This window comes from Protopterus annectens, chromosome 5.part1, assembly GCF_019279795.1.
Source record: "Protopterus annectens isolate FY-2018-M chromosome 5.part1, PAN1.0, whole genome shotgun sequence".
Lineage (NCBI taxonomy): Eukaryota > Metazoa > Chordata > Ceratodontiformes > Protopteridae > Protopterus > Protopterus annectens.
The window spans coordinates 408,246,432-408,318,520 of NC_056736.1; positions in this window are offsets into that span (position 1 = coordinate 408,246,432).

Here is a 72,089-nt window from a genome sequence, read left to right on the forward strand (position 1 = left end):
ACAGAAGGTCTTTGGCTAATGAAGTTCGCAGATGACTGCAAACTAGGAGCCATAATCGAAACTCCTAACGAAGTGGACATCCTACAAAAGGGCCTCACTGAGACAGATGCCTGGTGTCAAAGCCATGGCCTCAAGCTCAATGTGAAAAAGTGCAGTGTTATCCCATTTGGTAAAAACTCTGTACCCATGAACTACCACATAGGCAATAGTATACTTAACACCGAAAGTGTGATAAGAGACCTTGGGACACAGGTTGGACAGTAGTCTTTTCTTTGATAATCACATCGCCACAGTAGTCAGGAAATCCTTCTACATGGTACACCTCATCACAAAAGGTTTCTCATCCAGAAAAAAAGAGGTCATTGCTCCCCTCTACTCATCACTCATTAGACCCATTATAGAGTACAATGACCCTTTTGGTATGTACCTCACAAGACATCTACAACAACTGGAAGGGCCGCAGAAATACCTCACAAAAAGGATTACTGGCCTCAAACAGATGCCCTACGCAGACCATCTCAAAAAACTCCAGCTTTACTCTGTCGCATATCGCCTACTCAGAGGTGATCTCTGCCTAACATACAAAGCTATGTCAAACCCAGAGCTGTTGGACATGCACCACTTAAGGAAATCCCAATCCCTCCGAGCTACACGCTCTAGGGACCTAAACCTTGTCACCACAATAAACAGAACATGCCGAAGGGATAGATTCCTGTCCCAGAGCCTTCCCATACTCTGGAATAAACTACCTATCTATATCAAACAAAGCTCCTCATTAGCACTCTTCAAGAAAAATCTTGATGATTGGATGGGAAATAGGAAATTCACTCTGGGGATCACCTCTGTGGCTCTGCTCGACAGTGGCACAGGAAAATAATTTTCTTGGGTGGCAAAAGCCAGGGTACCTTTTTGGCTGGGCTTGTATAGGCCCCAGGGCTGATAGCCTAGTACCTACCTATGAACCTATGAACCTATGAACAGATTTCCTTGTTTGATTAAGTGGAATTCAAATCTGGTCCTGCTGTTTTGGACACCTTCTGACTTCATCATCAGCAAATATTGGATGTCTATGAATTTTGGAGAGCTGGATTCTTGCCTGTATGTCAGAACATTTTAGTATTGTTACTGCTAATTATGTGGTCTGCTGTTCATAGAATCACATGGCTAACTGTTGGATACATATTTTCATATATGTCTTGCAATTATCTTGTCATAATTTTATGCTCTGTTTCATACTTTTTTGATCTTTTAACCACCATTTCAGGGGGAATCAGTCCTTTAAATTTATTCCATTGGAAGTCTGAGCACTATGACTTTGTGAGAAGTCTTGAACTGCTAGATTGTGTAATGTGTCACTAGCCTAAAATCCAAGTGATTTAAACCGGACAGTACTGTGTGAACTCTGGTTCATGTAATGAAGTATGTTTTCACTTATACCTATAATGTCACATCATTTGAATTTATTTTTAATTTCTTTGTGTGCATTTGTGTTATTTGTCATTTCTTCTCACCCTGAATAGCACATTTAATAGCTCATAGGACCTGTCCATAGCCTGAATGAACAACAGAAGACAAAGTGACCAGCTCTGTAACTGTGAAGGTAATCCTTTGTGATGGGATCAGATAAGACTTCACTCATTTTATAGTTAGCCCTCAGATAAAATTGAAGAGGTAACACCCACTACCAGGATATTATCAGAGATTCTCTTCCTGGGGTCACCCAGGAGTCAGTCATTCATGTGGGAGAACACATAAAGAGCTTCCTTATGCAAGGATTTGGCCACCATGGCCAGCATGTTGGCAAACATTCTGGACACACATGAAAGTCCAAATGGCAGTACTTTGTAATGAAAGTAGTGCTCACCTGGAGAAAATGAAGGAAGCTATGTACCAGGAGACATCCATTATGTTTAGTGTCACCATTAAGGGACTCTGGGGCAGCAAAGATATATCTCCCTGGACACTATATTAAACATGATATATTGGATCAGCTAGTTGGGGTCACTGAGGTCCTGGATGGGACAGAAATCAACATTCCCTTAAGAACCAGAAAAGATGGGAGTAGAATCCCTGGTCACATTCTGAAAAAGGAATAAACTCTGTGTCTCCTCTGAGAGGAAGGGTCTGGGCCCTTTGCAAACCATCTATGGAAGCAGGTTAGCTACTAAGCCAAAGTCTTTTCTGGGGAAAACAGAAGAGCTTTAATATTTGTCCAAATACAATACACTGGTCCTCTGTAATGGTTCTTCATGATGAGGTAAGCTTGGAGAACCACCCCATCAATTGATGAAGCAGTATCCCATTTTAACTCCAAATTCCTACAAATTCTTGAATTCCATGCCCCCTCACGCTCTATAAGAACTAGAAGCAAAGCAGCCTCATAGCTTACTAAAGAAACCAGACAAGAAATCCTACAAAGAAATAAAATCTGGTCCAAATGGAGAAACACTAAAGTCCCAATTAATCAGCAATACTTTACACAGCTAAGAAATGCCACCAAAAAATCAATACTTCAGGATAAAAAAAACTATTTCTTTAAACTCCAAAAAAATCACCATAATCAACCCCAAAGCTTCTGGTCAGGCATAAATAAACTTTTACATCCAGGCCACTCCAAAACACCTACCCCATTTGGTCTCTCCCTAAACTCTCCAAACCAGATTGCTGATGCTTTCATTACCTTTTTTACTGAAACTGTCCAATCTCTAGCTAACACATTACCACCTGTTAACTCTACCCTCTCATCCTCCCCAACAACCTTACCACCTACCTTTCACTTAAAACCTATTCCTACAGCCCTCATCTATATTCTACTTCATAAACTTAAACCTTGTACTCCCTCAGCTGATCTCCTACCACCTGAATACCTTCAAACTGCTGCAAAAGTTCTTGCCTATCCCATTTCTATCCTAATCAATAGAACCATTACTGAAGGCTCCATTCCTTCACAATGGAAAATCTCTCACATAATCCCACTTCACAAGGGTGGGAACTCAACTGAACTCTAACTTTTGGCCTATAGCCCTACTATCACCACTAGCCAAAATCATGGAAAAATGCATCCATCAACAATTTATTGACCACATTCTCCAATATAACCTTCTAGCTGACTGTCAACATGGTTTTAGACCATTTCACAGTACCACCACTGCTCTCCTATCCTTTCCAAACTGCATTAATAAACATCGAAACAATAACATGCTCTCCTCTGCTCTGTTCATTGACCTATCAAAAGCTTTTGATATGGTTAACCATCAAATACTTCTCAACATACTCAACTCATTCTCACTTGACACACAGGCATTACAATGGTTCAAGTCCTACTTGCACAATAGACAGCATGCTGTCCTTTGGGATAATAACCTATCCAAACATCTTCCTATTACCCTTGGTGTCCCTCAAGGCTCTATCCTGGGACCTCTACTCTTCTCCATATTCATTAACGACCTTTCTACTAATTTACCTCTACCTACCAGCATACAATATGCAGATGACTTCACTTTGATTTGTAAAGCATCCACTTCATCTGAACTCCAGTCCATCACCCAAACAGTATTTAACCTAGTAGAAAAATGGTTCCAACAATGTTGCCTCCTCCTTAATGCCAAAAAAACTATTACTATTTACTCCAACTATTAATTCCACCCCAATAGATTTCTCTATTACATCCATCGATGGTACAATCATAGCTCCTGACCCAACTACAAAACTCTTAGGTGTACTGATTGACCACAACCTCAACTTTGACTCACATATTAATGCCACTATTAAAACAATAAATAGAAAACTTGGATCCTTGTATAGGATAAAACCTTTTCTCACCCCAGAAGCCAGATCTACTATTGCCCAGACCCATCTGATCTCCACCCTCTTCTATGCCGCACCAATTTGTACTAATCTTTCCAAAAGCAACCTAAACAAATTGACCACGTCTTATAAGAATATTGCCTGGTTTGCTACTGGGTCCCCATTTAGAACTCATCACTGTCTAAATCTCAAACGTCTAGGATGGCTAGAACTAAATAACCAGCTAGAATTTCAATAACTCTCCATTACCCATAAGATTCTGTACCAGCCTAGTAATACTCCTATTCTCAGTAGCCTCATCTCCCCCTACACAAACCTTACTAACCTTCGCTCAGCAAATCAACTACTGGTTACCATCCAGAAATCCCACAACAAGGCAGGTGATTCTCTTTTCTCTAATTCAGTGGGGAAGATTTGGAACAAGCTTCCCATTAAACTTACATCTCCTCTCATCATTACCACTCTTTAAAAAGCAACTAAAAACTCAACTAAAAACACAATGGCTATGTCCTTGTACTAACCCTGACTAACACCCCCCCAGTATAACATTATTCTATAACTCTCCTCCAATAACCCAGAAGAGCAGTAAGAGTGCTTTCATTCTACATTTATGGAATCTTGATGACAGACTCTGCTGTGGAAATGACCCACGGCTCATCCTTCTTCTTTTCCAGATACTTATTAAGGAGCTGATGGGGTAAGGATTGGCAGTCATAGGCCAAACCACATAAGGATTCACAAGAATTGAAGTTTCTTCAAATAGAGTCATCTAGGGAGCTGTAGGATGGATAGTGTAATATTATCAAATGTAATTCTACGTTTTATGGCCAGCCTTTTAAATGCGCACAAAAGATTTGACATTATAATTCTTTGTGATCTGACAGACTAATCTTACAACCAGACTTTCCTATATTTCAAAGTACAAATACACGTCTGTGGTTGTGGTCCCTTGGAAGACTTTAGGTTTTGTAGTAATATTCCCAAAAGCAATATTAGATGTTTCTGATTAGTGGAAAGTGCAAGTATGAGATAGCTGTTGGTTAAACTGTATATCACAAAGTAAAGACAAGGAAGTGCAGATTCTGAACTATGCATAAATATAAATACAGAGCTTGCCTTACACCCATTAGGTTGAGGTTTGTTTTGCAATTATCAGATGATTTTCAAAAGAAAGCATTTTGAGATTTTACAGTTTTTTGTGTGTGTTGCAACAGCAAGCTGTATAAAATAGATTTCAGTTGTTTGAACTTTGCCTTGGCCCATGTGTTTACATTTAATGATGATAAAAGCCTGCTTTTGTTGTGTGGCATTCTGATGCATATGTATTTATTTTCTATATATATCTAGTGTGGTGATTTTGCTAGACCACCTCAAGGTAGTGAACAGTTGTTTTCTGCTGTACTTACAAGACCCCATACATGACAATATGAACAGGGGAAGAAGGAGAACTGTATAATTCATTAAATAAGTATATTAAGCCAGGTTGAACTTGCTTTTCTATCTAATGGTCACCATTTTGTATTTTTCTGAAGTAAAAATAAACTTGCAAAAAGAACACCAAACAATGGAAAAGAACACGGGGCCACCATTAACAAGTTAGAAAAATCTGTCAAAAAGAATTGGTGTACTTAAGAGAATAAAACATGAGAACTTGAAATTGAAAGCAGAAAAAAAAACAAATATAATTGAGACTCATATACAAAGGGAATGATATAAGCAGAGATAAAAAAGCTTGCCCAGACTTGACACAGACTGTGATGCCACAGTATCTGTCACTCAGAATGGAAGATACAGAAAGCCAGGTGCAATAATTACACTACCACTGCCCTAAAGATTTGTACAGATGGCAAATAAAATGCATTTATTTTATGGCAGAAGAAAAAGTGTACAACTTTAGTGAAGCAAAGGTAGCAGCAGGTGACAGGCTCCAAGAAATATTATGTCTTTCGGCTTTTCCCGGGTAGGGGTCGCCACAGCAGAACTCCGGTCCGCTAATGATTGGTAGTTAATTTTTACATGTCAAGTTACCAGCCCTGACACGCAACCTTCAATGAAGGTATGCCCATTCACGCATATCTCCACGCAGAAGACGCTCTAGCTGAGAATCGAACCGGACAGCGTCTTACTGTGAGGCGATAACGCTACCGTAGCACCACCACCACATAAGCTAAACTGAAATGCTGAGCCAAACGCTAAGGCTGGATATGAGCTATATATTCCACATCAATGTATTTCACTAGGTTAACAGCACTAGATGGAAATTATGAAATTATAGATACCATTACAGAGATTAAAACCCAACTAAAAGCAGTTCTGTAATAGTGGAAGGGTAAAGATGAAAGTACTAGCTAAGACATGAACAATATTTCCTTATAACTATGGATGTGGAGAAACTGTTTACTTCCATTCCTAATGATATTGGGATACAATACATCAGAGAATTATTGCACAAAGTAACAACTTTCTCTAATGACAGGGTTATACTTGTCTGTCAATTACTTGACATCATTTTGAACAACAATGTTTTTGTGTTTGGTGATAGGTATTTTTTACAAACATGGGGGTAGCCACCCCTGTGCTCTACCCACGCCAACTTGGTTGTTTTTTGGTGGGAACAACTATTTTTATTCCAGCATGAGTCATCCAAATCCATTAAATTCTATAAACGATTTGTGGATGACATACTTATTGTATGGGAAGGCGCAATTGAAGACTACGACAAGTTCTTGAGTTATTTGGAATCTACTACTGATTTCCTTAGGTTTACTAAAGAGTATTCCCCTAACCAGGTCCATTTCCTGGATGTTACATTAAGATTGACCAATGAAGGGAGGATTATACCAACCCTGTATAGGAAATCGGTATGGAAGAATGCAATTCTAGCCTATGATAGTATGCACCCCAGGCATACATTCCAAGGCATTGTTAGAAGTCAGTTCACCAGAATATCTAGACTTTGCCATGATGAACAAGATCTACTGAGAGAGGCTGATTTGATGGAGCTTCTTTGTTAGCGATAGGTTATATGATCTAGCAATGGTCAGGAAGATAAGGTATGAGGTTTTGGGAGGTTTGCCATGATGAACAAGATCAGAGAGAGAGGCTGATTTTGGAGCTCTTGTTTAGCGGGGTTATGATCTAGCAAATGGTCAGGAAGATACAAATGAGGGTTTTGGGAGGTGTAGAACCTGTAGATTTACATGGCCCCGTAGTGTTAGACGGGTATAAGTACAAGAAATCCCATGAACCTAGTAATTATAGGTCCACGGTGAACTACACTGTTAAATACACGAGTGGTATAGAAAGAATCAGACAAATAGTAAGGAAGAATTGGAACGTTTTAGTTATACATAAACAGGTCAGGGATATTGTAGGTGATAGACCCAGGTTTTTTTGTTATAAGACAGACTTAAATTTAAATTCCTCCCTGTGCATGATCAACATGTGACCAAGCGGGGGAGTCCTAATAAATTGGTTCTTGGGGAAGTTATGACTAGAGGCACGTATCCATGCTATCAATGCAATAGGTGCAATAGTATCACTAAAACACAAACTTACCAACACCCCAATATGAACATTACCTTCATACCCCAGTTTTATGCCAGCTGTAACACCAGAAATGTGATATATTTGGCCACATGCTCTGTATGTACAGCGTTCTATGTAGGACAGACCAAGAGGAGACTGAGAGATTGTATTTATGATCACTTATACAGTATACGCAGGCTAGATGAGACTAATGCCCTGGCCAGGCATGCCAAAGAATTTAATACACATTCTTTTACATTTAGGGTGCTGCAAGTGGTAGCATTGAATATGAGAAGGGAACGTTGTTTAATTTTTTAGCTGAGAGCTTTCTTTGGATCCTAGCTGGACTGGCCCTACCCTACCCCCTGGAAAAAATCTCCATCTCTTAAAGCCAATACTGCTAGACAGAGATTGATATCAGAGATATGGTGGCGAGTCTACCATCCCCCTTTTATTCATTCTTTCAGCAGTATTTTTTAATATTCCATCCTAGTTTCTCAGCTATTTATGTTTATGGATTTTGATGTGCTTATTTGATTTATTTTCAATGGCATGATATCAATCAGTCATGTTTAATGTACAGTCCTGCTTTAAGGTTAGTTATTCTGTCTAGGAATTATGACATTAACACTTAAGCATACGTTCTATCTATATACATCATTTGGATGTTGACAGTATTTTTGTACATGTGCAATATATATGTGAAGATTTGCGTCGTTCACAGGAATATACCATTTAAGTATTTCCTTTTGCACTTAGTGCTATATAGAATTTTACTGGTTAGTATATTTCTATGTGTCTTCTTAGTGGGTACTTCTGTTAGTTATAGCTCACATTTAGTTGTTGTGCACTTTGGTATTTGCAGCAGGTTTTGGTTACACTATTTGAGTCTTTGACTGAGTGTTTCTGAGCTTGGATATAGTCTTGCTTCCTTCTTTGTCTCCTACACAGTGGTCATGTGATACATAGGCAACAACATGTCTGCCCAGCAATGTGTTTACTTGCGACATCGCTCCTGGTTTGTATAATGTCTAGATGCAGGCTCGGATTACTTCATTGTGAGATTGTTCACTCTACTTGGTCGCTTTGTTGGATGTATACAGTAGTGGATTGTTGGCAAAAAGTGATTCTACTGTGGTCTTCAGGATCAGATACGAGGTATGGTCTCTTATTAATCTGTTTGTTTATAGAGCAAATACTTTAGTTTGTTCTTTATGCATTTGACTACCATTTGGTGCTACCACTCCACATGTATGGAATGCTTTATATATTTTTACTACGGAGATATTTGCATTTGCCGATCGATGAGTCTGGCTATTACAGATTTGCTATATAGCTCCTTGTTTGAGGGGTTTGATATAGATTTACTTTGGCTCCCTTGATGCACCATGGATCTACCTATTCTACGGCTCTATAGTTATTATTTATTAAGTGTCCGTTTAATATCCTGGTATTTACATTGAGCCGCACGTCTTGATTATGATAACTTTGTTTTCTTGGTTTTGTGTTTGTATACTAAATTTATATCCAAATAGTCCCAATAGGGGTTTGTTTCGGGATGTGACTTTTGCATGAGTTGATTAAGTACGTTTCTGGGTCTTTTCCTTAGATATTTGTTAGAAGTATTTATATAATGCTTTCTAACTGGTTTTTCCTTCTATGTCATTGAAGCCTGTAGCCTTGTTTGCATTATAATTACTGCTATGTGAATGTCGCATTTAGCTCTTAGCAGTTTTTGAGAATTGGGTATGAGACTATGTGTTGTATTCGCAAGTTTTATATCGTCGTTTTCAGACACATTTTTTAATTCATTTTGTTTTTAATTAATCTTTCAAGCCGTAGGCTGATGTTTTAGTAACACATTATTAGATGACAGATGAAAAGATTGTGATATATTTATTAATTTAATTATTGTATTATTGGCTAACGATCCCGCCAAAAAGGGCTGTATTTAAGTATGCATAATTCTTTGTAAATACATCTGATGAAGCGTAGCTCTGCACACTAAAGCTTTATCTATATTTTTTATTAAAGTGGTTTTTTGGACCTACATGGTGTTTCGTACTTGGACTTTGACAACATTTAAGAATTGGAATCGTGTTGGTGCCTCCTACTATTGTTTGTGTGTAAGACATGAACAACCTTAGAGAAGTTACTCAACATTATCAGGTTCCTGAAATCCAAGTAAAAAAAGCTGAGAAATTTAAAATGTAAATAAAACAAGTAAAAAAATGATTATTTTGTGTTTTAAACAAAAAACTACTTTATTGAATTTCAAAAGTGGGGCACTGAAGACACCAATACCTTTACTAATGACCGCATTAACGAAATCCCTTCACACAAAGACTTCATCAGATAATCCAACAAACAAGTCCACTGTCTTTTATACCCAGAAAGCCTCATGAGTAAATTAGTTAATTACCCAATAAAACATTTAAGCTACCCTAACTATTCTTAAAAAATGCAGGATCACAATTCTGTCTAAAATGAGCATTCTAAAACCTTAAAAAAATAGGTATGTATGATTTTAACTTACTTAAATATAAAAATGTGTATGTTACTTGCTAAAACATGCCTATCAATAATAAATAAACTATTGTATATACATCAAAAATAAAACAAATATAAATAGTACTATTCATTTGTCCATATACAAACTTGCCATCTAGTGGTACTTGATCATCATTACACGATTTAAAATTTAATTTAAACTTTATTAATTTAAACATTTTCAAATGTTGAGCAAGGTCCTCTTGAAAACTCAATGACTGACTTCTATAATACCAATGTAAATATGCTATTTGATTTTATGTTGAAGTACAAAACTTTGATGTTGGACAATAGCTATGTGAAAGAATGTATAAATGGGGGGGGGGGTTGTCCCGAAGGGGCTAAGGGTGTACCCTAATAATGTCAATGAGGGCTTTGAATTTCATACAGACCTGTTAAATATTTTTGACAATTGTGGTTTTGAAATAATGAAGGTTATAATTAGACAGACTGAAAAAAATGGCAGCTTTATATAAACAGATAGATATTATTAATAAAGTAATTACACTTCTGACCTTATATTTTCGATCAAAGAAAAATTGAAATATTTGAACATTAGACAGAAAGTCAGTGGTATTGCTGGTGTGCTGGTATTCTTAAAAGGAAAAATAGGAAATTAGAGAGAGATAGGTTGAATATTTAGAGAAACATAGCTACCCTAAACCCAGAGGTGTGAAGTTATAACTTCCACCAAGAGGTATTAATTAACAGTATGGGGGAGGCAAGAGAGGGGAGAATTATAATTACAGCACACCCAGGAGACAGGAATATGGACAGAATGAAGTAGAATACTCTATTCATTATGATTTAAAGGACCACTACTGGCAAATGATGAAAAAATATGTATTTTTTCATCTTGTCATGATTTACTGCACCTCTCAAAGTTGCTTGCAGCATAATAAGTCCTCATTCCTAATTGTATTTATTTATTTTTTTTACTCTTGTCTACCCTCATGGGGGTAGACATCGGGATTCCTTTGGAAAGCTAAATCTGCCCCATAATGCATAGATTGTGAGAATAAATAGCCCTACCATTTGTTGTCAGACTAGACTTCCATTCACTAAGAATGGAACACCTGAAAAAAAGCTGCCAAGTTTGAGAGTCTGCAGCTCATGTGTCATTGACTGGTATGCATCAAGTTTTACAAATGTAGTTCCTACTGATGTGCTACTATACATTCTCTGAAAGATGCCAAGGATTTGCCCAAGGAGGTTAATAATAATGGAGATGACAGTGATGACAAATATAAGGGTGCCTATGTTGTGTATTAGAATTGTGATGCAAACAACATTAAGGAAGTGATTAGTAATAATTGGAAGAAATTTGCTAGCTTTTCAGATTTCGACAAAATAGTTAAGGAACCACTTAGATTTGTTCTCAAGAAAGGAAAAAATAACAAATATATACAAAAAATATAATAAAAATATCAAAGAATTATTATTAAGGGATTATTGGAACAAAAACCAGTTATGAGAAAAGGGAAAAAGAACGTTGGTACTTACAAATGTGGAGCATGTGCACAATTCCCCAGTGTGCTGAACAGGGAATCAGTTTACATCAAAGCGAGGGGGAGGAGAATTGAGGCTACCACCTATTCAAATTGCAACAGTATGGGGGTGGTCTACTTAGTGGAGTGTAAGGTCTGTGACACATTCTATGTGGGTAAAACTGTATGTAAACTCAAAATGAGACTATATGATCACTTACATGATGTACAGACTAAAGATGAGAACAATGCATTATACAAACATACTCTGAAATGTAAAAAGGCTAGTTATACTTTCTTTGTGTTAAAAGAAATAGCTCAGGATCCAAGAGGGGGGTCATGGAAAACTAGAATTGAGTATAGAGAAGTCTATTAGTAATTAATCCTTGAAGCCAATAGAGCCCTGGGATTAAATGAACATATTTCCCTGGCTTCAGCCCTAAAATTAAGGGCTGCTAGACATAATAAGTACCATTTAATTATAAGCTGTATGAAGCCTTTTCAGTTTTGAAGGACATGGCACTTCCTTGGGTTACATATTCACACACACACATATATTTCTCTGCATTCTCTAAAGCAAGTTTTACATTATAATATATTCAGATATTTGTAAGTGATTGCATATGGAATTTTGCTGTTTTATGGAAATCTATTTTAGATATTTTTTACTCTTTTTACTGGGAATAATTGGTGTAATGATGATGAAATGCCACTACATGGCATGCTTGTATATGGACAAATGAATAGTATTATTTATAGTCATTGTTTTATTTTTAGGATGTAGGATAATAGTTTATTATTGATAGGCATGTTTTTAACAAATAACATACATGTTTACATTTTTATATTTAATTAAGTTAAAAGCATACATAACCTATTTTTTGAGGTTTTAGAATCCTCATTTTAGGCAGAATTGTGATCCTGTATTTTTAAGTATAATTAAGGTAGCTTAAATGTTTTAATGGGTAATTAACTAATTTACTCATGAGGCTTTCTGCGTATAACTGACAGTGGATTTGTTTGTTGGATTATCTGATGAAGTCCTTGTGTGAAGGGACGAAAATGTGGTGATTTTGTTGAATTACTGGTCGCTACATTTTGTAGTTTTTCTTTGGGGTGCTTTCCTCCTGTTGTGTTTTGTTCTTTACTGAATTATCACTTTTGATATTGGCAATCATATATTTATATAAATGAAAACATATTTTCAGTTGCAAACATTAAAGTTAGGTGATTATTTAGTAGAAAGTGAATTGAAAGAAGCAGGGATCGAATAAAAATGTAGATGTGCAACATATAGCAGAAAGATTTACAAAACACAAAGTAAGTACTATGGAAGAGAATGCCCTCATAAGAAACTTTGCCCAAATGTGGCTAAGGTGGATGCAAATTTCAGAAAGATGAACTGAAGTAAAAGCACAACTGACAACCCACAATGAAAAATGTACAGGCCAGAGAAACAAAGAGAGCCACTGAGTCAGAATTTGAGAAAATTTTATGGAATATAACATATGGCCACTGTAACAAAGTAGATAGTGAGTACAGTACCAACAGTCTACCCACAAACAAAGAAGATGATGTGACTAGTCAGAAGCCAAACTAATGATAAAAAAGCAATAGATAAAATTGTTGGTGAACATAGGTGACTCAGTGAACATAAAGTAAGAGGAAAGCTATAATAAGTTAAAACTACAGGCAGACATGAGGAATCCAATGGCACAATTGATATATACAGGGCAACCAAACTAATCCATCTAAAAGGTAATTTTACAGTTTAACTGAAAGCAAATTCATTTATGGTAGAGGCCCATTTCAATGATTTACAAGGGGGAGAACATTTTGCTGAGCACTCCTCAGCTAAGATATTACTGTACAGCTGTTGAACAGTGTGGATGAAATAAAGGAAGGCAACAGACATACAGACCCCATCATCTGCTAATTGCATAAAAATGTATGTTTAATAAAAATGGAAATATTGTAACTATCAGGAGAAACTGGTTGTAAATACAAGACTTACATTAATAGTAAAGCCTAATAAGATCATCCCTTTTCAGTGGAGAAAACAAAAGGGTGAAAACTGTCAGAAGGGTTCCAAATAATGTATAATAAAAGTATGAGGTGTGAGGTTCCACACTATGCTTTTTACCTTAGTGTTATCTATAATAAAACTCAAGGTGTGGTCATGATTTCTGTAGATATGAGAGATGCAATTAAAGTAATACAGTGGACAGATACCCGATAGCTGTATGATGTTACATAAGTTAGAAAAGCTGAGGTGTTAATAAAGTTAGACCCCAGCTAAGACTACTATCAATATGTGCTTATCTAATGCTTCACAGCCTTCTTCACTCATATTGGTTTGATAAGATATGCAGAATGATATTCAATATCATTTCTGCTATTGAAGGCTTTCATCATGTAATACAAATAGCACAATAAATCAGACATGCATAGGCTTCAGTGCTGAAATTATAATGCATGGCAGAAATAAAAGAGAACTTGACAGAGCTGATATTATAATACATGACAAAAATGAAAAACAACATAAGTAGATTCTAAGAACAGTGTTGAACATTTTGAAAAACAATGGCCTTGTTTCTGTGCTTCAATGTTTAAAATTGACCCAGAACCTCAAATGGGGTAATTACTGACAATTCTCCAAAAAGACAAAGTCCAGAAAACCTTGTTTTCAGTTGATTAATACATGTTTTTAAAACTCTCTATATTGTCCACTTGTCTAAATTCTAATGGTAAAAAAATCTGTTCAGAGACAGATCATGGTCAAATGGGGCCCTAGGCAGGATAATGGATTGAGTACCTCCAGACACAGCAACTCCCGTGCAACCATTCCAGTGTCCCATTACTTGGCTATTTCTGTCCAGTTACAATAAATACTGTTCAAACCTCTCAGCTGCATATTATCTTCTTTACTTCTACAATTATTACAGATATCTGAATTTCATTTAAAACTTTTATTTCAAATTTTATAGCACAAACACTGATAAACATTTGCTAAACTAGACAATACAGTCTCACAATGAAAACAGACAGCATTAACTGTAAACTTCTCTGCCCTTGAAACTCATATTCATTAAAATGACACTGGAACCTGCATTCAAAGAAAATGCAATGAAACAAAACGTATGAACCAATAATGACAAAACTGCCAGCTTCAGAAGATTTCAACCATGAAAGGTCACTTCAACTTCGGTCATTACAACTGACCAATGTCAGTCAATACCCGCAATCTCTGCAGAAGTAAAAGTCACACATTAAAGAGATCTGTAACTAATGAATAGGTTGCTGGTAGCAAGCAACTTTACATCTCTGTTTCATTTACAAATTAAGTGCCTGCTGCCAATGAAGAATAAATTGCCTATGTTACATTAAAATAAAAAAAAAAAATTGGCAAGTTGAAAATATCACAATAGGGAATGGATGGCAGGTTGACATCAGGTTCATAGTTACTAACCATCTCATCCAAAGGAGGACACACTCAGGATTTCAGCAACCCCCCCCTTAAAGGACAACACAGTATCATTAATCCACTTATATGATGTGGGAGTACAGCCCACAGCTGTCTGAATCAAAAGCAAGTATGTACCTGTTGTGCTACTAACACTGCTTTTGAATTCTATAGCACAGTAGTGATGACCATTTGATAAACAAACAGTTACATATTGAAAACAGACTTAGCATATGAAGCAGTAAATTTATTTTTCTTTGATTCTCACAATTCCTTGAAAATACACAGAAGCTTACAATTCCTTAAAAATTCACTGAAACTCACAATTCCTTGTAAGTGCACTGAAACTCAATTCTTAAAATGCACTGAAACTCAAATTTTTTTTTAGTTTGGTAGTTGGTGTAGAGGATGCAGGCTGTTGTGTCCTGTAACTAAGAAACTGGGTTTGAGCTTAAGCTAATTAACTAACCTGCCATCCCTAACCAGGGTATTTCACACACACACCTCACTGGTAGATGGAACATCATTTGTCGTCCATGCCTAATATGTTTCTATATCCAGGCAGCAGTAGGAATGCCTTGTCTTATATTTAAATTCTGTGCACAGAACTTGGAAAACAAGAAGCAAGTGTGTACAATGACACATGCAGGGACTCACAAACAGATTCTCTGAATCTCTGATTCCATTTAAGTCCAGTTGTAATCATACAGATTTTAGATTTCATCACTTTCAAGTCAACAGCAAACTGATTCTTTCTAGCACTCCTTTCATGACTCAAAAAGGAAATTCCTAATGGACAGACAATGCCTTAATTTTTAAGGTCTATATCACGTTGTCGAACTTCTAACTGTTCGAACGTCATATGGTAGACACCATATGATCGAACATTTAAAAGTTTGAACGTTTCAATGGAGATCTCTGCACTGTGTGGAATGGGAAGATTTCCCTTTTCTGGACTGTAGTGCGATCTCAGAATTGGTATATTTAAAGAGCAGGGTGGGTGGGGGGCATAGCACCCCACATGGGTGGTACAGGGGAACTTGCCCCCTTGCTTATACTATTCAGGTAGATTTTTATTTTTTTTTATTACATTTTCGAACTTTTAAATGTTTGATCATATGATGTCAACAATATGACGTTCAAACTTTTAAAAATTCAATTATGTAATATAGAAGCCATTTTTATACTTTTAATACCCAAATTTAGTCACACTTTAACTGTCTATAATACACTGAAACTAATTTAAGTCCCCCAAGTCTTTCCTTATAACTTAAATTTGATATTACCTTAATATTTCTAATGAAATTATTTTACAGTCTACACATGTCTGTTCTAGAGTACTTACAAAAACAAATGCTATATTTCATGACTGGTCTTATATTATATTTGCAAATGGGAAGCATCACCACAGCATCTAAAGGATATAGTTCTTAATAGCATTCTAATAACAGAATAAATGATTCTCAAGATTTTTATTTGCCTACCTCTTGAAACTCAGATTGCTTTCTATTGTGATTCCAAGACTCACAAATTCCTGCATTCATCAATTACTGTGTCATTCATATTACATGGATACCTTATATTTCTTCTACCAGATGTAATACTTTACACTTTGGGTCCTTAAAAAGGACCCCCTTGATTGTGCCAATACATAGAGGCTATCTAAATATGTTTGTACCTTAAGCTGGTCTCTCAGAGATGTCATAGATCTAACAATCTTGGCATCATCTGCAGATTTCCAAACCAATATCTACTTAATCCAGGCAATGAAAATATCAGTACATGAAATAAAAGGTGCCTAAATCAGATCCCTGTAGTTATTAACCAGATCCATGTTGTTATTAACTCCTTAGATTTAGAAAAGTGAGGGTCTATATACAGTGGGCTATCTTTTAATTAATTCACTACTCTCTGAATAACAAACTTATTAAAATTCCATTTCTCCAAAGCCATTGTAATTACTTGGTCCGGAACTTAATCAAATACTTTTGTCATTTCAAAATAAATCACATCCACAGTCATATCATCATCAAATTACCAACAACATCAGTATAGAAACTTATCAGGTTTGTTATTGTGGACCTTCCTGAGATGCACCCATGTTGATATAAATCAAAAATATGTATTTCAACTGAACCTTATATATCACTTATCAGAATTCATTTAAGAACTTCCCGGTATGACTAGTAAAACTAATAGGCCTACAGTTTTCAGTCATATATGATACCCCTCCTTTGTGGATTTGAATTACATGTAGTGCTTTTACAATGGGGAGGGATTACACTGGATACCAGTGTTGGTTGAAATAGTAATGTTAAAACTCCCAACAGACTCTCCTTGACACAAGTATAACCCATGCATTTCAGCATGGAGCACTTTCTATAACTATCTTAGCAAAGGCCTTCTCTACCACCTCCACCATTATATGTGGGCACTGGAAGTCATTATGAGAGAAACCATAGTTATACATTTTGTGGTCAGCAGTCCTCTTTCCAATAGTGATCAGCAAAGCATCCACCAGTCAGTTTGGATCAGTTATTATCCATCCTTCCTCAGTTATTTATTTGTTTACACTGGATAACCGGGTAGTGCCCAACTGGGCCAGAAGCCTGTTTTCAGTGAAGACTTGGGGAGAAAAGCTCCAAGGAAGATTACGTAATTATACATTTGTACATATGACAATTACAATAGGAGTTCAAATGCAAGTTCCTTGACATTGTATCTAAAAGCATGTAACAATGGTAGTACATAAGCTTATATTATTCATACAGACAAAGCAATATATATATATATATTTTCATTTAAAATGTGTAGTTTTTGTTGTATTTTCATGTTTTAAATGGAAATAGGTGGGGGGCTTTGCTCCCCACACTCCCCACACCCCCCAACTATATATATCAACTCCAGGGTTGCACAACATTGGGGGGGGGCATTTCCCTGGTTTTTGCCTTGAATACTTGTTGTCGAGCAAATGAGCTGTCGACCAAATGAATTTCGATCAAATGGTCTGTCGATCTTATGAAGTAGACCCATATATATATATATATACACACACACACACACACACACACACACACACACACATACATATATATATATATATATATGTGTGTGTGTGTTTTTTCATGATAAAAATATCACAAACTGAAGTTAAGAAGGCTCAGTTGCCAAGAAATATTGACAATGGGTGGTGGAGAGAAGGAAGTTAGAAAGTAAGGGAAGGGATTAAATTAGTTAGCCTGGTGGAGAACATGAACAAAGCCTATGTTTGGTGAAATATTCTTTTAGAGTTTGTTTAAATGAATGTGTATCATTGATGGAGAGAATATGCTGAGGTAGATAATTCCAATGTTTAGTAATGATATGTTTGTATAAGGAGATGCCGAGAGTTCTGGGTTTTGTTAACCTTCAACAATACTTTATCAGCAGACCTAAGATATTTTAGGTTAGTGTAGGATTGGACAAGGTCAGACAGAGCTGGGCAGTGTTCAGGTTTGTATAGGACTGTATGGGCAGTTAGTAGCTGAGTCAGAGTAAGCAGGTGAGGAAGCTCTAACCAGTTCAGCTGGAGAAGGGCAGTGTAATGGTGAGATCTTTGAGACTGATTAGTGGCAAATTTCGCTATTTTATTATAGCAATATTCAAGGCTACTCAGTTCAGATTTGCGAAGATTGGTAAATATTTGTGAACAGGAAAGCAGAGAAGATAAGAGATGAATTCTGGCTGTTGTGAGTCTGGCATGGTCAGTAAGATAGAGATTTAGCCCTATGGAGAGAACCCAGTTTGACATGAACCTTTTGAAAATTGTTAGTGCAAGGTGTTTGTCAAACTTAAGTCCACTGTCAGTTGTGACACCAAGAGGTTTTGTATGTTCAACAGGTTCTATTTTCTTGCCATTGGAGGAGGAACTAGAGACAGGTGGTTGGCTGGTTGTAGTTGAGGTATTATAGAACACCGTAAGCTTGGTTTTATTGGGGTAAGTATAAGTTGATGGGCTGTTAAGTAGTTTTCAATATTGTGGAGGGCTGCCCAACTTTTTTCTTGGAGTTCCTTGATAGAGGGGGAAGAGCAGATTAGGGAAGCATCGTTAGCATATTGTATGACTGAGGATGGATTTGCTGAGGAGTTTAGGTCATTGGTAAAACATTGTGAATAAAAGTGGCCCAAGGATAGATCCTTGTGAGACTCCTGCACATATAGGGAGCTGGGGGGAGATTTTATTGTCCCATAAAGTGGCTTGTTTCTTATCTGACAGGTAGTTATGAAACCAGCTTAGGGCTGCAGAGATGAAGTGGTAGAAAGCCAGTTTATTGAGATGTATTTGATGAGATACAGTATCAAATGCTTTTGATATATCTAGGAAGGTAGCAGAGACTCGTTGTTGTTTGTTTTTTAGTTGATTTACAGTATTAGTAAAGCTGATTAGAGCTGTGGTGGTGTTATGCCTAGGTTGAAAGCCATGTTGTGTATTAGATAACAGATTATTTGACAGAAAGTGTTAGTTTTCCCAAAGGGGATAATAATGCATTTTTTTTGCATTTAGCTGTTATCCATTGTTATGGCACCAATCATTTGTCTGTATTAACCCTTTCTGCAATACATTGGTATCATTGGGGGACTCAATGATTGCACCTAAATTGCAATCTTTGTCAACTGCAGGCCATCCATATGTGCATGGATTTCTGAGAAATAGATTCTGAACAGTAAAGGGCCCAGCACAGAACCCTGTGGAATGCCACTGGTGACTGGTCTTTTGCTAGAGGTGAATTCACCCACGTTGACAGTATGTACCCTATTGGTGAGCCAATTGGCTACCCATCTGGTGACATAAGGGTTAATTTCTAATTGGAACAGGTTGTCTATAATATTTGAGTGGATGATTGTGTCAAATGCTTTGGCTAGGTCGAGGTTATTGGTATGTACTATGTCCCTTGCCCAGGTCCTTGGTGACTTTCTAGAAGAAGTCAACCAGGTTTAACAGACATGATCTAACATTAACAAATCCATACTGGGTTGTATCTAGAGTTTGGAGATTACCTATGTCCTTGTTGATAAGGTTCATAATGATTCTTTCCAAGACCTTACAGGTGAGGCTAGTCAATGTTATAGGCCTATAATTCCCAGGGTCAGTTGATGGTCCCCCTTTGTGTAGAGAGACTACTGTTGCTGTCTTCCATTCTGTCGTAACATGGCTATTTCATAGGCTGTGGTTAAACAGGGATCCAAGGTAATCTGCTAAGTAATGTTTTAAATTGTTTAAAAGGAAATTTGGGATTTTGTCTAGTCCCATTCATGCCATGTTTTTAGCCTTGGAGAGTGCAGAGATGACCTATTCTCTTGAGATAACAGGCTGAGGAATGGTGGCTGGTATACTCTGGTGGACAGTCTGTGGAAGGAAGTTTTCTCCAAATCTGTTATAGATTCATAGATTCATAGATCGTTACTAGGCTAATTACCTGGGGGACCTTTTTAAGCCTATCCAAGCCAAGTTTTCCCAAAAGAATAATGAGGTCCTATATCCAAATAGGACATTGAGGCACAATAAGCCTTCACCAGCAATTCCCAGCTCAGAAGGGTGGAGGCTATCCTCTCCTCCCACAAGAGTGTAGACCACAAACCTTCTTAATGTAAAATAACTGGCATGAAGCCCAAGCACTTAAACCATAATTACTACACTTTCAGAATAACAGACACAATAAGTCTTCAACCAGCAATTCCTAACTTAGAAGGGTGTAAACTACCTCTCCTGGTAGAAGAATGTAGACCAGAAACCTTCCTTGTGATAGATAACCAGTTTGAAGCCCAAGTGTATAAATCAAAACTAAGAGGCTTAGAATAACAGGCTTAGAATAACAGTTACAATTAATCAGGTTACTAACAAGCAGCAATAAATGCAGCAGATTAAATGAAACTGAACACTTTAAGATTGTGCAACAAAAAGCTAAATAAAGTAATACAGTAATAACGTAGGAAGAAACACAGATTTAGTAAAATCAGCTGAATAAAGTACTTTTTTAAGTAAGTAGGAAAAGAGGAAACAGAAGAGAATTCAAGTTTTAGACACTAAGGGATTGAGCCTTCCCAGCTGACCTCTCAGTACTCAGTAGAAACAGCTGATGACATTTGACTGGGAAGAGTGTCCAAAATCAGATTTATAGTAGGGGTGGGCAACTCAGAAGCCACAAAAATCAAATGTAGGCAAGGCTCAGCAATAGTCAGGCAGAGAACAACAAGTCAAACAAATACCATCTGCCCTGAAGGGCCATTTTATTCTTTGCCAATTACCCAGGGTAAGAATCAAACTCTCTACCTTATGTTTATAACCTATTATAAGCTGAAAAGTTTAACCATTATGCCAAACTGATTTGTCAGCTAGCAGGTTGGTTTTTACCTCTGGTTGAATATGAGTGATGCCATCCACAACCAGTTTAGTGCATAGTTAGGTATTCCCCTTTAGATTTTGGTCATAGTTAAAGAATGTCTTGTAATTATCCCTTAGCTAGGGAGGCTATTTTTGTTACATAATTAACTTTGGAGGATTTTACAAGATCTCTTATTTATTTAATCTAGAGAAGGATTTCTTCCTCTGTTGAGCCAGTTCCTTCTTGTTTTTAGACATTAGTTTCTTTCTTTTTCTGTATAGCCCGTTTATACTAAAGGTCCACCAGGGTGACTTCTTTTTCCAGCAAGACCTGGTTTTATTCTGGTCAGGTACAGCTGATTCTATACTTCTGCTTAAGTGGTTATACAGAGCATTGATGTATACATCTGCATAGGAGTCTCTGTTATCTGTGTTTGAGGGGGCTTTAAAACTTCTTATACTATTGCTAAGGATGCGGCAATTTGACTTGGAAAAATTCTTAAATGTTTTTGAGCTCGATGGGGTATCTAGCCTTATAATTACATCAAAAGAGACTGATTTATGGTCTGATCTTACCAGGGAAGACATCACATGGGGGGAGGTGCAATGCTCTCCCATGTTAGTGAGTATGTCCAGGACATTTGAGCTGCTCGTGGGTGTGGTGACTAACTTTTCCAGAGTATTTGCATTGACAAAGTCCAAGAACATCTGAGCCAGCATGTTTGTGGTCATGTATGTTTCCCAGTCAATGGTAGGATAATTAAAATCTCCCATGAGTAAGGTGTTGGGCTGTATGGTATGTGAATCCAGTAAATCCAGGAATGTGGTATGCTTTTCCTGGTTCATGGTAGGGGACATATAGCTAACTATGATGTAGTAGAGGGCTTTGCCTATAATTAATTGGACATGGAGTAGCTCGAGAGAGTCACATTGTTTGACCAGTCTCAAGGTGTACATATCTTTAATGAATATGGATCCACTTCCTCCTTTGGTTCTTTCATAATCAGTTTATGGTCTGAACATACAGAAGGCATTCTAGCCCTGCATGGCCGGGGTGCTTTCTGTGGCTTTGAACCATGTCTCGATGACTGCACAGACATCAGCATCTTCCAAGGGGAGGAGTGCATCTAGGGAGTGCAGTTTCTTGTTTATACTTTTAGCATTAAGCAACAGTACCTTGAGTTTATCTAGAGAGGTTGGGAGGTTGGTTATTTTGACACTGCCTAAAAAGGCACAATAGATGTGGCTAATGTCTTTGCCAGTATCCAAAAGCCTAGAGAAGACAGATGCAGACCATCTCTGACAAAGTAGCCTTCTCAGGCTGACAGATATTGAATCCCTTTGGAGTGACACCAGAAGCTAAGACAATTGTTAAAGTTAATAATTTTTTGTTTGTATTGTGCCATCATCCTTGGAGAGGCTATAATGCTGCTTAAGGCTATTCTTATACTTGCCTGTGACATGTAATTTAGAGCTCAGTCATGTCTCTTTTCATGTAGTCCAGAGAGGTATGTCTCAAATCTTTCATCCCCACATGGACTATCATGGAGTCATACAGGTACTTGTGGCTGAGTGACTTGAGTGCTTGAGTGACTTGATGGAGCCTGGCACCTGAAATGCAGCTAACTGTAACCCACTCTTTAGCCATCCTGGTGAGGAGAACACCCATGTGTCTTACTATGGAATCTTCTATAAGCAGTACATTGGGTTTTGTGGTGTTATGCCAGTACTGGTGTGTGTGTGTGTGTGTGTGTGTGTGTGTGTGTGTGTGTGTGTGTTTTTTTTTTTTTTTTGCATTGTTATGTTTAAATGGTTTCTGTTTGGGAGACCTTTTGGTCTTTTGGTTCAAGTCATATTTGGTTCAATAGACAACTTCAGTCCTCCAACAAAGCCTTAATTGAAATCATTGCATGCAAAAACAACTCCGGGAATCACTATTTGCCCATGAAATAGCAAAAATATGGAACAACCTTCCCCCTGACCTTAGACTACAAAACTCCACACCCTCCTTTAAAAGCCTACTTAAAATACACCTCTTCACCAACCATCTATGCAATTGTAATTGACCCCATGAAGCCTCATCCACTCACTGTTTCTATACTCCAACTCTCCTGGCCAACACAAGCAACTCTAACTATACCTATCTATGTGTAAGCAATAACCTATATATGAGTGTTTGTACGTGTGTGTGTGTGTGTGTGTGTGTGTGTGTGTGTGTGTGTGTGTGTGTATATATATATATATATATATATATATATATATATATATATATATATATATTCTCTTTCATGTATATTTGCTTGAATGTATATATGGAAACTTAAGCATTTATATACTCTTATTCAGTTGTCAAATATCTTACAATGTTCTACCAGGTTTTTATCTACTCTCATTGTATATTTTGTACACGTATTTTCAACCAAAAGGGGTAATAGCCTCTTATTGTATACTTACTGCTCTAAAGTCTACAATTTGTATACTAGTACTCTGTAATGTCTCTTTTGTAAAATGTGCTTCTCTCTGTAAACTTATGGAGTTTTTCTCCCCAGGACTCCACTGAAAAGAGACCCTTGTTGTCCAGTCAGACGATCCTAGCAAACAAATGTTAAATAACATAAATAAGTAGATAAGTCCCTCCTTAATGAACATCTTTCCAAATCTTGGATATGTTCATGTTCTTCTCCTGCCTAGCTATTGTTTTGTCTTGTCTTTAATATCCTGCAGCCCTATTAACTTTATGTTCTTCTACATATACCCCTAATCCTGTCTTTTTGGTCACCATCATTTCTATAACCTTGCAACCTTGTACTTTCTACCTGTTTACTTGCTTATTCTCTCAATCTATCCTGTCCTTCAACCAGAATCTAAATTGTAGGTTTAATTCTTGCTAGTAAAAATCCTGTATCTTTGTATTTTTTATATGTTATATAATTTTTGTCATATATAATCTCTGTTCATTGTCCTGTATGTAATTATTTCTCTGTTTGTGTTTATGTGAATCTTTTCTCCCCAGGCCTCATCTGAAAATGGTTAAACTCTATCCACATATGTGGGTTTATGTATCGTGTCCTTATTTAGTGTGGGAAGTGATATGTGTGCTGACAACCTGTTTGGCATTCAATTTATCTGTATATGAGACTCTTGCCTCCAATTTCATAGTGTAACTACATCTCTTACATAAAGTATTTGCTTGTTTTAGGAGTAAGTGGTTGTTAGTATATATGAGACAATTGCTACATTGCCGCAGGATGCCCATGTCCACGAGGCTGGCTACAGAGATGTTAGGAAACTGCTCATCCATGATCCTTACTGTGGATTTAATCATGGAAGGGAATGGGTTAAATTAGACTGGACTGTGCCAGTGGCATAGAGAGTGTGAGTGGGAAATATACTTTGTGTAGTCAAAAGCAACCACACAAAGTGATGCTGCTCATTGCACAACTTATTTGCTCCTAGAGCAGCAAGAAGCTGAGTATAGTGTTAGTGATAGTTATTCTAGGAGAATTTAATTTTCAAGATGCTTGCATCTCTACAGGGCACTGCTAACTGGCAGGGCAGCTAAGTGCAAATGCAAAGCTTAAATATGTGGAAAGAGAAACAAGTTTTCAGCTAACTACCAATCAGGAAAGCACACAATAAGCCTTCTATCAGCAATCCCAACTCAGATAGGTCAAATCAGCATACTTCTGCCACAAGAGTGCAGAAAACAAATCCTCTTAATGTAGAATGGCCGGTTTGGAGACCAAATGTAAAAAGACCACTCAAACTAGCTACAACAGCTCTAGAACTATCAGATACAATGTCTTATAGTGTAGTTAATTACTTAAAGCAGCACTAGACAGTACAGTTTGTTTTGTAAAGTGCAGCAAAAACAGCAAATAACTGAAGAAACTGCTAAAATATAATTGCAATTAATAACAGAAATGCAAAAAATACTTATTTTAATTTTTTAGTAATGGATTGCTCCAGGTGAAAGCAGATTATCAACACTCCAAAGCGAAGTTGTCAAATGATAAGCAGCTCTCAAGTAATTATGCCAAAGCTCATGCAAATGCGAGGCTTAAATATGAACAAAGAAGAACAAGTTTTCAGCTAACTAAAAATCAGGAAAGCACACAATAATACTTCTGCCAGCAGTCTCCAACTTGGATAGGTCAGATTAGCACACTTTTGCACAAAAATGTAGAAAAAATGTTTTAATGTAGAATGGCTGGTTTGTAGACCAGGTGTAAAAAGTCCATACACACTGGCTACAACAGCCCCAGAACTATTAGATACAATGTATTACAGTGCACTTAATTACTTAAAGCAACAGGAGACAGTAGTTTTTTTTTTGAAAAGTGCAGCAAAAAAACAGCAAATAACTGAAGAAATTGCTGAAATAGAGCTGCAATTAATAAAATAAGTGCAAGAAAATACTTAGACTGTACTTTCCCAGTCTATTCCTGAAACATTAGGTTGTCCCCATAGAATTAAGTTAGCACTAAAAACAGATATTTTGGTCAATCAATCCATTTTTTTAGATTCTCTCTCATGTTTAGGGAAGCTGATCTATTAATAGCCTATGTGTACTCCTTTTCTTTTCTTTTCTGTAAAAACAAATAAAATGATTTCTGAAGCTTCAGAGATGAACAGAATCCATAAACCAAGAGATTCCTTTATTTTGACACCCCTGCTCCTGATTCCCTTTTAAAAGTTATAAAACCCTTTATAGATAAAACATTTCAGAGTAGTGTGCACATCATTAAACCAGATTTCAGTTATTATCCTGGTATCTATTTGTTTGTTTGTGTCTTTCGGCTTTTCCCGGTTAGGGGTCGCCACAGCGGAACTCCGGTCCGCTAATGATTGGCAGTTGATTTTTACGTACCGGCTTGTCAGGCCTGACGCACAACCTTCAATGAAGGTACACCCATTCACGCATGTCTCCACGCAGAAGACGCTCTAGTTGAGAATTGAACTGGACAGCGTCTTACTGTGAGGCGACAACGCTACCGCAACACCACCACTGCAGGTATCCTGACATACTTTCTTGAAAAAAAACAGCAACCTCATTTCTTCACATTTATTGTTTAGACTTCTAGCATTTAACAATAATAGTATGAGATAATCTATTTTCCTTTATCTCTTTACACACTCCTCTGTAAGTTTACATTTTCTAAGAATGGCATGATGAAGACAACAAGAAGGTAAAAGCAATACATGGTATGCGGGTACTTATATTATGTATTACCATGTAACTAATGACTGAAGTTGCAGTTAGATGAATACAACCAGTTAAAGATTCATCCTGATGACCAAATATAAGGGGAAGCCCCTGCACTCCCAGACACTCTTATTTATATATACCAGCTCCACAGTCACACAACCATTCAGAAAAGAAAAATCTCAAAAAAAGAAATTGCTTTCTACACTCTAAAATAATAAAAAAATGTTTGTTTTTCCAGCTGAGGAAGGAGGGTTGGGGGTGAGGTGCAGAAATGGAACATGATTGGCAAGAAAGAAACATGGTTCCATCCTAATCCTAATGTGAATAAAGTCATAAATAAAGTGGTGAAAGGTTGTTTGGTCTACTACAAAAAACACACAAGAAACTGCACATATAGATGTTAGAAATCAAAAAGAAAAACATGGACTGATGAGCACTGATTTTTGTGGGCTTGTATATAATAAAACTCGGTTGTAAAAGGTAATTACTCAGGATTCCCCAGTGTGCTGTCATTGCTCACCCCATCCTTACACAAAATAATATCAGCTCTTCATAACATATTTGCAACTCTTAGCACATTGGAGACAGTACAAATTGATAATGTTCCACCCACCATCAGCCACCAGTTTAAGGAATTTTGTGATTGCCATCATATTTACCACAGAGAAGAGACTTCACTACAACCAGAAATCAAGGTGCTAGTGAAACATTTCATGCAAAATATCTTTAAAGGTGTAATAAGTACAAGACAAAAGTAATGCACTGGAAGCAACAGCTAAATGGTAGTCTGAGAGTTTATGGAAGCCATGTGCTACCTCTGATGGACAGGGGTTACGATCACTTGATCCATACCACTGCCATCAATTATGTGATGCTGTGGTGTTTAAATCCACACAGAGTTGACTGGCTTTAACGACATGATGTTAATATACACTGCTCCCTCAGATAAGAGCTGATACCTGCCAAAGCAAAACAAGCTTTACACTGCATAGACACAGATCAGAGTGATAATAACTGTCTCCTCAAGATTTACCACATCTCAGCCTGAACCCAGTACTTTCTAGTGCAATCTTCCCAACAGTAATTGTAACTTGACAAAATTATTTTGTGTATACACACACACACACACACACACACACACACACACACACACACACACACACACACACACACACACACGCACACACACACACACACACACACACACACACACACACACACACACACACACACACACACACACACACACACACATATACACACACACACACACACACACACACACACACACACACACACACACACACACACACACACACACACACACACACACACACACACACTAACATTTCAAAAGTACAAAACTGTTTACCATTAAAATAAGCCAGCTGTTACATTTGTATGGTAGCAATAGCTGAACAGTAACTCTTCAAAAGGTAAAAATAACAGTTATTAGTTTAGCATTTCAATGTACATACCTGTAAGCTAATAATAAATAAATCGGCAGCTGCAAGCATTTAAAATTGAATAATACAACTTTTTATTTGAACTAAAAATTAAGCAATGTACTTTACAAAATCAAATACACAGGAATCTTTAGATTTGCACAAGGAAAATGCAAAATAAATGTGTTTAAACAGGCAGACAGTATGAAGCTGAATTTTAACCAACAGATTATCTGAACTTGTTTTACTAGTAGCCAAAGGGATATACTGAATTTTCTATCTGCCTATGACTTAAAAGTCAAAATGTAGCTGTATAGCTCCTCCAGCAAAACTGCATGTATTTCAAGCTCTGATCAAAAGTGCAATTCATCTGAATGCCTAAGAAGTAAGATAGTATATGATTTGAATAACAGTCCTTCTCTCATTTAATAAACTCCATGACAGTCTTTCCTTTTAACTCAGCTTGCGGGGGAAGGTTGAGTCCAAGTTGGAGCATCACAACTCTTAACCAGTTTACTTAAGGTTCACTCCATAAGATCAAGCTGGTCACATGTCTACTATGGCTGATTAACTGTAGGGTGGGCAACATGTACACCTCTTATGCACCCCCAGTTTGAGATCCAAGGACGTGCCATACACTGTCTTCTCATTATTAACCAAAATGGAAGACAAGCAGGAAATTGAGATCTCACTAGTTGAGGAGGAGCTCTTCACAAACAAGGACCAGAGAGGACTTTCAGAAACAGATTTACCTGTAGGAAAGCTTGACCAAGGCTTACATATGATTTTTAGGCCCCTTCATGGTGCTTCTTCAGAGACCTTGGGCTGTGGTTGGAACTCCACTACCACCGATCCTCATGTGAATGCACTTGTGCGATCATTCTTGTAGTTAGATAGGTCATGTGTTTCTCCCTGTAATGACCTGTGATTGTTCTATTAAATCACTGAGACTTATGGCAGAATTTGACATCATCTCTCCTTCTATGCTGTGGAGAAACTGCTACTGCAGGTCCAGCTCATTATTCATTTGCCACAACGTCACCTACAGTGAATGGCTTTATGCAATGAACACAAGGACCTTTCACTGATGACAGCCCAGATCAAGATGTGAACTGTGCAAATACTGAAAAATAACTGTTAGGTGCAGAGTTTAGGTGCACTGCCTAAGGTTGCAGGTGACATCATGGAATGTGATGGCATAGGCAATGCATTCCCCTCCTCCAAGTATGTAAGCTTCAGAGAAAAAAAAGTGTGAATTTGAACAGCTGAGAAGATTAACCCAATTGCAGATCTACCAAGAAGGGTATCCTGTGTTAGGTCTGCTGTTTTGAGTCTCAGGATGGTTATGGCTGTACCATAAAATAGAACAAGCTGGTTAACCTGTTTGCATTTGCATGACAGTAAACAAAACATAATCCCAGGCTATAAACTTTCTGCATCTGTAGCTGTATCTGTATGAATGACTTAAGCTTCATGAATCCATAATGCAAGCTGGAAATGACCATTTGGAAACCTATGTGTTTTGTTTAAGTTTTTTTTTTAAATCTGCATGAAATTTTCATATAAGAAAGGGAATGCACTTTGTAACAGTTTTACCACAAAGAAGGTCACATTCATTATAGTTCTATTTTTTTCTTATTAAAAACAGATTTGAAATTGCTTTAAAATGTTTTTAAAATCTGGAGTTTCTGTGTCTGATGAAGGTTATGAACTGGTACTAGAAGGACCACAAAATGCATGTAATGTTATTAATACATTCACTGGGTACTGTATGGCTATTAACAGGTTAGCATAACATGTCATTTCATAATATAACATCATCCTTTATATGAACGTGTGCATCTGTGACCACTGAGGTCTATACCATATCATGACTTACTTACTTCACCAGCTGACTGTGCCCCCACAAATGGCCAAATAATAAGGATGCAAAAAAGAGCTAGAGGGAACAAAGACAAGAAAAGAGTGAGATGGAATACTGGTTTATAACGGTAATAATGTCAGATTAAATATTTACTAGCTGAAATAGTTTTCTTATACTTGGACAGTGAAATAAAAGGTCTACAAATCCAAAACACACATGCACACACACATGCACACACGCACATGCACACGCACACAAACATAAGTACAGACATGCATGCACACAAACCCACATACTTTTAGTTGATACGTTTATATGTTTATGTGTATCAACTTTCTTGTGTTCTCAAATTAAATTTAGTTATTCATTTAGTTTGTTTACTTGGGGCGGCCACGGTGGTGCAGTGGTTAGCATTGTCGCCTCACAGCAAGAGGTTCTCCGGTTCGATCCTTGGCTGGGGTGCCTTCTGTGTGGAGTCTGCATGTCCTCCCTGTGGTCACGGGGGTTTCCTCCGGGTGCTCTGGTTTCCTTCCACATCCCAAAGACATGCTGTAGGTGGATTGGAGACTCTAAATTGGCCCTAGGTGTGAGTGTGTGTGTGTGCCTTCTGTGGAAGGTTGGGTGCCAGGCTGGCAACTTGACACTGTAAAACTCCACTGCCAATCTTGAGCAGACAGGTGATCCGCTGTGGCGACCCCTAACTGGGGAAAGCCGAAAGAAGAAGATTTAGTTTGTTTACTTGGGTAGTACACTGATAACTATTTGCAGGCACAACCTGGGTGAAGAAGTTCACAAAAAAAAAAGAAGAATAAATTCATAAACATGGGTAATCACATAAGGCAGAGAATCCCATGGACAATTGTAATAATATGTAAATATTATTAACAGAGTAAAAAAACAAATGTGAGGGCTGAAATCGAAGTGATGTAGGTGAAGAGAGAGTTAAGTAATGTGTCCAGTGTAAAAGCACTTACAGTCAGATTTTGCTGAGGGTATCTTTTGAGTTGTGCTATGAAAGTGGGGAAAGAGAAGACTTCTTTTAGGTGGGGGGGGACTGACACAGTTTGGGTGCAAGAATGGAGAAGGAATGGGTGGTACAGCACAGTTTAGTTTGGGGTGTCTGGAGTGATGGGGGCTGCTGAGGTCATAGGGGTGGTTTTGTTATGGAGTTTGGCTATAAGAGGTAGGAAGGAGGCACCTGGCTGAAGTAGTTTGAAAAGAAGGGACACTAGGAATAGCTCAGCTCTTGTAGGAGACTGGAAGTCATTTTCCTTTCAGGAAGGTGGTACAGTAGTTTTCCTGGGGGGGGGGGGGTTGGAAATTAATATGCAGATTTAGTTTTCAATGGACTGTATAGTCGATGATTTTTTTAAAGGCTGAGGCTATGATAGGGAGTCAGTATCCAAGTTCAGCAGGGAGGACTCCTTTGTCTATTGCAGGTCTAGCTAGTCTGGAGAGGAAAGGAGATATTTTCCAGGACAGGAATAAAAGAAAACTCATCTTTTTTCATGGTCTTTTCAAATGAAGTTTTGGAAGTTAAATGACTTTTCTAGTAAGTATTTAAAGGATGTGGTTGCTGTTCTATTTTTGTTTATATGCTTCACAGGAGAATCCAAATTCTGTAGAAAAATACTTATATGCCATAGCAATATCAGCAAATTCAATACATTTAATATGCATACTGTCATCATGTACCACAATGGTTGCGTGATGACGGACAAGGCATTTGTGGCAAGACCTGCTGAGGGCTAATAAACTCTCTCCTAGTTTGGGAAGCTGTTAAAACACAAAGCTGGGAAACTGTTCTTGAAATATTGTATCACATGTACATCTTGCATTTTTAGTATTAGTCCTGGGTACAGTCTAAGTATTTTCTTGCACTTATCTTATTAATTGCAGCTCTATTTCAGCAATTTCTTCGGTCATGTAACAGTAATAATAAATCCCTGAACATGGACTTCAACACAGATAAATTATTGTGGAAATTACAGTACAGCCTCTATTGTAAATATGTTTCCCATTACGTTTAAAACCTTGAAACAGATTGTAGAATTAAAACTTGGCTAAATAATAAATCACATAATTAAATATGTTTTATTTTTTGTATTACATTTTCCTCTGCTAATCACGTACACCACCAGCTCATGACCTCAGCAGCATAGTTATCATTCAGGCAATGATCAGGGTCAATTTTGTTTAAGCCCTAGTCATTTTTCCATTGTAGATTCCCAACAGTACTGAAGAGGAGGGTGTGCAGTGGGCATTGCAAGGGATGTCACTCTCTTTTGTACTTAACATAGCCCTCAAAGAAGCCCTGACCACCTTTGCCATCAGATGCTATTATTATGTCTTCAGCCTTCATCAAGGTTTTTATGATAGCATACGTACCACAACATACGCATTATTGGCACATTGTCAAAGGAGAGGTGAGCAAGAAATGCTTTATCACTCCTTTCTGTTATTGGCCAGTTCCTCCAGCATTTGGGCTGCTAAAAAAATGGATTTTCTGAGAGATATTCAGTGCTTTGTCCCTCTGTATCATGCAGGTGACTAAATACTGTTTCTTTCATTTGGGATGTAGTCAGGGTTTCTTTTGTCGTCATGACTAAAAATGCATTTTGTACTCTCATCTGTCTCTGTCATACATGCATACACACACACACACACACACACACACACACACACACACACACACACACACACACACACACACACACACACACACACACACACATACAGTATATATATATATATATATATATATATATATATATATATATATATATATATATATATATATATATATATATATATACAGAACACACACACACACACACACACACACACACACACACACACACACACACACTGGTCCTTGTTTACCGATTGATTGAAATGATCATCGAATGGCTACTCAACAAACTCTTAACTTTGAACGGCTGTTTTATTGAACAGTCATATCATCAAAAAGACAATCAATGAACTGTAATAGCTGGCCAACAAGGAAATACCACATAGCATAATGTAAACTAAACAAAACCTTTTATAAATAAGTCCTTTTCCTCACTGTAGTGAGATCTCAGAGTTGGTGTATATATAGTTGGTGGGGGTGTGAGGAGTGCAGGTTGGAGAGATGATAATAAGCATCTGCTGGCAAAGGGGACAGGGCTTCTTTGAGGGCTATGTTAACTACAGAAGTGAGTAACATCCTTTGCAATGCTAACTACTACAGTTTGATGATTTTAGTTAAGATGATACAGATGTTTGATGCTTAGTGTTCGGCGACTAGCCATTCAGTGAACTTTTCGTTTTATCAGTAAATATAAACCCACCCTCCCACACACACACATTAGAAAACAATTGATTATGGCAATCTCTGATACTACCCTATCATGAATGAAGGTTTTGCTGCTTTCCAAAGAAGTTATACAACCATGTCTTAAAACAGGCAACATTACTTCATAAAAATCTAACAGACTATGTGGGAGAGCACAGCTGATTAGACAAGAAATTTACCAAAACTACTGAGGTGTTTCCTAAAATTGTCTAAAATAATGTGTAGCTTAAAATTCTGTAGAAACTGTTACCTGAAGTTTATTCCTTGTGAAAACAGCAAACCTTGGAAGTTTAACATTTTGAATATATTTGCATTAAAAAATACTTTTTGTATTGATTTAAAATGTATTAAAAATTACTAAAATGTTTTTGTTCCTTGTTTTGTCTGTGTTAACACCTGTAATATTTATTTATGCTGTGTTTGTTATTTAAGTAAATACACTGTCTCATGTACCCTTCTCAGTTACAGATTGCTACATGCCATTGGGCTGTGTGCATTTGATCTTTCTGATGTATATTTTAGAGAAACATAGCCTTTGATTGCAGATAAAGACTGAAAGACTGCTCAGGCCATACATATGCCTACTTCCTTTTCTTCTGGAAAAGTCGCAGATACCACTCACAATTTATTTTTTTCTTACTCCTTAAAAGAATTGCCTTCTGTTTGCTCCCTGTATTCCTGAATTTCCTCATAGATTTTGAGAATATTTTTCCCAAAACCATCCCAGCCATCTGCAGCTTGTCTGATCCAATGGATGTGCCAGTAGTGCATGTGAGATGATCATACATTCTGCTGTTTGCTTGTACAGCACACTTCTGCTGAAGGCAAGTATGCCTCATTTGCAAATTGCAAGTTAAAGCCCCTTTCAATGGTAAAAGTGGCTGTAAACCTCTTTTATATATTCTGCTTTTACAAAGATGTGATGTCTTTTGAAAATAAGAATGCACTGGGCCATCTAGTCATGCAGTGTAGTGTGCTGCCTTTCATTTTTGCTCCTATGGAGTTTATCTGCAGACGTCTTGCCCTCTATGTTAGTAAGTTATTGTTGTACATGCCCTTTCAGCTCCAGCTTTATATGCATATGTTCATTGGCCTAGAAGGCCTTAGATATGAACAAATTCTTACATATGAGATCAAAAGTCCAAATCTCATAGTAGGATAAACTGTATCCACTATGGTGCTATAGAAAATATGCTTGCTAACTACAAATTCCTGCCCGTATTTACTTACTACTACTTCTTTCAGATAACATACGAGTCATTTTTCTAAAATAATAGTGAATGATATGATAAGCATGCAATTTGAAATAATACTATGGCTCTTCTAAAGTTAGAACTGATAACTTTTTCAGAGTCTTTCAGAAATAAGTAGCTTTTCCTGGGGTCAGACATTTGCCACATTCACCACTCTAGCAGAGATATTGCTGACCCTTAAATATTTACAGTACTAAAAAACCTCTGAGGTAAACTATCAAAGGTCTCTCCCTACTGAAGCTATCAAGTAAATCTAAAAGTAAATTTAATTACTGGGTCTAGTACTTGTTTCTAGAAGATTTTCTATTTTGCTAAATAAATATGGTAGACTCTTACCTTTAACATAAATGAAGACGGAAGGTATGAGGTTTTCTCTGCTCCGGTTCATGGCTTACAGGAGTACACTGAGTGCTGTCTGCAACCATTTGAAAGAATGCGATTACCTTAAGCTCTGTGTCCTTAGTAGGCTGTTTATCCTGCTTTACCTCTTTACAGTGCCAGATGCTCTGATATAAGCTATTACAAATGGACCCGTTTAGAGCTAAGAAGACCAGAGATATGAAGTCATTTAAATAAGACATTGCAAAGGAAGATACTTCCCTTATGGCTTTCCACCCTTTCGTTTGGCCCCAACATGTATACAAAAATAATGTCTGCTCCCCTAATCTTACTCTGTGGCACATAAAACCAGGCAGATGCTGTCTTTGTACTGCAAAATGACAATTTTCATAACTTGAAATCCAAGACTTTCTTAAATTTATGATTATTTTGAGGTATGTTACAACAAATATTTTACAAAATTAAAAAAAAAATCCTAATGCATTTCAAGAGAGAGAAATGAGCAATTGAAACAAGCAGCAAAAATACTACTATACGGGAAGGTTATCCATAAAATGCAAAGTTACCGATATAGTGCGATTTTAAATGGAAAACAGCATAGAAGTATTCCACAGAACTACTTCATTGAATTACACAGCAATGCACTAAAGATAGCTTTAGATGGGAGAAATCAGGATATATGTTTACTACCAAGCAGAGGCACATTCGGGAGGGAACAGCTGTAGTGATGATGGGTGGTGTAGTAAAGGTGAAGCTTTGGCATATAAATAAAGCATTTGAAGAAAATGGAGAAACTACAACTCACAGAGAATAATGCAAGATGGCTTCATCAGACTCAAGTCTGATGAAGCCATCTATATGTTCGTGAAAGCACTTACTTTTTTCTTACTATAAAGTGGGTTTTTACCTGAAGCCTGGATATCTGATGCCATTATTCTTATTTTGTTTCTTGCTACAGTTGTTTTTGGCTTCAAATAGTGCTTTTTGGTCCTGTTTTTGTTGTTTTATACAGTAATGCAAGATGATTATTCTAGGGTATGAGAATACAATGCTAGTTGGCAAAGTGATAATGATAAATATATAAAGATATATATATATATATATATATATATATATATATATATATATATATATATATATATATATATATATATATATATATATATATATACACACACACACACACACACACACACACACACACACACACACACACACACAGCTGTGCAGACACCTGAACTAGACTGAGCATAATATAGAGGATTATGACTGAATCTCTGATCATAACCGGCTTATTAAGTGTATGAGACATTTGCCAAGAAATTCAACTTGAGAATGAAGCTTAAGAGGTTAATATTGGCATCCAAGCCAAGAATACATAATGAAGGTTGTGTTCACAAACCTGATCATACTTCTTTGTAGTGCATAGAGCTTTATTTTATTTATTTAACATTTGTTGCCTGGGAAAGTCTGACTAAGACAGAGCCTATTTTCAGGGGAGGCCTGGAGAGAAATGTTCCAGACCCATGTTTTTGGAATGTGGGAGGAAACCAGAGTATACAGAGGAAACCCACATGATTGCAGGGAAGACATGCAGACTCCACACAGAAGGTACCCCAGCCATGAACTGAACCAGACAGCCTCTTGCTGTGAGGTGACAATGTTAACTACTGCACCACTGCACCACCCTGTGTAGGCAGCTTTATCCGCTCCATGTACTACTTGTTATAAAAGGAAAAAAAAGTGCTAAGTGTTTTGCTGGCTTTCAAAGTTATGTCAGAAAAAGGCAGAATATCTTATTCTCTTTTGTTACCGAAAGTCAAGGACAGATTACTGGCACATCTGTTTTTAACTCTTCTTCTGTCATTTACTGGCCAGTACTGTCAGGTTTAACCACCTAGTTCGACACCTGATCTTAATGACTGAACCAGGGGTGCTTAACAGTTGTTAAGATCGGGTCTCTCACTACAGAAGCACTTAACTGGTTTGTCTTTTTCGTAATATAAGAGTGTAATCATGGAGCTAGATGCACTACAAATGGGTAACTCTGCACAGGAGTAATAAAGAGGGAGGGAGAATTATATCGGATAGTTATTTCAAAATGAAGAAGTTGCAGTAGGACAAATGTGGTAATAACAAAAGGAATGACAGGCAGCAGTAGATGGAGAACTGATGAGTATGAGCAAGGAAGTTTATCTTAATATGACAGGCAGTACTGCAGACAATAGGCCGACCAGGTACAACTACAGCCAGGGAGGGAGGTTGGTTTAATGGTTAAGGTGTTTACCTTATAGACACAAAGTGCAGGGTTTGAGTCCCATATGGGGTAATTGGCTAGACTTAAAGTGGTCCATAAGCACAGTTAGCCTAGTACTAACCTATGAACAGTGAATATATATAGTGAGAGCACTGTGTAAGAAAGGGAAGATACGGGGACAAGGAAGTACAACAATACTCTCAGATTATGGCATAGTTGAGATACAAATAGCAGTAATATAATTCAAGAAGCATGCCATTATAATGCTAAATCCAAAAACGGTGCTAAATACAAACAAAAACCATCTTTAACAGCATGGAATTACTGACAGTAAGACATACAATTACGATGAGATTGAGGCAATCTGTTGGGAGTATCCTTCCTTTAAACAGAGGACAACCAATTGGCACAAATATTTGTTTTTACTGGTGAGTCAGGTGTTGCTGTGTAGGTAAACAATTGGCTCAGGGTCACATAAAATGCAACTGGAGGCTGAAAACTGAAATTCATCTTTATGGGATGTATGCATACGTGGCAAGTATAGTGAGGATTATACATACCTTAGTATCAACAGGAATCAAAAGCATATCTATAGCACATCAGCATATGTGCTATGCTGTTAGACCAAATAAACAAAGTATTTGCAACATCAAGAAAAGGCAGACTATACCAACATTTTACACAAAGTCAGTTATGAACAGTGCAAATGTGTATGCTGCAGAAGCATCATCTTCATATAACTTGTGTTCCTGTTGTGTTCCTCACAGTAGATAATAGGCCCAAAGTATTTAGTGATTGGTTGGTTAGAATAATGTAGGGAATGGTGAATCTTCCAGTAAAATGTGGCCCCAAAGGAGTTAGGGACTGGCAGGTTAAAATAGTACAGGGATGGTAAACCACCCATTATATTGTGTGTTGATATGTCAGTGTGGAAACTATAGTTATTGTTAATGTGTGGAATTCATAAACATGTAAATTATTGCATAACTTTGTATCAGTACTGCATAGTGGAAATTAGAGTAGAAGTCTATAATTCACAAAGCAAAATGGCATAGCTTTATAGTGATTTATATAAACCTAATGCAAAGTAGCCAATCAAAAATAAATGGCTATAGATTTTATCACTTGGAGGAGTGTAAAGGAAGATGTCTTCAGTTCCTGAACATTATAAATTATTGCATTAATTAAGAAGCTGATGGACTACATTTTCAGCATGCCTTGTGGAGCAAAGCAAATATCAATGGAGCATCTGAAAAGCTGTTCTCCAGCAATGATGAGCAGAAGAAATGCAGTGAGTACTGGTGCTGCATATACCCAGCTAGGTCAATGTAATACTGACAGCTCTGCATTAGACGTAATTGCTTTCTGCTAACTGATCTAGTTCAGGGTAGATAGGGGAATGGTGAGCACCCTCTGTGATATGTGCTAAACGGTCCTTGCACTATTCAGCCTGCAGGGCAGGCCCATTCTAGTGATGACCAACATTAGTGCAATATTCAGTTAGCATGAACATATTTACCATCTGTTAACTGATAAGTGGTAGAGTCCATGAGCCATTTTCAGCTCCCATTCAGGCCACAAGAAGAATCTGGAAGAAAATGATGAACCTAGAGAAAATCTATGCAGATATGAGGAGAACATGCAAACTTCTCACAGATATCTGAAAAGCGGTTCATCTCCATTTATATTCCCCCTGGCAATAACACCAACACCTTAGAAGACATCCTCTCCTGGACATGCACTAATATAAAACAAGAAACTTACATAATGGGAGACGTGAATATAGACTGGCAAAAAATCATAGACCCCAATCCCACCATATCTATTAATCTCTTCAACTTTACTCAACTTATTCATACCATCACCAGGCCCAACAAGACCAACCACCTAGGCTCTATCCTAGACTGGATACTAGTCTCCCACCCAAATAAAACCACTATATCTGGTGTGACTCCCGATCCATTAGGAGACCACCTCCCTGCTTTCACCCACAGAGCCACTTCCTCTTCCCCATACTTCCACCACTTCCTACAAACCCGTAACCTAACTAACTTTAACCCCTCTACCTTCTGTGACTCCCTAAAGCTCATAAACTGGAACCCACTAAAAACCTTACCTCTAGACGAAGCCGTACACTTCTTTAACTCTACATTCCTTTCTATCCTAAACTCCCTAGCTCCAACTCAAAACAAAAGAGTTAAAGCAAAAATAGCCCCTTGGCTTACAAAAGCCACCAAGAAAACTATGAAAGAAAGAGACAAATCTTGGAAAAGCTATCACCAGCATAAACAACCTGAGCTGTTACTAAAATACAAACAGTTGCGAAACCTAGCCAAAAAACAAGCCATTAAAGACAAAAAATCCTATTACAACCACCTCCAAATAAAACTTACAAAAAACCCCAAACAATTCTGGAACTCCATAAACTCCCTCCTCAAACCTGTTACTACAAATAACCCTTGTCCTGACACTAGCAAATCTGACCAAGAAATCGCCAAACTATTTAATAAATTCTTCACCTCTTCCATTGCTGAACTGACCAAAACCTTCTTCAATAACCTCCCCCTACCCACCTCATCCTCAATTTCCTCCCCACCTCCTCCCACCCCCCTATTTTCAAACTTAAACCTGTATCCACCAACCTCATAAAAAAACTTCTCTGTAAACTCAAACCTTGCACTAATGCTCCTGACAACATTCCCTCCTCCTTCCTAAAAATCGCCTCTGACAGTATTGCGCTCCCTATCAGCATCCTTATCAATAGGTCGCTACTCGAGTCATATGTACTAAAACTATGGCGTTTCGCTTATATTCTCCCACTCCACAAGAGTGGCAAAAACTACAACTTCTCTAACTTCCACCCCATAGCTATCCTCTCTCCCATCTCCAAAGTTCTCAAAAATGCATTCACATACAGCTCATGCCATTCATGACCGAACATCAACTACTCTCTCCAACCCAACATGGCTTCCGCCCTGGACACAATACCAACACAGCCCTTTTGTCCTTTTTACACTCTATCAACTCAGCTCGGGACTCTGGCAACTTAGTTTCATCTATTTTATTAGATTTATCTAAAGCTTTCGACACAATCTCCCACACTCATCTTCTACACCATCTATCCAACCTTAATATCTCCCAAATATTCTTTCCTGGTTCTCTAGCTATCTTTCTGACAGGTCCCAAGCAGTGAAATGGGGCCAATCCACTTCCACCTTTCTTCCAACACCCACAGGAGTTCCCTAAGGTTCCATTCTTGGCCCTCTTCTATTCAACATCTTCATTAATGATTTCCACAAAGCCATTCCAAACACCAAAATTGTCCAATACGCAGATGACTCTACTCTGATCTGCTATGCTTCCAGCCAATATGAACTCAAATTACTAACTCAATCTGCCTTTTCAACCACTGAAAAATGGATGCTCCAAAACCACCTCTCACTTAACGCTAACAAAACCAAAATCCTCCTATTCACTCCCTCCAAAGCAAGTCCCATTGATAAAAACTCATCTGAAATTACCAGCCTCAACAAATCTCTCATTGATATTGTTCCCTCTGCCAAACTTTTAGGGGTCACCATTGATGAACACCTAAAATTCAACACCCATATCCTACAAAACATCAAAAAACCCCACATAAAACTCGGCCTACTCTACAGAAATAATCACTTCCTCTCTCCCTCCACTAGATTGACCCTGGCTACTACATATCTTCTCCCATCCTTTCTATATGGCGCTCCATTACTTACTAATCTAGCTTCCACTCTTACCTCCAAACTAGAAGTATGCTACAACAAAATCTCCAGATCTGCCACAAAAGCAAAGGCCTTCTCTCACCACTGCTCCTCACTACTAACTCTAAACTGGCTTGAACTCCCAAATCATCTAAACTTGCTCCAAATTGTCACAGCCCATAAATTAATATTTCAACCCACCAGCTGCCCCTCTTTATCCAATATCCTCCTACCTTATACCCCCCCAAGACCTCTTAGATCCACTCATCAAAACCTTATTACTATCCACAAACCTAAACACCCTTCTGGTCAACTTTTACTCTCCCATACCTTAGCTAAAAAATGGAACTCCCTGCCCTCCACTTTGAGAGCTTATGACAACCTAAACACTTTCAAAAGACTACTCCACTCCTACCTATTTTATCACAGGCATTGTAACAGCACTCCTCTCTCCTCACCTCCCAACCTCCCCTCTTCCTTCTTTCCTGGCTGATCTTCCTCCCTCCTAATCACCCCTCACTTATACACAGCCTAGAAACTACAACTACCTCTCTCCCTTAGCAACTACCCTTCCTTCAAATTAAAAAAAAAAAAAGTGTACAACTACATATTTGAATGTAACTTATATTGACTCTTTTTCTATTGCTATTTTTCAACTTGTTTATGTGAAGGTGCAATATGATACTTCTACATGTCTATTTTGTTATGTAAGTTGTGATACAGAACTTCACTGCTTAATCAAAATGAACATTATAATACTTTATGTAACTTGCTATGTGGAGCTTTTCTCCCCGGGCCTCCACTGAAAATGGGCTCTCGAGCCCAGTGGACCTCCCCTGTCACCAAACTGGAATAAATAAATAAATAATAAATAAATAAATATTAACCAAGAGTCAGGGTTGAACCCTGGATTCTGGAGCTCTCAGACAGAAATCTTGCCACTGAGGTACCCTGTTGCAAACAAAATGTACCTAGATACTTTTACATGTATAAGTGGATGGCATATTTAGCTCTAAAGAACTTCCTCTCCCTCCACTTCCAAACAGTCTGCAATTCAAGGGTGGGAGGATAGCATAATGGTTAAGGTGTTTACCTTGCAGACACAAGGTGCAGGGTTTGATTCTCACATGGGGTAATTGGCTAGGCTTAAAATGTCCCACAAGGGCACTTATCTATGAACCTATGAATAAATAGCAACATCATTGCTAGCATGTCTTGCAAGCACCATCAAACTGCAGATTGTATCCATATGTGGCAAATGGATAGCCAGTGTCAAGTATTCCTCTAGAGCCATGTACTGCAATGTTACTTTTGAGGTAAGATATGTGTGTTAAAAAAGTGTACTATCAATTTTGGAAACAAAATTAGTGAAGATATTATAGAGGACGTACTCTAAAATATGGTGTGGTATTCATAGTCATTATGTGAATGCATTAAGGGTATCTGTGCTTTCCAATAATGTGAGCAGGTAAGCCACAATTCTTAGAGGATACTTACGCTAACATGCGATGGCTGCAAATAAGCCTAAGCAAATGGAGTCATAATAAGATGTAAATGAGGAATGATGGGATGGAAGCAGCACATCTAATGAAACATTCTCTCACCTGTTTGTGATTCATGCTGAAATTTTCCCAGTTTTCCACTCTGTCCACAGATACTTTATATTAAGAGAAATCTTGTCTATGCTATCGGTGTTGTAATTCACAGAGATGCTGGCACTTGTTGCTAGCCTTGCTACTTCCGATTGAGAGCTGCTTCTCTTGGCTGAGCTAAAACTCAAAAACCAGTGGTGCCTGCCAGAAAAGAAGGAGGAGATACAAGCAAAGAATAATCCATTATACGTTTGAAAATCAGGAGATACTAAATAGCTTTAGAGTGGACAGGGACAGGTTCTTGGTGAGTATGTATGACCCCCACAGGTGTACTGGAGGACTGCATGGACTTTCTATTCCTGTGGATACCAAGGTATGTATAGCCCTCACTATAATTACTACAGGGATCTTCCAGAATCAGGATGGGGACACAATGGGTATCTCACAGGCTTCTGCCTTGTGGATACTGGAGAAGATCCTGGATCTATGCTTGGCATTTGTGGATCTGGACTGGCCCAGGACTATGCATATCTTTATGGGGTGGCTCATTTTCCTGGGGTACTTGGTGCAATAAGTTAAAACCATGTTGCAGTTAGGGCCCCTTCTGGTCCACAGAGTGAGCAGTTCCACAATACGAACGGCTACAATTCCATCAATTGCCAGTTAGTGTGTGCATCACCAATGTCTTTGCCCAGCATCCTGACAGTGCACATGATTCACACCTCTGGCACACTAGTACACTCTAACACCTATTACTGTATTGTAGGATGCTCAGTAGTCATATTGCTGGTAAACAGAAAAATATTTTTTTTCTTTTTTTTTGTTGTATTTAAGAAGTTATTCATGGTAAAATGTATTGATGAGTACTAAACCACATTTTATTTGTTTTGTCCCCCCCCCCCCCACAATTTCACTCTCACTGTCTCTCTCTTTTTTTTGCCTTTCAGATGATGCTGGATATCCATTGGAACCATGGCTCATGATACCAGACAGAAATCCAAGTGGAGCTGCAGAAGAGCAGTTTAATTCAGTCCTGTCCCAGACCTGTATTATCATTGAAGAGTCATTTTAGATACCTGGATGAGTCTGGGGGTGCCCTTCAGTATGACCCAGCTACTGCATGCAAGACATTTACTGTATGTTGTATTCTGCACAACATAATCATGCTGGTGGTGAAGCTGCTGTCACTGCAGCTCCCACTTCCAGTCCTTCTATGACTGATGATGATCAATCAACAGCACTAGAAAGGGACCCTGTGTGGCAGGCTTGTGCATGGCATATGGCTGAGCAGGTAAAGAGGCAGCAGTTTTCTAAGTCAATGGCCACCTAATTCGAGTAATTGCAAGTTAATATGGTGGTGTTAAACAATTTTACATAAATTCAGGTCCATTTACATGTTTTGTATGCAAATTAGGCCTTTTTACTCTCTATGAATCACAATAATACGCAATCATGTACAGCCAATTTTGCACAAAAGTCATTGTTGACAGCTCATGAATGTGGCCTTGAGTTCATGTGAAAGCACTTTGGAAAGTGATAGAGTCTGCAGAAATTCTCAGCAGTCCCCAGCATGCTGTGGGAATGCACAAATAGCCTCAGGTATGCTCAAAGCTGAATATGTTAAGAAAAAGCAAAATGGAGTCATATGCATGAGAGTTTGCACAACCATGAAGTATAATCCCTACCCATCTAACATAATTTGGCACACATTATCACCTCAAAGCACTCAACATTTAATAAAAGCTGATACTCACACACATAGGAATATTTATTTCTGCAAAAAGACCCCACCAAAAAGTAAATTATACTGCTGGTCTACTGCATGAGGCATGGAAAATTACATTCTGTTGTAATATTCCCAAAAAGGTAGCTAAGACAATGCAGAGCAGCAGTAGCAGTTTTATGATATATAAAGAAAAATAATGACTCCATTTTTGTCCACCATATAAATGAAACATGAATGTGTTCCTTTGAAAAAAAATTTGTATGTAATAAAGCATTTTTGATTAAACCAAACACACCAGTAATAACAGTACCTGGTCTAATGCCCCTTCTGGTTAACTGGGTTTGCTTAAGGTGATGTCACACATCAAAGGAAGTGGTTCTAAATCTGTGAACCACAGACCTGCTCATACTTTCTTCATACTGGTTTTGGCACTTCAAATGATGGCAGCACCTGTGGAGGCATGAGGTTACTCTGTCAGCTGGTCAAATAATGAGACCAATATTATGGTCTGCCTTCTTAGTGAATCATACCTTGATAAGTAGGTGTGCATAAGTGGAAGTGTGTGGAAACAGATTGACATCTGGCAGGAGTTGGGTAAGCACCTGTCACCCCTAACAGGAATTACCTGGTCCAGCCGACAGTGCTGCCACAGGTACAACATCCTACAGAAGAGTAGGCCCAACTAGCTGGATGAGTTGGTTTACCTGGTAACAGTGAGAAGGCCAGAGTTTTACAGTACATATTATTTTTTTAGACATATTAAATATAGGTTTACAAATTAAACTATAAGAAGGTATCATAACTGAAGATATTTGCTAGAGTAAATATATGTAACTGCCTATATGTATCTATAATGTTACTATAATGATGCAAAAGAAAGCATAAACATATCTGTACATAGCACTGCATCTGTATGCTAATATATGGAATGTTTATGTGATAACAGATATCTGTATAAATGCAAATGTAGTGTGTGTGTGTGTGTGTGTGTGTGTGTGTGTGTGTGTGTGTGTGTGTGTGCGTGTGTGTGTGTATTTATATATATATATATATATATATATATATATATATATATATATATAGTTTACTATCATACTCTCTCACCGACATCATGCGAGTGTTCAGATTTCTGAATCAGAATATCGGAAATCACAAGAACGAACCAAATAAATGTAGAATGAAGTATTCTGGTAAAGTCAACATCTCAGAAATGTTGACTTTACTGAAAATACTACACTTCCAGTCAACAGTAACAGAACGTTACCCCTGTACCTCCATGTGGGGGGCTGCACCCCCTGCTACTTGTATATACAAACTCTGAGATCGCACTACACTGAGGGAAAGGGTACATTTCTGATCCCCACTATAGTGCGATCTACATTCAAAATGTTAAAATGCATAACAGCGAATGCACACTAGCATTCGCTGTTGTGCATTTCAACATTTTTTTTCATTATTTCAGAATGTCGAATTGGACGATCGGACATATGGAATTCAAATGAAATCCAATCGCCCTTTTGATAGTAAACCTATATATGTGTGTGTGTGTGTGTGTGTGTGTGTGTGTGTGTGTGTGTGTGTGTGTGTGTATACAGTAATATATATTTTATTTATTTTTATTTATTTATTTGACATTTGTTAACCAGGTTAGTCCGACTGGGCAGATGGCCTTTTTCAGTGGAGACCCGAGGAGAAAAGTTCCAATAGAATGGTAAATATAGTAAGAATTAAACAATTTAACATTAAAGGAATACCGTTTTGTCCTATACATAGTTAGAAAAAGAATTATACAAAACTTTGTAGAGATACATTTCTGCAGAGATATTTCACGCATAATTTTTATTTATTTTTGTTTTACATTTGTTTACAAATTATAAAAGTTTTAACATAACACAAATCTTTGAGAGTCTTAAAGAAATATCACTGACATTCTTAACTGTTTGCTAAAATGCAGAGATAGTTTACAGCAAACCAGTTTTTTAACACAATTGCAGTTAATAGAGTAATATCAATAAAAGTATGGACTCCAGATGTATATTCAAGGAGAGAAATAGGACATGTTGTAAATCATTACATATATAAATCACTGCAATAGTAAGGCAAAAAATTAGCCTAAGAAAACAATTTAACCATAGAAGTTAACAGGAAAAACTCGGTGATGTGTAATAAAGTAGTAGATGTATAGTTGTTTACAGTTGCAATGAGCCCTGTTAGTGATATAGAAAAAGTCAGATAAATGGATTGTAGAGACAGAGAGGAGAATACAGTGGTGAGAAAAGCCTGCAAGGGTTCAACACTGAAGATAGATAGATAGATAGATAGATAGATAGATAGATAGATAGATAGATAGATAGATAGATAGATTACTATATCTTACAGAGTTATAGACTTATGAAGAGTATACATTCCACAACAGAGGAGAACAGAGGCAGTGGCGATAGAATTTAAGTTGGATTAGTACAGGAGCAAGTCCATGAGCTTAGCAGATACTTTTTTAACGTTTGTTTGAATCAGTTTGTGTTATGAATTGATTGAATATAGAGACAAGCAGAGGTGACTGAGTGATTATAAAGTAGTTTGCTAATGGATTGATTGGGTTTGTAGATTTGAAGGAGATGTTGGTCAGAGTTACATAGTTCATGGTTAGGAACATAGTGAGTGATATGAGTTGAAAGATTAGGACAGGCTAGGGGTTGGTGAAGGATGGAGTGAGTCAGGTGTAGCTGAGGAAGGAGTTGATGATGAAATTCTAGCCAGTAAGGGTTTTTAGAGAAAGGCAGTGGTGTGAGCAAAATAGGAGATTGCTGGCAAATTTAGCTATTTTATTGTATGTGAGTTCAAGTTTAGTTGAAAGATTCTTTTTGGGGATATATATATATATTTTATATATATATATATATATATATATATATATATATATATATATATATATATATATATATATTCCCCCACGCACTTCCTTCTTATATAAAAAAATCTTGAAAAAAATGGCGGGGTCTATCCCCTGCCAAAAACATAGTGTGCCTCCTCTTCCACCTCCTCCACCACAAACCTCTTGATGTGTTCCTTCCTGCTGTGTCTCCCCTTTTTCAGTCTTTCTTATCTCCCCCTTTTCATTCTTCAAAGTAAACAACAGGGGGCTCCCATAAGGATACCTCTATATGAAACACTTTAAACACCTTTAGTTTTTTTTAAATATTAATAATAAAAGCTGTGCAGTCCACTTGCCTTAAGTTTTTCAAGCATGACTACACATTGCTGTGTTTGCTGCAATATCAGAATACATATACAAAGCCTACGGCTTTCACTTAGTACTTTACATGTATTTAATGCCTAACTTTAGGTACTTTGAACTTTTGCTGTAAGTAGACAGGTGTTTCAAAATTCCTTCACTTTTCCTTATTTAGCTTGAATAACCCGCACTTAGCTTATTTGCACGTACATGTAGGGGTACTCTTAGTGGATAACCACTATGTAACTGTGAAGTCCCGGCCTATGAGTACCATCCATAGTCTTTATTTCATAGGCGATGCTACATACCTAGTGCAACCATGTAGGATGACTCCTATCTCACATTTCCATGAGTTTTCTGAGGAATATAGCTGAGTGCATAGCCAAGCATTTATAATAGTGGAGATTATGTATTTATCTTGAAGGGGTGACTGAAGTGCCTATATGCTTTGGGGGCTGTGCTCCAGTACTCGCCAAAATGAGAGAATGGATTTGCCAGCCTGTGTCATGCTGTACTATATGGCTACAGAAGAGGTTGGCAGCTGGTATAGGTAGAGGCAAATGTTAGTATACAACAGAATGAGGAAGCAGGGGAAGTATAGCGTAGCCCAGCACTGGTAAGAAATATACAGTGGGCACACCACAGCACATTCATACTGTGGGACTCTGCCAGCATCTGCTGATCTTGCATATACAGTTGCATGGGGCAGATATCTGTGCATTATATGTCACACTAGTATAGCCTTCACATGACAATAGCCAAAGTGCTAATTGAAAAATGGTGTAAAAACCTTCTTTGCTGAGATGCAAAAGGTGAACAGAGTGCAAGCTTTGCATTGCATATGCTTTGTAAACTGTACAGCATGTAGGACATCATTTTCAGACATTTTCAGATACTCTTGATCTCTTCATTTGCTGAGGACATACAGTATACACACACACAAAGACACACACACACACACACACACACACACACACACACACACACACACACACACGCACACACACACGCACACACACACACACACACACACACACACACACACACACACACACACACACACACACACACACACACACACACACACACACGCACACACCCACACACACACACACACACACACACACACACACACACACACACACACACACACACACACACACACACACACACACACACACACAATGACCAGTGATGAAATCCATTAATAATTTTTAAGATACAAGTTACAATGGTGTTATATTCTTTGCAGTAAAACAGTTTCCTTTAGTCTCTTAACACCTCTGCAAGTAGACCTGTTCTTGGTTTTAAATCATTTGTGCCATAATATCTACCGCTACCTGTACGTGTCCTCTTCTCTTCCCAGTAGCATGCTGTACACCTTAAAATCTGAGGCTCTCATCTTCCTGTGTCATTTAATGTATCACTGGTTGTTTGTGTCCATAACATTTTTCTTGGCATAAATCCTGAAATGGATTTTCATTCTCTTTCCAGGGGATTGCAGTTAGTCTTCCCTCACTGCCCTTGTCATGGGAGCCCATACATGGCTTAGCTAATAGCTTCATTGACATACACAAGTCGTTTAACAGTGACATGTTTCTTTACAAGCCACATGTTTTGTTTTAAAAAAAAATTCAGTTGAAATCCTAGTTATTTGACTGATCCCTATTAATCTGTTGATGCAAGCCTGGAGTTGGTTACATTAATGAATTATATATTATAGGAGTTCACATCCTCTAGTACAATTTACTTATGGTAGAATATATTTGGTTAACTCTCTAAACATTGAAACCATCTTGTTGAAAGCTCATTTGACTGAAAACTTGATTTGTTGATCTACAGTTACTAGGAACCAATACACATGAAAAGTACCTTAAAAGACCCACCGCACACCTTCTTAGTTAATTATACTAACTGCATGGTGAAACACTGATATAGATAAAAAGTCATGAGCAGTGAATCAATGGTGGCACACAAACAGCAACTGTACAAGCAGTGAATCTCTACATGTAACACTAATTGCAATGCTGACACTTTGCCAGTAAGCATATTCGTATATTTCTACTTATCTCTGCTTATTTATTACAGAACTATATATACATCATTTATCTAAATGAGATTTCAGCTAAAAAGTCTGCTAAATGAGTTTTCAACCATTCAGTTTCAATATTCCATGCACTGGAATATGTGTTTACATTGTACACATCTTCTGCAACAGAAACAACAAATTAGTTCATTATGACCATTATCAAAGTTCTGGAATCAAAATATCCAGTCAAATTTTATCCCTGTGATATCCAAATAAACAATGTTCAGGTAACAGAGGGGCCAAGGCATGCATTGTCCATCAATAGGACTGACCAATGTTTATCAATACATTATTTTTAGTATTGGCTCCATATTCTAAAACAAACCTTGGAGGGACTTGACTATTTCCACCAGTTCTTTTCCTGTACTATAATAGGGTCTGACGTGGTATTTAATCTTTCTGATTGATATACATACACATATTCATATAGCCATCTATATGTCTATAACTATATCTATATATCTACGTCTATCTAAATATATATTTATATATATATATATATATATATATATATATATATATATATATATATATATATATATATATATATATATATATATATAGATATATATAAATTTATATGGATGTGTTTAATTTCATCTGCAACACACTTCATTGAACAAAACACAATGACACAATTGAGCTAAAGCATATTTCATCGACAACACAAATGACTAAATCACATGTCACAGACAAATGTGTAAGGCTATAGAAAATCAGTACTGGTGTGTTTTTTGATCATAGGAATTAAAATATAAATTAGGACTTATGAGTATTTCTACCTTGCTATTGCCCAACTTTATGTTGTATCGCCATCTCTAGACGTTTGTGTTTGTGCATCGGCAGTGATTCTGTGTACGAGGAGCTTTCTGTTTTCTACGAGGTTGTGCAACTGTAGAGTTAGTATAGTTAAGTAAGGGGAGTGTGTGTATGGTGGGGGTACAGAGGGCATGCCTCCTGCAAAAAAAGCTTTTGGAGATATATTTAGAGAATATGACATTTTCTGTGAAATGTGTTGATTTGTGTATGCTATGAAATGTGTTTGAGATCAATTGTGTCAATGTTTTTTTTTCAATGAAACATTTTAGATAAAATGAAAACTAACTATAAATATATATATATATATATATATATATATATATATATGTGTGTGTGTGTGTGTGTGTGTGTGTGTGTGTGTGTGTGTGTGTGTGTGTGTGTGTGTGTGTGTGTGTGTGTGTGCGTGTGTGTGTGTGTGTGTGCGTGCGTGTGCGTGTGTGTGCGTGTGTGTGCGTGTGTGTGCGTGTGTGTTTAGGTGGGGAACACCCAGAAAATGAATTTATCATTCATAAATATGATAGCAGCACACATCTGAAGCTCACTGAAGATTAAGCATAGTGACAATTATTACCTTTCTATTGTAGCACTAAAAACATGCAATAGTGAAATAGGCATGTTTTGGTGGACTTACCACTAGCACTTTATAATATGACTTGCTTATTTATTTATTTATTTATTTTTGCTAAAAAAATCAATTAATTTAGCGTTTTGTCCCACAGGTGTTTTGATGATACAACTTTTTCTTTCATTACAAAGGCATTTTTCACAAGAAGGTCATGTAGATCAAACAGCAACTGTCTTCTGATAAGTTAATAATCATTTTATCAATATTTCAACAAAAATACCTTCCTGATTCTGAGCATTACTGGTCATAACACTGTTCTCCTAACCAAAAAAGAAAAAAGAAAAAACAGTGTCTTGAAATAATAGTGTATTTTGTTTTGCATTTTGCAAAACACATCTGCAAGTAATGCAATCTATTTGCTTATTAGTTTTAATTTTATTAAGGACATCGACATATTAATTATGTCATAAGGCTGAGTTTAGGGGGTTGGTATCAAATGGTTAAGGCATTAACCACACAGGCCCAATGTACAAGGTTTGATTCTCACATTTGGAAGACAAATTGGCTAAGCTTAAAATGGCCTATAAGTGCAGCTAGCCTACTACTTGCCTATGAACATCTATGAATCCCCTACTGTTTACATCTCGGAGTGAATAGATTGTTTATAACATTAATCAAATACAGGAAAATGTATTAATTAGGAGAATTGATATCAGAAGAATTAATTCACAGGTACTTTGGGGTGAGACATGATAGGCAAAGATGATAGGAAGGTAGTAGAGGAGCTCTCCTCCCCTTGTAGGCAGCAAGAAAACAGTAATTTTTCCAGTACAGAGTAATGACAGGAATGACTTGTGTCAAATAGCTAAATGATATATAACTTACTGGATATGATAGAAGGAATGACTGGAGAAGATGTCACTGAGTCTGAATACACAACTTGAATGGTCATGCACACACATCATGATATTTCAGTTTCAGTCATTATAACATGGACTGGATCCTTCTGAATAAATTATAATGATCTGTATGGTTCCATTGTGCAAAGGAGTTTACAGGTTCATTGATACTTAGTAGGCTATTGATCTGTGAGGATCTTAAAAAGCCTAGTCTTACATTCCCATGGTAGTGTTTTGCCCTTGTATTTTGTGCATGAGTAGCCCAGAAGCTGGCAGAACAAGGATGTGCTGGAACATGTGTTGCCCCTACCCATGAGCGGCAGGGGTGCTAAACCAGGAATGAATTTCTCCAAACTACATTTGCCTAGAGTAAGATAAGTATTTTGCTTTATTTTGGGTGGTTCATAGAAGAGGGATTCTATGTGGTATATACCCAGCCCTCCAACATATCATATTTATGTTGCAAAAGAGAATGAGATCCCTTGAGTGGGAGCTCATGCTGCTATTGGATTTGTGAATGTGTTACAGGCAGAAAGGATAGGGTCTGTTGAGGGTCTATATGCAAGCCAGAGGTTGTGCCTTAGCAGTCTGTATGAAACCAAGAAGAGGGATAAGGCTTTGAGACAGTCTGCATAGTTTTTATGATTTAGGCCCTTGGTGTTTTACTGAGATAATGTCAGTCTTTACAGTTGTGACGTGTTTGGATAGGTATATACTGAAAAAGGCATTACACTCAATGATCAGCCTAACAGGAGCTAAGTGCAGTGAAATAATTACATCCTTGGACCTGGACACCATATCTTTAGATATAAGCTCTGTGATGTAGAAGGACTTCCTTACAATATAGGATATGTCGTGATTAAAGAATCTTGTTGTCTTCTGGGATGTTACTAAAAGCACCAAGTTTGCAATCATCTGCAAACTTGGTCAGCCTTAAACCCTTAACATTTGCTTTGACCTCTGAGAAGTAAATGCCAAATAGGAGTTGTCCAAGGACTGAACCCCAGGGTACACCACTAGTGATAGGTCTTTTGGAAGATAAACAGCCCCCATCTTAATTTCCTGGGTTTTATTTGTCATTTAGTTATCCAATGAGTTAGATAGGTATTTACATTTAGCTAAAAGAGTTTATCTATGATACCTGAGTGTAGGATGGTGTTGTCTGCCTTTGCAAGGTCTAGACATATAGTGTGTACTGATTTGCCCTCATTCATTGCTTCAGTAACCTTCTTGATGAAGTTGACAAGGTTAAGTTGGCAGGACCTGCCTTTGATGAATCTGAAATGGCTTGGTTCAAGTGGGTGCAGCTTAGCTGTGTCCTTATTTATTAATTCCATAATGATCCTTTCCATAGCCATACAGATGAGGCCTGGTCAGGCTTATGGGTCTATAATTACCTTGGTCTGTTGCTACTCTACCTTCATGCAAGGGACGAGTGTTGTTGTACTCCATTCATTTGGCAAGAAGCCTGTTTGGAAGTTGATATTGAATAGGATCTGTAGAGGGTCTGACAAGTTATGTTTTAGGCTAGCCAGTAGGCAGTCTGGTATCTTATACAGTCTCATAGATGTAGTGTTCTTGGCTTTAGGCAGTGTCTTGAGGATTTGTTCTTTGGCAATTTGAGGGATGTACATAACATTTGTGATCTGGTAGGGAAGAGAGGAGTAAGGTTTGAGATAAACTTGTCTGCCAGTAGATTGGCTGTGTCCTCAGTCCATTTGTGTGATATCATTTACTATATTCGGTAACAAAAAAAAACAAAAAAACAAGCAAACAAAAAAATCTTATCCTGCTTATTTTATTGTTTGTAGTAAACTCATTTTAATGTTGGCCAGGATACAACAGTGCTGCTGAAGAGTGAAGAAACCTGCCAGCATCCACTGCTTGTACATCCTCAAGGCATTAGGGAGCTCTCAGATATCCCCTGCATTGCTCCCCATTAACTGGTGTACCTCCTGCTTACCAGCATGTGCTGCCAAAGGGAGGTTGTCCAAGCAGCCCAAGTGCTGCAAGACTGGGTAGACTGTCTGGCAGAAATCCACAGGTGCAGCCAGCTCAAGATCAGTCTGTGTCACTGGCTCTGTTTGAAAAATCAAACATATGATAGAACTGTAAATTTACTGTACCATCCCAATCACCACAATACAGCAATGCAACTGAACCACATCTACATTTGAACAATGCAGACTGATTGTAGAGTCTCTATTGCATATACCAGTGCTGTATAGATCTATATACCTCGGCTATGCTGTTCCTGTGTACCTGTGTTTGCAAATTGTATATGAATTATATTACCCAACATACTTGAATACAATGGCCTCCTTATACCAAAATCAGCAGCACTACCTGTCATACGTGGACATTAAGTGTACCAGCAGTATGCAGCAGAGGCTGACATTTGACCTCGTCATGAGTGGTCATACCTAAATTGGTACACCTGCAGGTATAGATGGCACAGTGTTTTTTTTTTTTTTTTGTGCAACCAGCCACTCATACATGTCAAGCTGTGCATGCATGAGCAGATCTATACAGCAGCTGAGGTGTGCACTGGTACAGCGCACACATGCCACATTAGATGCTAGTGCCATACAGGGGTGTGAACTGCATGGTACCTTCTTTACAATGGCACCGATGCTTAGCTGCAACACATCCAATGATTACAGTCACTTTTGAGTATGTGCTCATTGTGCCACTGATAAAGTTGCACTTGACACTTCCGGTAGGCTACTGGTTTGCTTGTAGCTGACTAACTTCTTCAACAAGAGAAGAAAATGGAAGTGGAATTAGGTCAAACAGACAACCTTCTACTCACCTATCCACCCTGGGATATATACGCACCTGGTTGCAATTTTGGTCATAACTGTTCCTCAGTCATTAACATCAGGCTCTGCTTATCATGGTGACTCATATCTGACCACTTATGGAAGCACTGCTCACCTACCCATGAGATCTCAGTGCACCGGATCAACTGCTTGCCTACCCAAGAGAGCCCACATTTCAACCCTGCATCTTCCCTTGAGACACCACTGGTGCCCAACCATCATTTCATAGAAAGGCAGGAGCAGATACACAAAGAGTCTGTGCTTTCTCTTATTCCACACTGCTGCACTACCACCACTTTCTGCCATTGTTGTGACTCTACACAGAGTATAAGGGTTCCACCTGTATGCATGTGGAGCACAAGTCACCTATTGATTGTGTCAAGCATCAATCATTTTGCATGCCCACCTAGCTGCCATTGCTTTTGCACCACTTGGCACATACTATTGTGGCTAGGTGACTATATTGTTGCACCTGTTGTGAAATGGTACAACAGCACTGGGAGGGTACCTCTGACCACCTATGACATCCATTACATCCACCATTACTATTGTGCACCTCATCCACTGGTGCCAGTGCATGTGTTGTGATTCTAGTACATTTTGCACAAAACATGTCAATGTGTAGACATGCATTCCATGCTATACATAAATCTGATTGGCATGCTTGTACAACTTCACACCAAATAGTCTGCCATTATGGATATTGCTTGGAGTCTGGGAGTGGTATGTATTTTGAATGCATTAGTGCATCACTGTGCTTCATACCACTGTACTACCAGTATACTTACCCAAGCTGTGCAGTTATGCCATCCTAATATGCTGTGTCACTGCGCACATATGGTAAGTGGCCATTATGTGTGTTCTTGTGTATTTTGTTGCAGTGTGTGACAAACCACTTAAGATGAATGTCAGTACTGAAGAGACGGCTATCTTGTTGGATAAAGTACATCATAAGGGCCCTTTCCTAAGGGGTTATGCTGAGGGGGATAGCATGAAGACGAAAGAGGCACTGGCAAGAGGTTGTGGCTAATGTAAATACTGTGGGTGGGGGCATGTCCAGATAATGCATGAATGGTGCCATAAAATAACTGGCAAGCATGACAAATCCAAGAAGATTGTGGCCTTCCTACAGGCTGTCCTGAGCCATGGAGGCAGCTCAGCCATGATATGATGCTGTTGGCCTCAATTCCTGAAGTGTCACAGGCTGGCATCTCTGTTGGTGTGGAGGTGGAGCCCTTAGTCATACAGCTGAAGGCCAGTCATGTTTGCAGGTGACATGCCTGGCCAGTGTTATCAGTCTCATGCATTCTGTGTATTCATTTTGTGTGTACTCCTTAGTCTTTTCTTACAGGACTTGGGACAGGCCATCTATACCATCAAGCAGCTATAGCCATGTGCAGGCAGGAAGATCTGCATGTCTGGGTATGAATATATCCCTGCACAGTCATATTTACATGGTGCTGTGACATCACTGGAACTTTGTTTTTTTAAAAGGTCTGCTGCCTTAACTGCCTCAGACTATCCACACCATTTTCCATGCAGGGGCAGGTTCCATACAGGGATGCAGGAAGAATCTCTGCAGTCATGCCTTCTGCTGCTGACACCACATTAATGGCCACTACTGCTTGCCTTGATGTTTGTGCTTGGCATGATGACAATGACAGTAAAGGTCACACGCTATGAGCTGTTGCATAGTCTTTGGTGGGATCTCCAGTATCATCTCACTAGGCCATCTCCACAGCTTGGTAATGGCTCAGTGATTAAGGGCCCGACATATATCAGGCAGGGCAGCAGTGCCACAGTTAGGGTTGATACCATGCAGAGTAGTGGTGAGTTTATATCAGAAGGAGATGATACTCTGATAGGAGATCATATTGCAACCCAGATGCCACAGGCTTGGCCTGGGAATCTTACTGCCATGGCATTCCTATACCACCATGCACACTTAGTACATCTCAGCTTGTAGAATCTGTTATATGTGGCATATGGTATACATTCTCTGGACTACACCTTACTGCATTATGTCTATGCTGTCTGTGTGTGGACTGGGTGCAAGCATGCTGAGTTCCTTCAGGTCCTGATAGATTGTGCTGATAGCCTGTACAGGCTACACAGATAGCTATGTGGCTTCAGTGATTTCCCCTGCACTACAATACAGTTGTCCACAATTTTACAGGGACAGCAGTCTCAAACCCACACTGTTGTGAGATGGGTGTCAACAGCATTCTCGCATTCATCTGGTGAGGGTGACATATCTCATCCAGAGACACCAACTGCTACACTTTTCTCACATTTATGGTCAGTGGGGTCATTTGTGAGCATATCCTCACTACAACTGGCACATCTCTTAGGTGTGAATGTTCATGCTTCATCAGTACTTGTGTACACTGTGGTTGGATATGGATGTATCAGGGTACCTGGTAAGCAACCTGGTCTGATGCCACTGGTGTTGACATTGATAGGGGAGACAAAACTGCCATGACAGGGTAGTAGGATGTGATGCCCTGCCCTAGTGGGTCTATATGTCATGCAGCAACTTGTTCTATGTGCTATAAGCTTGTAAAGTTATGAAATTTTTATTCTTATCTCAAGCTACTTTTATTTTATATCATATGCTACCACTCTATTACTTGCTATTACTGCTTTTATGCTGTTTCACAGGTATGATTTACAACAAGGAATAATTCACAGTAGTCCCTTATATATTGCTCCTTGGTCTTTTGGTTAAGCTCAAGTGTAATATGTACAGTACTGATATGTTACTAGTATATCACAAGTGTTTTCCCTTGCCTCCTAAGTCCTGTGCAGTTATGTCATCCCACTGCTGATGTGCTTTTTTTGACATCATAGTTGTGCAGCTTGTGGTGGTGGGGGGTTTTCATCATCCTCCTCTTCCACATTATTATTCTCTGGATATGCCACCTGGCTACCAATTGTGATATTGTGCAGGATGCAACAGACCATAAATATCTGGCATACTTTGGCAGGTATATATTGGAGTTTACTTCCAGACCGCTCTAGGCACCAGAAATGCATCTTTAGGTGGCCAAATACATATTCAGTGATGTTCTGTCTATTGATGGGGGCAAGACTGTAGTCATCTTGGGCAGGTGTTTGTGGAAAGAATATATGTGTATGAGCAGCTATAGCTTCAGTGTATATCCAGCGTCATCTAACAGTCATACAGGGATTATAACCCCACCTCACATTATAGGTTCATAGGTAATTACTAGGTTAATGGCACTAGGAGGCCATTTTAAGCATAGCCATGCTTTCCCAAATGTTATACCATGTTTTGAAACCCCAGGGTAATTTTCAGGGTTTTATATATATGCTTAGACATGGGTGGTGATTTATTTACAGGTTTCCCGTATCCATAAGAGACCCAGGTGTCAGACCAGGGGTAAATTTCCGATTCCCCATTCACTAGTTCAAGATAAGTATAAATTTGGTTATTGAAGAACTCTACTTCATATCAATGGAAAGCCTGTTCCAGAGAAATGGTAGTCTCTGGGGCACATACCGGTCCCTTCTGCACATCCTATTATTTTGCAGGTGAGGTTTAAGACCCTAGCTCAGGTAATTCTGATGCTATTTGTTTTGCAGATGTACAACATGTCTGTCAGAGTGGGATCAGAGCATGCTTTGTAGGCCTTACAACAGTCTGTAGGAGACAGAGTACAGGAATAGTGATCTGAGGGAGTCCCCATATGTAGGAGACAAGAGTACAGGAATAGTGATTTGAGGGAGTCCCCATAGGACTTGTTTTTTTATGCCCTGTATTCTTTTTGTGAAGAAACTTTGTAGGCACTCTAGTTGTTGCAAATGCCTGGTCATGTGCATACCAAAGAGTGCACTGTGCTCAATGATTGTTATAATTAGGGCTGTGTACAGTGGAGCAGTGACATAGTTGGGCCTAGATACTACACCCTTATTTAAAAGTTGTGTACTGTAGAATGATTTTCTCACTACCATAGACACATGGTGGACAAAGGTCAGGTTACTATCTATTTACATTCCCAAATCCCTGACCACCGGGTCTTCTCTTAGTGGTGTATTATCAATGTGGTAACTTGCATAGGTGGCTGTCTATTTAGAGGATACTATTATGCATTTCCTTCAGTTGAATTTTAGACTATGGCTTTGATACCATTTTGTTGTTGTGTCAGGCCTTCTTGCAGAGTGTTTGTGTCTTTGTAGGATTCTATTGACCATGCCTAGAATGCAGTCATCTGATGCAGACATAGCTGAAGAATGCCCTGTGATTATCCTTTGGCTGGGAGGCTATTTTACACCTCAAATTTGGCCTTAGTAAATTTGATTAGTCCGCTGAGTTGCTTGTTTAGGTTAATAAGGGAGTTTTTTTCTTGCTGTGCATAGTCCAATCTGTTTTTGGCCATAATTTTTATTATTTTGTTATATAACACACTGGTGTGCCTTCTCTGATGGTTGGGCACTGGGCTAGTAACTCAACACTGTAAAATCTACTGCCAATCATAAGAGGACCGGTGATCGGCTGTGGCGACCCCTAACCAGAAAAAGCCAAAAGACTTTTTTGTTATATAACCTACTGGTGTTGGGATTCACCAAGGTGGATTTCTTTTTGAGTTCATCCTATGTTTATTTTGCGTAGGCACTGCTGACTCAATGCAGTTATTTATATACTTGCATATGGTTTCTGTGAACATTTCTGAAGAGGCAGCAGTGTTCTCAGAGTTTTGGGGCTTGGTATTTTGATAGGGTATTGCTGAGTATTCGAAAGTTAGCCTTACCATAATACTTAAAAGTTCCAGAGTTTTGTTTTATTTCAAAAGAGGCAGCTTTATGGTCCTACCTGACCAGTGAGGACATTATACTAGAGGGGTACAAGGTTCCATTACATTAGTGAGAACTAGGTCAAGGATGTTATCAACTCTAGTGGGTGTAGTGGGTGCATAAAAGTAAATCTAGAAATCTCTGGACCTGCACATTTGAGATCAGGCATGACTTTCAGTTTATAGTGAGGCATTTACTCTTAGTTTATAGTGAGGCAGTTAAAGTCAGCCAAGAATATGGTATTGGTTTGAATAGGAAGGGTCCCCAGTGCATTTAATTGTGTGGTTTGTGTTTCCTGGATCATAGAGGAGGACCTATAGCTTGCAAAGAAATGGTATGGAATGGTAAGCTGGACCTGGACAAGCTCAAGCTCATCATATTGTTTGACCAGCTTTGAGGTATGTTTGTGTTTTATGTAAATGGCGACTCCTCCTTGTCCCTTCCTGTGTAGTAGGTGCTATAAAGATTTGAAATGCATTATAGTCCTGCACTGCCAGGATGCTCTCCATGCCTTTAAACCATATTTCAGCAGCTGCAGAAACATCTATATTCTCTAGGATGAGGAAAGCTTGCAGGGAGTGGTGTTTCTTGTTTAGACTCCAGGCATGGAGCAGTAACATCTTTAGATTTATCCTGAGTAGGTTTAGCTATGTCAGAAGGTTGACCAGGTTGGCAATGCCTAAAAAAAGGCACTATGGTTATACAAAGCTTTAGCCAATATTGAAAAACCTAGAGAAAACGGGTGCAGACCATCCCTGGCAAAGCAGTATGGTCTGTCAATCATATTCTTCCAGGTGGACAAATATTGTACCCCATTTGAATAACACTAAAAACTAAGCCAATTATAGTCAATTATCTTTTGTTGATATTGTGGCATCATCCTTGGAGAAAGTAGAATGCTGCTCAATTCTAGCCTTAAACCAGCCTGGGCCACATAGTCTAAACGCTCCACCATGTCTCTCTTCTTGGAGTCCAGGGAGGTAAATGTCAGGCTGTGGTGCGGTGACTTGAGAGCTTGCTTGATATGGTGGATCCTGACCCTGATAGGTAACTGACCATGACCCTCTCCTTAGTCAACATGGTGAGCAGAACATGTGTGTGTCTCACAATGGAGTCTCCTATGACCAAAATATTGCACTGCATGGTGGTTTGCCTTATGCTTAAGAGGATGAGATGCTTTGTGATGTGTCATGATGGGTGTTATTTTTGTAGAGGGCTTATGAGGTTGCAGAGGATGCTTTTGTATGTGCAGCATCTAAAAGGCCTGAAATGTAGTAGATTATATTTAAGAACCTCAATATATGTGGGTCTATGTGTCTTATCCATACTATGTGTGGTGGTGGGTGTAGTATGTGTGTTTCTGACAACCTGTTTGGTGTTTTTATTGTTAGTAAGTGAGAGGTTTATCTCCAGTGACATTGTATTGCAACATCTCTCACATACTGTATCAGTTTGTTTAAGATTAAGGGGTTGTCTGTATATATGAGACAATTGCTACATTTTCTCAGGATGCCCAAGTCCACCAGGCTGGTTGCAGAGGTGGTAAGGAGGTGCATATCCATGGTTATAGATCCTTATTATGTGATTTACAAAGGGATGGCCCAAGAGGGGTTTACAGCTGGCCAATTCAGATGCAGAGTACAATAAGACCATCTAAGACTAAACTTTTAAGGCAGTACTCCTTAAAGCACAAACTTGCTGCTGATCTTTCCAAAACTAAGTACTGCAGGATTTCAAAGCTGTATTTATAGGAAAAATTCAATTAGAAGTGCCTGTGTCTATACAGGGCACTAAAAAATGCCATATATGATGAGCCTGTGAGGCAGGTGTATGCAACGAGACCGCTCAGTCTAGTCTGCATAGTCAGGAAGTTGTGCACGCTTCGTGAATGCATTTGTTTAATTATTTATTTATTGTGCTGCCAGTCTGACAACACAATAAATAAATAAATAAATGCATTCCTTGCGATGCGCAGCTGCAGCCGCCGCCCCAGCCGTCCATAGATTATTGAAGCATGTTATTTTTTTCAGTGCTTGCACTTCAGTCAAAGTGATGCAGAGCGGCCGTGCTCTTCAAGATGTAGTCGCAGGCAAATGTCTCAGAGCAGCATTAATCTGAACTGGCGAGCAGTGTTGTACAAATATATATATACTTTATACAGGCCCCAGAAAAAGTGAATAAACAATCAAAATGGCTCTCTTGTCAATCACCAAATTACTCTTAAAGTTGACTGGAGTGATTCCGAAACTCAAAAAGAGATCAGGCTACTCTCCATTTTCACTAGAGTTTAGACCTAATACTTCCTAATGTAAAATCAGGTCTGGTGTAGCAAATAGTGCAGGAATACAGCAACCAACAAACAAATACAGGAATTCAGTAACAAGAAATCAATTACAGTAAAACCCTACCTGAGATAAAGGGTAGCAATCAGCAACAAACAAAATAAGGCAAAAGCATGCCTAACATTGTCGGCATGATTGTTCCCTGGGTTACGAGCTCACACATCTTCGATGAAAACTCTGTGGCATACCTCTCAACCTCTTAGAGGAAGAAATCTGGACAAAGGCATAAATAAAAGTGGGACAAAGGCCCAAAAATTGGGACAATTTTTAAATATTGCTCTTATAAACTTAGAAAGTTGATAGAATAACAGGTTTTGTATTAGCATGAATTTTCTGAAGGGCATGCAGTCTGAAACTCAAATGTCTATCGTTATTTTCTAATTTCAATCTTTAATTATTTGCCAGAAAATCACAATTTTATGAAAAACAGACCAAAAATATGAAGCAAAAATCTGGACATTTTGTAAAAATCGGACAGTTGAGAGGTATGCTCTGTGGTCACATGCTAGGTGCCAGTTCACAAACTATTGTGCATGCCCATTGAGTTATGTGAGTGCATTCTTTGTAGCTGTTGTACATATGGCTATGTTAATGTTGTCCATAGTACCAGGCATGACAGATAAGTGGCAACCCATATGCAACCTCACATTATAAGGCACGTCTCTTCCACTGTTGTAGGGACACTTATATACTATTTTTTTCTGAACAGAAGGCACTCCATGAACTGTTGCGGATTCAATTGTCTGATGCCTGATATATGCCTGATGTGTCCCCTGTAGTTCATTGGAAGGTGCCTGCTGCCAATACCGTCATATAAGTTATGGCACTTTTTTTAGAGGTGTGGGAATGCCTCTTCTGCCTTTAACTTTCATGCTCAGACACATACTGTATCACATAACTCATCGATTGCCTCTGCACCTTTCCAAAAACCTGTCAAACTGTTTTTGTGTTGTTAGGGCACTGAACAGGATTTGGGGTAAAATGCACTGTCTCTTGCATTATGGTATCAAGCAGTAGCTTCCAAAGAATATGGAAAAAAGCAGCAGTCAGGAACAAATAATTCAACCCAATTTGTAAAAGCTTTATTAAGCGCTTTTTGTCCAGTCAAATAACATAAACTTTATCAGATAAAAGTGACAAGTATTCTCCCCTTTTATATACCCCTCCCTATCTACTCATGTGACTTGCCATTAAATATCAAACAACTGTTACTCATCACGTTCATTAAAGGAACATCTATACAAAATTTAAAAATAATCAATGAATTTTTTGTTAAGTTACTGCATAAAATTATGTTCATATTATTATTAAAATTAATATATTATCAAGTTCTATCTTGACAAATTTTTTAACTTCAATAGGCAATAGATAGAACACAAATCATTCAAACCTGGGTAGTTATATGCATTTAAACGTACCTTCCAAAACAATTCTAAATGTTCTAATATTAATGCATTAGGCCCCTCTTGGGTCAATAGTCACATGATCAATGACACGAAATTTGAAGGAATGGTTTTGATTCAGAAGTGCATGTTTGGTTACTGCATTCTCAGTTTTGCCTTGATTAATACTATACAAATGCTCATAGACACATTCTTTAAATTTACGTTCAGTTTTGCCTATGTAGAAAGAGGCACATAGTTGGAACTTAGCTAAATAAACAACCATTTTTGAATTGCAATTAAACTTCTCATTGCAACTGAGTCTCAAACCATTAACTTCAACAATTCATCCCAGTGCCATATATTTACAATATGTACAACTTCCATACTGATGCATGCCTGGGTGTTTAAATTTTAATATTCTGTTCCCTTCAAGTAAACATTTCAGATTCTTGCCCCTTCTGAAAATAAACTTAGGACTATTTCCCATCTTTTCTATGATGTCCTTATCTTCCATAATCAGGTTCCAATTTTTGGTAACAGTTTGTTTTATATATACGCAATCTGAAGTAAATGTCGTAACCAAACTTGCAATAAAGTGGGATTGGTTAATGACATTAATGTTGATCAAAGTATCAGGCAAAATATCAGGGACATATACAATATTTTCAATAGGACTGGTGTTCGTCGGATTTCTACTGAGAATGGGTTTATAGAAGCTACTACTTCTTTTGATCTTTATCTCTCTTATCAAATCATCTAATAATGATACTGGATATGCTCGTCTAAGGAACATTTCTCTTAAATTATGGCATTCTGAGTTAAAATCATCTCCGTCTGATACCATCCTTGCAGCTCTAACAAGCTGTTCTTTAACTACCGAAGGTTTCTGGTAGTGTGGGTGTGTACTCGAATAATGCAGGAAAGTATTTGAATATGTGCTCTTTCTAAAAATCTTGGCAATATATTTACTTCCCTGTTTATCCTTTCTAAGTTTAACATCAAGACAGGAAATCGCTTTATTTGAAAATTAAAAGTAAATTGCAAAAAGTCTGTCATTCTGTTGAAACATTGGATGGGTTCTATAGCTGTTATTTCATCATCTTTTACTATAATAAAAATATCATCCAAGTAATGGGTGAAGATATAAATACTGTTCCATATTTGGTTGTTCTTAAATATAAACTCATGCTCCCAGTAGGCCATCACTAAGTTTGAGAAACTGGCCCTACAAGGTGACCCCATAGCTACTCTGACATTTTGTAAATAATATTTATGCTTAAACAAAATGAAATTATTTGTTAAAATTATATCCAGTAATTCTTCCATAAGAGCAATATCTGAGATGGGTGCACCTTTCTGTCTCATTAAAACATTCTATACCTTGAACATGAGGTATAGACGTGTAAAAATCTTTAACATCTACAGTCAAGAAATTGTAGTTTTCATTAAACTCCAAATCATTAATTCTATCTAAAAATCTCCACAAATCCTTACAGATCTGTCATTCTGACATTACATATTTTTTCAAAATAGAATCAACAACTTTGGCACACACATATGTTATTGAATTTCTACCATCAACTATTGGACGCAGAGGTGGATTCTGTAGATCTTTATGGATCTTTGGGACACCAAATATAACAGGTGTCAAAGGGGCAAGCATGTTCAAATAGTTACATAAGTTAACATTTATTCTTGCTTCTATGAATAAGTCATTTATATATATTTTTATACGTTGGCTTGCCACATTTACTTCATTTAAAGAAACTAGTTGATAAGCATCTGTTTGAAAAATTAATTCTATCCTGTTTTCATAATCATCTATGTCCATAAAAAACAATCCACCCCCCCTTATCAGGTTTCATTGCTCTTACATTAGATGATCTTAAATGGTTCAAAACTTCCCATTCTGTTTTACTCATATTATTTTTTTACTTTATTATTGTTATTATGTAAAGCCCGAAAGTCAAGTACACAGACTTGTTCAAAAATGAGAAGGGATGGGTGAAAGGGTGAATTAAACAAACTAGAAACCCTGAAGTCGCTCCTGTTAGAAATACTATTACCCAACACAATAAATAAATTCAATGTGCATACAAAAAGTTTAAGATCCAATATAGTTTAAGCTATGTCAGCTCTATGAGTAGGAACAAAAGTTAGCCCTTTAGCAAGTATTTCAATCAGTTCAGATGTCACTACAAATGAGGAATAATTATAAGTATTAAAATTGCCTTCTCTGTTTTTAATAATTGTACAGTTACCCCAGTTATCTGTTTGTCCATTATATTGAACAGTCTCAACTACCTCCATTGTTTGTTCATTTTGCGGCAGTTGGTTCTGGGGTGCTGTCTCCAGTTGGAAAAACCATGGTTTCTAGGCCCTGAGTTGCAAGAGTTCTCAATATTTTGCTCCCTCATCTCAGATGTGCTTTCATGACCATTGTGGTGAAAATTCTGTCTACTCGGTTGGTTGTTATCATTTCAGGTATTATTTTGACCTTGGTGTTGATTATATTGTTGTTGATTTATTTGGTTCTGGATTCACTCACTTCTACGAATGTCAGAATTTCCGCCATTGTTTTCCACCGATATCTCCTCTGAAGGGGTGGCTTCCACTCCAACATCATCCATGTCCTCTCCTTGATTGGTCCGATCTATATATGCACCACCCATCGGTTTCCAAGTTTGTGATGAAGGCGGGCATGGATAAGCAATCCCACTTTCATATTGTAACCGATCCCTTTCCAGTTTTTTAATTTTGGTAGCTTTGAGTTTAACTAAATGTTGATCAATACTGTGAAACACACTGCTATAGTTATATTTGTACAGCTCAAAGTCAATGTGGGTTCTTATTCTATCATCCAGTGTTGCAACTTCCTTGGCTATCTTGTCAACCATGATGTGGTAATGCTTGACCATAAGGTCTAATAAGTCAAGCCCTTGTTTATTAAATAATTAAATCAAGTTCTGATGAAATAATGAATCTGGTACTAGACCTGTGGGGAATTGCCAGGATCTCAGCCCCTTAGGTACTAGTTGTTGTTTCAGGCATTCTCTGAAGTACTCAATTTCTAACCGGAGTTTCTTATATTTTAAAAGTTTATGATCAAAAAGTTTCAAGATATCAGTAATATTATTCCCTCCGGCCGAGTGTCCCGTATCCAAACTGGTTGTTGGTTCATTAAAGTTCAACGGCAAGTGTAACCAGTCATTCAGTACTGGGACCCCAATAAGCCTCGAAGGTAAATTATTGCTGTTGTTATTACTAGATAATCATTTATCCATATTATACTCAGGTTGTCTGATTTCCTCATGTAAAGATGTATTCACTATGTGGCGAGTACCCACAGCAGGAGGAGAAATGGGGACAAAATGAAAAATGTTTGTTGCAAGATTAAGTTCATTAAGGTTACCTGGAACATTATGAGTGTATCCTGTTTGGCTCGATGCATCCAGTCTTCTAGAAAGAGCCTCAATTTGTTGTGACAATGCCTGCACGATAGCCGTTAGGTTCACAATGGCATCTGTTCCATAAGTTCCATTACTACTAGATGAAAACAAAGTAGGAGAACTGTCCAAACCGTTAGCTGCCATACTATCATGCAGTAACTTGGTGGGGTATATCCACTGTGACAACAGTGCCCACGACCGGAATATTATTCAGAATGAAAAGTAATCCATGTCTTATATGGTAATAACAATATCACAGGATCATATGATCATAGGAAGTTACTAGGCTATTGGCCCTGAGGAGCTTAGAAGCCCAGCCAAGAGTTTATCCCATGTTTAGACAAGTCAGCACCTAAAGCCCCTGTCCAGCAGGGACACAGGTGGAATCCCAGGGGTGTATTTTCTATTTCCCATCCAGTTATCCAGGTTGTGCTTAAAAAGGGATAATGAGGTACTCTGCTTGATGTGGAGAGGGAGTCTATTCCACAGATGGGGGAGTCTCTGGGACACAAATCTGTCCTGCCAACAAGTCCTATTGATATCGCAGACTAGGTTGAGGTCACGCATATGGGTTACTCTAGTGGAGCTTGACTTGTATATATGCAGCAGTCCCATCAAGGCTAAGATCACTTTATATGCCAGACAGAGGTCACTTCTGAGGTGTCTGTATGAAACTGAGTAGAGGGACAGGACTTTTAGCCTATCTGTGTAGGGTAGATGTTTGAGGCCGTGTATTCTCCTGGTGAGGCACCTCTGTGTTCTCTCCAGCTGCTGCATGTGCTTTGCGAGGTACATGCCAAAGGGGGCATTATACTCAATATGTCCTCCATTATTTGCTATACAGTAATATTCTTTTATGTCAATGTGTATGATATTGCATGCTCTTCCTGTACTTCTTGACTCATAATATTTTGGGCTGCAATTCTGGTTACTTCACTTGCCACTGTGATGGTCTTTATGTTCCTTGCATCCTTGTGTTACATGGTCCCCCAAATCATGTTTATGAATCACATACTACCTTTGTATCTGCTAAATCTGGTGCACAACCTCTTCACCATGGCACACAATGTCATAGCCTATAAATGACTTTTATTGCAGATATAAACCATCAGTTCCAGGTGTGAAATATACATTTCATATGCTAACTTGACATAGTCTGATCTCATTCAAATAAAAATGTTCTAGATGTATAATACAGCCAAGCTATTACCATCTAGTAATGCTAAGAAACAAGTTGTAGAGTATTTTTTTTTTCATATTAGCCTGTAAAGTATGCATGTAGACATTGTTTTTATTCTTAATGAAAGAGCAATCATTAATATTAAACATAATGCCTTTTTTATGAGGAAGCATATGAGTAATTCTTATTCAAAAACAAAACTATAAATATTGTGTACGTACCTATGTGTCCTAGCTTCAGCTCAAGATGTTGACTCCTTTGTGACTGACCTTCAGAATTGCAATCTCAAAGGAATTAAATCACTAAATTTTGAAAACCATTTGCATTCAACATCTGTAGAGAAAAAAAAGGCCTCCCCTGCACCTCCTAATGTAGAAAGATGCACTCTCATATCCGCAGTATACACAGACAAACACACACACACACACACACACACACACACACACACACACACACATATATATATATATATATATATATATATATATATATAGATACGGGTCTACTTCTATTCACCAACATCCCATTTCACTGAAACCCATTTCACTGACACACACACACACACACACACACACACACACACACACACACACACACACACACACACACACACACACACACATATATATATATATAACCGATATATATATATATATATATATATATATATATATATATATTTATATATATATATATATAACCCATATATATATATATATATATATATATATATATATATATATATTTATATATATATCTATACATAAATCTAAAATGTATACATATCTTCTTCTCTTTTGGCTGCTGTCATTAGGGGTCGCCACAGCGATTATCTGTTTCCATTTCTTACTGTCCTCTGCATATTGCTCAGTCACACCAGCTGAATGCATGTCCTCTCTCGCCACGTCCATAAACCTTATCTTAGGCCTTCCTCTTTTCCTCTTACCTGGCAGCTCCATCCTTAGCATCCTTTTCCCAATATACCCATCATCCCTCCTCAGCTCATGTCCAAACCAACACAATCTTGCCTCTCTGACTTTGTCTCCAAACCGTCCAACCTGAGCTGACACTCTAATTTACTGATTCCTAATCCTGTCCATCCTTGTCACACCCAGTGCAAATCTTAACATTTTTAACTCTGCCACTTCCAGCTCTGACTCCTGCCTTTTTGTCAGTAGCACCATCTCCAACCTATACAACATAGCTGGTCTCACTACCCTCTTGTAGACCTTCCCTTTCACTCTTACTGGTACCTGTCTGTCACAAATCACTCCTGACACTCTTCTCCACCCAATCCACCCTGCCTGTACTCTCTTCTTCACCTCTCTTCCACACTCACCATTACTCTGAACTGTTGATCCCAAGTACTTAAACTCATCCACGTTCACCAACTCTACTACCTGCATCCTCACCATTCCTCTATCCTCCCTCTCATTCACACACGCATATTCCGTCTTAGTCCTGCTGACCTTCATTCCTCTCCTCTCTAGAGCATATCTCCACCTCTCCAGGGTCTCCTCAACCTGGTCCCTCCTCTCACTACAGATCACAATGTCATCTGCAAACATCATAGTCCATGGGGCCTCCTGTCTGATCTCGCCTGTCAACCTGTCCATCACCATTGCAAATAAGAAAGGGCTCAGAGCTGATCCTTGATGTAATCCCACCTCCACCTCAAACAGATCTGTCACTCCCACTGCAGACTTCACCACTGTCACACTACCCTCGTACATATCCTGTACCACTCTTACATACTTCTCTGCCACTCCTGACTTCCTCATACAATACCACAACTCCTCTCTAGGCACCCTATCATATGCTTTCTCCAAGTCCATTAAGACACAGTACAGCTCCTTCTGACCTTCCCTATATTTCTCCATCAACAGTCTCAGAGCAAACATCACATCTGTAGTGCTCTTTCCCGGTGTGAAACCATACTGCTGATCACTAACCATCACCTCCCTTCTTAACCTAGCTTCCACTACTCTTTGCCATAACTTCAAGCTGTGACTGATTCGTTTTATCCCTCTGTAGTTACTACAACTCTGCACATCACCCTTATTCTTAAAAATAGGTACCAAAACACTTTTTCTCCACTCCTCAGGCATCCTCTGACTTTCCAAGATTTCATTAAACAATCTGGTTAAGAACTCCACTGCCATTTCTCCTAAGCAACTCCATGCTTCCGCTGGTATGTTATCTGGACCAACAGCCTTTCCATTCTTCATCCTCTTCATAGCTGTCAGTACTTCCTCCTTGCTAATCTGTTTCACTTCCTGATTCACTATCCCCACATCATCCAACCTTCACTCTCTCTCATTCTCTTTATTTATCAGCCGCTCAAAGTACTCTTTCCATCTGCTCAACACACTCTCCGCGCTTGTGAGCATGTTTCCCTCACTACCCTTTATCACCCTTACCTGCTGCACATCTTTCCCAACTCGGTCCCTCTATGTAGCCAATCAGTACAGGTCCTTTTCTCCTTCTTTATTGTTCAACCTTTCATACAACTCTCCATATGCCTTATCCTTAGCCTTCACCACCTCTCTCTTTGCCATCCTCATCTCCTTATACTCCTGTCTACTTTCTTCATCTCTCTGACAATCCCACTTCTTCTTCTCCAGCCTCTTCCTCTGTATACTCTCCTGTACTTCCTCTTTCCACCTCCAGGTCTCCTTGTTCTCTTTCCTCTGTCCAGATGTCACACCAAGCACCTTTCCAGCTGCCTCCCTTACCATCTCTGCTGTAGTTACCCAGCTATTCAGTAACTCTTCACTGCCCCCCAGTGCCTGTTTTAAGTCTTCCCTGAACTCCACCTCACAATCACCCTTTTTCAACTTCCAACATTTGATCCTTGGCACTGATCTCACACTTGTCCTCCTCTTCTTGATCACCAACATCATCTTACAGACCACCATTCTATGCTGCCTAACTACATTCTCTCCTGTCACCACTTTACAGTCTCCAATCTCCTTCAGACTGGCCATCCTGCACAGGATAGAATCCACCTGTGTGCATCTTCCTCCACTCTTGTACGTCACCCTATGCTCCTCCCTCTTCTTAAAATACATATTCACCACAGGCATGTCCATCCTTTTCACAAAATCCACTACCATCTGACCTTCTGCATTCCTCTCTTAACACCATACCTGCTCATCACTTCCTCATCCCCTCTGTTCCCTTCACCAACATGCCCATTGAAATCCACTCCAATCACCAGTCTCTCACCCTTGGGTACACTCACCACCACTTCATCCAACTCACTCCAAAATTTTTCTTTCTCATCCATCGCGCACTCAACTTGCAGAGCATATGCGCTAACAACATTCATCATTACACCATCAATTTCCAGCTTCATAAACATCATTCTATCCGACACTCTTTTCACCTCCAAAACACTCTTGGCATACTGTTCCTTCAGGATAACCCCTACCCCATTTCTCCTCCCATTCACACCATGATAGAACAATTTGAACCCGTCTCCTATACAACTGGCCTTACTCCCCTTCCATCTGGTCTCTTGCATAGACAATATATCAACCTTCCTTCTCTCCATCATATCAGCCAGCTCTCTCCCTATACCAGTCATACTGCCGACATTCAAATTTCCTACCCTCACTACTACACTCCTAACCTTCCTCCTCTCTTTCTGATTTCGGGCATGCCTTCCCCCTCTTCTTCTCCTTCTCCTCCTTTGGCCCACAGTAGCCCAATTTCCGCCAGCACCTTGTTGGCTAACAGTACTGGTGGCAGTTGTTGTTAACCCGGGCCTTGACCATATCTCCCTAACAAAAAACAATGAAAACAAATCATGTTCAGAACACTATATCAAGTAAATAAACACTGGTGCAAACCCTAACTCAAAATCACGCACAGTTCCCAAGTTCAGACAGCAATTATGAAACACAGTATAGCTGCTAATGAGGATAAGAACTCCAGGGAGGGGGTTATAACTGGTCTACCTGACTAACTGACTCACACTGTACAGCCTGACCCTTGCCATTCACGAGAGACTAGACTGAAACTGTCATAGGAAATTATAGATTTTGGCCCTCACCTCGGAAAGGGGATGAGCCCAGCTTTCACAACAAATGAGGCTCATAGCCCAGTGTAATCCAGAATAGGAGAGGGCTTGGTGAGGTCAGCACATGGGTCCAGTCACAGTCACTCAGGAGGAAGAGGAGAAGGAATGAATGTGTCAATTCAAAATTGTTTGTTAGGGAGATAGGTATACATTTTAGATAAAGCTGTTATAGATGCAAGTATTCATTTTTTTATGTTAATTGCTTAATTAAGTAATAGTTCATGAAGAATATATAAGAAGCAGTTGTAATGCATGTAGTTAAGTCTGAAGACGCATCTGTATTTCACGCGAAGGTGCTTACTGTTGTTTGATGTTTTATTATTTTTATTCAATAAATTCTGGGTACCTCAGCTGTGTCTGCTACCTCATTGCATTTGGATAATCATAATTTTCTTGTTTGGATCGAGATACTTCATTCTCCAGCTGATTTTACGGGTCTATATTAGATCAGCAAAA